We start from the raw sequence: 72,089 nt of genomic DNA on the forward strand, positions 1-72,089 counted from the left end.
TCTGCTTCTGGAGAATCTAGTCAATGAGAGCACCCAAGAATCTCTCTGAGGACCTCCGGAGCAGTGAGACTGCCTCTTCTGTGCCCTGATTCTTCTCTCAAGGCTCTAGTCTGAAAGTTCAGCTTCCAGTTGTTTATTTCTGCCAGCACTTCACATTCAACGGGTCCAAAGCTGATGCAGAACTGACCTTTTTAAGCTTGTGCCTCAGAACAACTTGTGGTTTTCCCTCATTTTATAATTCATTTTATGGCACCACCACCATATTCCCACAGGATCAAAACTGCGAGGTAATTTTGCTTCCTCACACACCTTGCTCTGTATACCCAGTCTATTAGTCACGCTTTGTAACATGTGAAGGACTTTACTCATTTCTCCAGGGATTCACTTTCCTCTAAACAAGGGATGCTGCTGAAATCATAATGGACAGCTTCACTTTGCTCTTGGGATATCTAGTCTCTTTAATAGTCTTGAGTTTTCCTTCCCTCTGAGTCCTCCTTTTAAGACAAAAACCGTATTTTTCTCATAAAGGCCACATACACAAAATTGCAACCCACAATCATCTACTCATTTTACAGCACAGTATATTGGCTCACATATTAAATAAGAGAATACTGCTTTGGGAGGTTGGCAGCAGACGCCACAGGCTTCACTGCTTCTCCTGCATTTAAGATTAGCACAGCCCAGTCATTAGAACAAAACATTATTTTGTCCCAGTTTAGGATAAAATACATTCAACTTTCTTTTCCTTTTTATCTTTTTTTTTTTTTTTCCCCACACTGTGTGGCTTGCGGGATCTTAGTTCCCCAACTAGGGTCCTCGGCAGTGAAAGTATGGAGTCCTAACCACTGGACCGCCAGGGAATTCCCTCCTTTTTATCTTTTTTTTCCGTGCGGAGCACAGGCTCCGGACGCACAGGCTCAGCGGCCATGGCTCACGGGCCCAGCCGCTCCGCGGCATGTGGGATCCTCCCGGACCAGGGCACGAACCCATGTCCCCTGCATCCGCAGGCGGACTCTCAACCACTGCGCCACCAGGGAAGCCCCCCTTTTTATCTTTTGTACTGGACTAAAGAGTAAAGAAAAACCAAGTCTTGATAAATGCCAAAGTAATAATTTTATAATAGAGACTAAAACGTGTGAATGTTACTGTGCAGTTTAGAAGTCTATGAAAAATACCTATTTTTTAAAGCACTCAACTCACTGAAAGATGCTGACGTTTAAAATTGAAAGTTGTGTTGTCAGTTGAAAACGAGAAATTGAGATGTTTGTGAGGGAGGAATTGTCAGGAAAGCAGTAGAACATTTCCTGCCCGTGGGTGCAGTCTTGAGGATTGGTGACAGCCATGACAAATCCAACAGCCATCACCACAGCACCAATGGGAAGCATGACACAGGACATAATCTTATCTGAGTGTGTCCTCGGTTCTTCAGACAGTTTCAGATAACAGGCTGATGGGATGATAAAAATTAGGGGAGCTGCACAGAGCACACCCTGCGTATTCAAAACAAGAAATAAGATAATGTTATTGAATGGAGCGTTCCTTGGACAGTTTTAAAAAACATTTACAAAATGTATTTGTCATCATGCATGTTAAAAGTTTGATAGGTTCAGTTAAATCAAACAGAGGAAAGAAAAATAATTCCAAGAAAGACTTAGGAATAGGTTTTTCCCTTACTGATGGTATATTTACAAATGAGAAAAGCAAAATAATATAATAGTATATCAGGCTTAAATAATAATCAGAAAATAATATAAAATAAAGCAGATGGTAAGACTGACTCCTGGCAAACTTTTAAAAGTTCCCATATTTTCAGTCACATCATATTTCCTTATACTCTTCATTTCAGGGTTTCCCTGGTGGCGCAGTGGTTGAGAGTCCGTCTGCCGATGCAGGGGACACGGGTTCGTGCCCCGGTCCAGGAGGATCCCACGTGCCATGGAGCGGCTGGGCCCATGAGCCATGGTCGCTGAGCCTGCGCGTCCGGAGCCTGTGCTCCGCAACGGGACAGGTCACAACAGTGAGAGGCCCGCGTACCGCAAAAAAAAAAAAAAAAAAAGTAACTTTTTATTTTTACAAAAACAGCAAAAGTCTGGAGAAATATCAATTGAGGGGGACAAATTATGAAGTCAGACTAGCCAGGCAGCACCTAAAAATCTGGGGAAGAATAGAAGGGACCACACTTCATGGAAAATATTTCTGCAGTCAGAGATATAAGAATGAGAAAATTCTAAGAGGTACCATATTCTAATTTAAAATATATGGACAATATAATTTTGCTATTCATAGCACATGAATACAAATGATTACCTACAAAGGTACACAGCATATAAAGGATTAGTTTTCATATGGCCAGAGTTAAATGAATTATGGATTCCTTAGGCTCCATCATGTCACTTGAAACTGACAATGTTTTTCAAGTTATAAAAAATACTGTAGAACTCAATCTGTGCTTATAATAATTATCCTTTGATTTCTATGAAATAATTTTTGAAAACAATTATATATGTACGTGTGTGTGTGTGTGTGTGTGTGTGTGTGTGTGTGTGTGGAGAGAGAGAGAGAGAGAGTCTCTTCTCTTCGTAGGAACAAACATGTGAAGCTACTTCATCTGGAACTGTGGAGTGTGAAAGTGCTATCAGGATGAAAACTGCCACCAGCTGCTGCTAAGAAGCTGTCATCAGTCAGCATTTTCAGACTCTTCCAAACCTAACTTGCTGGGCAGTGCAAAGTAATGGGTGATCTGTTTATGCCATAATTTTTAAGGGTTGAGAAAGTAGTGGGAATTAGTGGGAAAACTGTATAGCTGATGTTTGTACTGGAAGAAGTCCAGTTGAGTATCTTGTCTTGATAGCGGTTACTTTCCTAATATTTGAGAGCTCCATCTTGCTAGAGATTGTTGTTAGGACCTAAGATCATCAGTAAAATGATAGAACAGTTCCATCTGCTCTATTCCCTATAAAGGAGTCCAGCTAATTTGATCTATCTAATATAGCCTTGCCTGAGGTTACACCACTGGCTTTGGGATAATTTTTGAAATTTCTTGACAAGACATAAATACCATAACAGTTTATCAAGGAGACAAGAAAATATAGCTTTAATTATAAAGGGTGGGGGGAAGCACTATCCTTTGATAATAACACCACAGATGCCAGTGCATTTTGCAGTTTGCAAGAGGGAAATAACAGAAAGTATTGAAGATCTTTACTGGCAATACAGATTGGAAAAGTATCTGAATTCTCCTACCTGAATAGAAACCTCTCATTTGATGAAAAGAAGCTGAAAACTAAATAAAAGAATGCTTATAGGACTTCCCTGGTGGCGCAGTGGTTGGGAGTCCGCCTGCTGATGCAGGGGACACGGGTTCGTGCCCCGGTCCGGGAAGATCCCACATGCCGCGGAGCGGCTGGGCCCGTGAGCCATGGCCGCTGAGCCTGCATGTCCGGAGCCTGTGCTCCGCAACGGGAGAGGCCACAAGAGTGAGAGGCCCGCGTACCGCAAAAAAAAAAAAAAAAAAAAAAAAAAGAATGCTTATACATATTGAAAATTTCTACTTTGTAATCAATTTGGACTTGTGAAATGTGTTCCTATACCTTAAAAAGAAACTCTAGCTCAGAGGTCTTTGGCAGCTTGGACTATGGCTCCCTCACTCTGTATGTGGGCTCTTGCTGGGTAACTGGTTTGCTGTCCTCCTTCCACTGTAAGCTGCACACAGTGCTTGTTGGGCTGGTTACTCCGACCACAAGCACCAGCTGCTTCATCTCTTCTCTTTGCTCTGCTGCACGTAGAAACCCATAGGACCCAATTACTGCAGATGCCTCTTCTCTCTAAGAGCAACATCAGTGCCAAGATGCTGGATTCTTATTACAAAGAATGGAACCTACATTTATTTTATTTGTTTCTAAAATGAATCCTTTAAAACTGAGGGTGCATTTGCCTTGGAAAATATGTCATTATCTGCTGCCATGAAAACAATAAAATAAAAGGGAAGCTAAGTTATAAATGGGGTTTTGCTTTTTATTAAATAACTAATATAACCCTGAATAATTTATTCTGTATTATTTTAGTTATACTAAGTAACAGCATTCCCCTAACTTTGCAAACTGAAGGTCTGATTCTATTACACATCTCATTTGTAAAGGTCCATATTCCACTTATTCTTTTTTTTTTAAATAAATTTATTTATTTGTTTTTATTTTTGGCTGTATTAGATCTTTGTTGCTGTGCGCGGGATTTCTCTAGTTGTGGCGAGTGGGGGGCTACTCTTTGTTGTGGTGCGTGGGTTTCTCATCGTGGCTTCTCTTGTTGCAGAGCACGGGCTCTAGGCCCGCAGGCTTCAGTAGTTGTGGCACATGGGCTCAGCAGTTGTGGCACACGGGCTCAGTAGTTGCAGTTCGCGGGCTCTAGAGCACAGGCTCAGTAGTTGTGGCGCACGGGCTTTGTTGCTCCGCAGCATGTGGGATCTTCCTGGGCCAGAGATCGAACCCGTGTCTCCTGCATTGGCAGGCAGATTCTTAACAACTGCGCCACCAGGGAAGCCCTCTACTTGTTCTCGATTCTACCGCTTAAAACTAGTGTGACCTATTTAAGTGTTCATTAACAGATGAATGGATAAAGAAGGTGTGGTATCCATACACATACACACACACAGAGAGAAATATTACTCAGCCATAAAAAAGAATGAAATTCTGCATTTTGCAATAACATGGATGGACCTAGAGAGTATTATGCTTAGTGAAATAAATCAGAGAAAGACAAATACTGTATGTTGTCACTTATATGTGGAATGTAAAAAATAAAACAAAGTAGTGACTATAACAATAAAGAAACAGACTCACAGATATAGAGAACAAACTAGTGGTTACCAGTGGGGAGAGGTGAAGGTGGAAAGGGCAGCACAGGGGAAGGGGATGAAGACTATTATATGTAAGATAGATAAGCTACAAGGATATATTGTACAGCATAGGAAAATATAGCTATTATATTAACTTTAAATGGAATATAAGCTATAAAAATATTGAATCACTATGTTGTACACCTGAAAGTAATCTATTATAAATCAACTATACTTTAATTAAAAAAAAAAACTAGTGTGACCTATTTAATCACTCCAATCACTCTGTGCCTCAGTTTCTTCATCTATACAATTAATACAGATTAAGAGGATAATGCATGCAAAACACTTGGCACAGAGTAAATACTCCCTACATGTTAGCTCACACTGTTGTTCAGAAGGGGAACACTACATGCTTTAGCTACTTCTAAAGTGTTGTGTGACCTGGCTTGCATTACTGACAGAAATGATGCTTGATCTGGCTTTATGAAACATGACAAATGCCCACACAAAACGGAGTTGAACAAAGACCTGACTATGATATTGTGCTAACCAAAAGACTTTTTTTGACTGGAAAAATATGCACTCAAGTGGTCTGGAAGAGAATGGAGATCTTAGATTTTATGAATTCCTACAAAGTGCTTTAAAACTAGTGTAATTGAGTTATTAGATCATGACAATTTAACACTCTGTTTTTTATGAATGTTTATATAACCAGGTTTTTAAAAAATCTAAGGATCTAGAATCATGTTTTAAATTTTTTAAAATAGTCCTCCAAGCCAGCTCAGATCTTGACTTAATAACAGATATTCATCAGATATTATTCTTTGACTACAACACCAGAATTCTGTCTTAACCACAAAAAATGTCAACATAAGCATAACAGGGAATATTTAATGTGATTATGTGCTTATAATTTTATTGTGTGAGTGTGAGGGAGAGTCACAGTTAACAGAAAGTAATGGTCAAATTTATAAAAATATATCATTCCTGAAAAATAAGCAATATGTGTATGCTTGCTTAACTTAAAGGGAACAAAACATTCTTAGGCTATCAAAACAGTGAGTGGCAAGGCACTTGATAAAGACATTTTCTCTCATATGACAATCCTACAACAGTCTAACAAACAAACAAACATGCGAACTCAAATGAGACATTTCACAAAATAAGAAATAACAGAGCTGGGAGTCATGCCGATCATGTCCTCAGCATAATTAGAGGGTTACCATTACTGTCAACCCCAACAATTTCTTGTAACACTTAACTTCCTGGTGCTACACTAAGAATGTCTCTTATGTCCAGGGGCATTTGTAGAAATAGTTCCTCAACTGTGCTCCCAAGGGCAATCACCCATGCAGTAATTGGAGCACTGTGTTCTTAGCACTGTGCTATATACTGTGGAAGATGGAGGAGGCAGCTAAGTACCATTCTTGTCTCCAAAGAACTTGCACATAGGTAGGCAAGGCAAGCTTATGGACAGTCCAAACAATACATGATACAAGATAATACATAAATCAAGTTAGCACATTTAGGTAGCACTCATCCCTTTATGCAGACCAAGGTTGGAACATGAAATGATTTTGAGTGAACTTACTAGCCTTTGGCCTATGTAAAATTAGGACGTAGGTAAAAGTTACTTTTGATAATGGTCCATCTCTCCTATGAGCCTTCTTTCCATTGTTAGTGGAACAGATGTTTCCCTAGTCTCATGCGGTTTTGGGGGAGCTGCCTACTCCCTACTTTCCACATACTCTGATGCAGGAAAATTCCCAATAGTGTGTTCCTGACTGAATCTTCCACTACCTTTGCCTGGACCTTCAAATCCAAATGGCACCTGGAGGGAACAGGGTCTCGGGCACTGACAATAATACCTTCCTCTTCCCCTTCCCCTTAACTCTCAGTGGAGTGAGTAAATGATAACTTGGGTTTCCATCTGAAAAGCTTGCCCTCCCTGTGGGGGCATGATGGATAAATGCTAAGTGGTGTGATTCTGAGTAGAAATTTCATTAGGACTGTAGAAGGGGAAGATGAAAGACTCTAAAGTGGTAGATTCTCTTCTATTCATGTTTCACCAAATGCCATCATTATCCTACTTCCACAAAGTAGAACTAAGGAGTCATTCTTTTTTTTTGGTCACTTTTAAAAACTGACATATAGTTGACATATGATGTTAGTTTTAGGTGCACTACATAGTGATTTGACATTTACATACATTATAAAATGATCAGCAGAATGAGTCTAGTAAATCATCTGTCCCTGTACAAAGTTATTACAGTACTATAGACCATATTCCTTATGCAGTATATTACATATACATGGCTTATTTCTTCTATAACTGGAAGTTTGTATCTCTTAATCTCCTTGACCTATTTCACCCCCTACCCCCTCCCCTCTGGCAACCACTCATTTGTTCTCCGTATCTATGAGCCTGTTTTCATTTTTTTAAAAAATCTTTCTTAGATTCCACATATAAGTAAGACAATACAGTATTTGTCTTTTTCTGTGTGACTTATTTCACTTAGCATAATACATTCTGGATCCAACTATGATTTCATTTTGTTTTGCCCAAGTAGTATTCCATTGTATATACATACCACATCTTCTTTATTCATTCATCTATTGATGGACATTTAGGTCGTTTCTATATCTTGGCTACTGTAAATAATGCTGCCATGTACTTCAGGGTGCATATATATTTTCAAATTAGTGTTTTTGTTTTTCTTTGGATAAATACCCAGAAGAGGAATTGCTGGATCCCAAGAAGTCATTCTTGATGTGTCCCTGTATCCCCCTGTCCTCCCAGTTGAATTGGTTACCAAATTCTGTCAATCTTTTCTCAAAAATGTCTTTTAGGAGTCTACTTATACCTCTTTCTTCTCTTCATTGCCTATATAGCAGCTGAACTTTTATTTGTGAGATTGTAAGCTCCACGATAGCATGGATCCTTTCTGATTTCCTCCCATCCTTGTATCTCTGTTGTGTGGAATACAGTATACTTGACCCTTGAATAATGTAAGGGTTAAGGGGTTTCTGAGCAGTTGAAAATCCATGTATAACTTATAGTCAGCCCTCCACATACTTGATTCCTCCATATCTGCAGATTCAACCAACTGAGGTTCATGTAGTACATATTTATTGAAAAAAATCTGTACACAAGTGGACCTGTGCAGTTCAAACCCATGTTGTTCAAGGGTCAACTGTAATTATTCAATATATATCTGATCAACAAATAAACAAGTTAGAAAATGCACTAAATTTTAAATCTTTGTAATATTTGCACAGAAAGGAAAGGAAAATAATAATTACGGGAAAGAATAAACATAAGCCAAAGGATAAAATAAAGAATTAATATGGCTTACTCATAGGTCAAAAATAAGATCGACTAGGGCTTCCCTGGTGGCGCAGTGGTTGAGAGTCTGCCTGCCGATGCAGGGGACATGGGTTCGTGCCCTGGTCCGGGAAGATCCCACATGCCGCGGAGCGGCTGGGCCCATGAGCCATGGCCGCTGAGCCTGCGCGTCCGGAGCCTGTGCTCCGCAAAGGGAGAGGCCACAACAGTGAGAGGCCCGCTTAATGCAAAAAAAAAATAAGATCGACTAGAGCTGAGGGCAGATTCTGGGAAGTTAACGGTAAAAAACTTTCCATAGAAGATTTGGGTTCAGATCATAAAGGCAACAGATTTTATGCTTGTTGGTAGGAAAGTGGAGATTTTTAAGCAGGATGGTGATAAATTGGAAGCAGAGCTTAAATATATGCTAGTTGAAGCAAAACGCCAGTACTAATTCAGATGTGATATGATGAGGACCTAGATTTGGGAAGCAGCAGTAGAGATTACAAAGGAAAGTCTAGAGGCAGAAAAAAATACTTCAAAGAAAAAAAGAAGAACAAGCACCAGGGTAAGTTAATGCGGGGTGTGGATATAAGTCTCTTCATTACATATTTTAATTAATCTCTCTAGACCTATCTTCACTCTGCATAGGACTTTCCAGATCCATTTAATTTATTGTTATTTTCAGTAATATGTATGTTCTACAGAAAATAGAATATGAAAAAAGTCCTTTAAACCAATACCTTAATTTCAGCACTATTGACATTTTGGATTGGATAATTCTTTGTAGTAGGGGTTACCCTGCACATTGTGGGATGGTTAGCCACATTCCTGTCCTCTACCCACTAGATACCACTAGCACCAGCCTACCCAGTTGTGGCAACTAAAAATGTCTCTAGACATTGCTAAATGTCCCCTGCAGGTGGAGAGGGAAGGGCAATATTTCCCCCACTGGAGAACCACTGCTCTAAAAATATAGTCCTATAAAGTACACAATATCATCTTTATAAATATTTACTATAATATAACAAACACATTTTCATTCCACTTTAGAAAGTGACACCTTTGTTAAGGGAAAACACATCTCATGTTAAATGTAAACATTATTTTAAAAGGGATTCTTAGAATCTTTAAATGTACTTACATTGAGCTCTAAAACTATTCCAAGGCAATCGATCAGCAATGACACAAGTGTGGCCACAGTAATGATAACCACTGTTATGATAATGTGGAGAACTGACGAAAGAGTCCCACCAAAAAACACATTGGCAATTACCTGCCAAATATAAACAGATTATTTAAAGAGGGAGTCTCAGAGTTGTGCAGGACTTATTAAGAGAGTATTTTATATTATAGTAGTTAGGACTGTATAAAATACTACGAATTAGGCAATCAATCAAATTTTAAGCCAAAGCCATATGAATGAATGTTCTATCGTTTCCAAAGTATTTACACATAGACACACACACACACATATCAATAACAAGTATTCTTTGTTGAACTATTAGACAGGCAGTGGATTACATTCCAGACTCAGAACATGGCATACTAATGTGTGAATAAATATATTTCTCAAGTGTAAGAGAGACCTTGGGAAGTTACCTTATCCTTCCTCCTTGAGTCCAACAAGGTTACCACTTACACAAACTACAGATGCTATTTAGATTATTTGAATGACCTCTAAGGAAGGGGTTAGCACAATATCCTTTAATAATAATGGGTGTGTAATATCCTTTACTAACAGGAAATTAATTTCATATAATCTAAATCCTATTTGATACAAGCCAAGTCTATTTTATCTCGCCTTTCCTCAACAAAAATGGAGAAGAGTTGATTACCATTTTCCATTGATACTCAGATCAGGAAATCGATCAACAGTTACTAATTTACTGTGTCCCACAGTTTGTTATGACTTGCTAAGAGAAAATGTCTCGGAGATGATTCCTATTCTCAGAAATTAACATCCTAATTGGAGAGATCCAACCAATCTAATGAAACAAATAGTGATCAATTTTTGACAGATTAAAAAGATCAAATACAATTCAGAACTAGACAGTGATTTAGTTATCTAGATCTGATTCCCTAAGAGTAATTGGCTTTACAGTATTCCTGAAATATGCTTGTCCTACCTTGGCTTGAGGTAGGACTTGAAACATGGGTGGGATTTAGAACAGAATTATAGACCAAGGCAACAGTGTGAAAAAGAGCAAAGAGGTAAGAACAGTAAAGATACCTATGGGGGACAAGGAGGAGACAGCCTGAATAGGGTGGTAGCTTTATGCAAAAGAACCATGAGACAAGTATTGGAAATGGTGGGAGAGGGTCAGATGCTGGGGGACCTTAATGACTGTGATAAGTAGCATTCCTAGTTGAGTAACAGCCCCCCATTGACTGGATACTGCCATAACTCTGTTAATAATTAAATGGGGATACTAATCACTCTTACTCATTTATAGTTTTACAATTGGTAATGTCCTTCCAAATATTATCTAATTTGAAGTTCATTCTTATAGATGAAGATCACTGACTGGGGCAGGCTAGTGAGAGTATTTATTAGGCACAGACTGGCTTTGTGGCACCCTTGTACTTGGCTGGCTACTTTACCTGTGAATAGAAACAGCTTTGATTATATTTAGGCCAACTGTATATTTGTGTGTGTGTGTGTGTGTGTGTGTGTGTGTGCAGAAAGGAGAGAAAGAAAAAGGAAGTGAATGGGTGATGTATATACAAAGTTCCTCTGCCTAGTATTTGCTACCATGGCAGAGATCTCTGTTCAGTTCTGTCTTCCTGTCATGGCAGCTAGAAAGGAAACACAAGTTCCAAGTACTGAAGACATAAGCTACACAGGTGGAGTGACTCTGACAGACCACGAGCAGTTCACCAGAAACCACATGAGAATGCACCATTTATTATTGCTGATCTAGAGATCAGATTTGAACCTAAAGTACTGGGCAGAAACTAAAATAAAACCATTTCCGGCATCCAACAATAGTTGGCAAAAATTTTAAAGGCTCTTCAATTTAAAAAATATTCATCAAGTTCAGTCTACTGCTCCCTATATTTGAGGAGAGCTGGCCTATGAGTTATACATTTGTAAGTGAGGACAAGTGATAACTGCAAAGGATATACATAGTGCTGAACATGTCCTCATTCCTTTTCCTTGTGCAGTTCCCTATCCGCAGAATTGGCATAAGGTAAGCACTGGTGTGCCTCTAGAAGCCTGCCCATTAGTTAGTGTATTTGAAGCTCTGTAGGCATTTTGCTTCACACATTAGTCCCATTGACATGGTGCACTGTGTAAACAGCCTCTAGGAATAGATCCTAAGACTAAGCCTTTTCAGTGTGATTCCTGAAAGAACCACTATGAAGCAGGATCATGTTTTTCTGCTAAATGGTACAGTGGATTTTTAGCTTACTGTTTAAGGGATTCCTGACAAGCCACATTATCCAATTTTACACAAAAAGAATTAGTTCTCTTTTACCTAATCTTCCTCTACAAATTCAGGTGGGCTATATAACATAACTTGGAGTTGACTTTATAAGTAAAATATATCAATATAGAGATATAAGTAAATAATATACTCTCTATTATTTTATATGGTATATAAGTATAAATAGATAAATATATTTATCACAATAAACATATTTATAAACTTATGAATGAATAAAGAAATGTTTATTTTACATTTATATAAAATAAACATTTATAAATTTATAAATATATAAATTAAATATATCTGTAAAAATAATGGTTTAAATTGACTTTTGGGTTTTCATGAAAAATAAAATATTTTAGTTTTTTAAAACTAATAAAACTCATCAAATCTGTCCTGTGGTGCCTTTAATACATGTTGACTTATAAAACATTTTAGCCAAAAAACAATTTTGTAAAACATGTTTAACCTTAGTACTTAATTTCTTTGTAAGAATGAGTAAAATAGAATCTTGGTTTGACTCTATTAAAGGCTGGCATTCACTTTGGAATGCAGTTGTATTAATATTTATACTTACGTTAATATAATCTAAACTATCAAACATGATTTTCAAATCCAACTTTTGAAAAAATATTTTGTAAACATTTGAATATAAATTTATCTTTAAACTGGTTAAAAGAGAAAATTTTATACATTATATTACTTGTCATGCACTTGGGAATTTGCAAAATCAAATGATTTATAAATCGCCCCAAATTAATGCAGTAGAGAGATGACCTAGGTAAAGTGTCGGAAAGAAGTTGTGCTTACCTCTCTAGTCACAAAGCATTCAATCGGGTACGTCAAAATGACAGTGACTCCATAACAAAACCTTCCAAATGTTACCAAGTCATCATTTCTGCAATAATTTTCAAATAAGTCTCCTAGAGAATAATATAAAATAGATTTATTTAATAGATACTGGGTATTTGACATAAATATCTAATAAATGAGATATTGGATATTTATTATATAAGTGAAGCTACATAAATGTCATTTAATAGAATAGACTGCCAAATCTAACATAAATTTTGCATTCAAAAACTATATAATTACTGATGGGTATTAAAAGTAGCACATGTTCCACTTGAAAGCAAATTCATCACTAATAGTTCTTTTTCTTACTCTCAGTGTTTGTTTTTAGAAGATTAGCCTTATATTTGTACCAAGTTTTGAAAAATACTTTTATCCATTGTCTTCTTACACCAGAATCAACTCCCTAAATTCTTGTGCACTGGTTTTATAAACTTGCTTCTGGTCTTTGTTTCTGGTAAGTAAGTGACTTCATTAAAAAAAAAAAAAAAAAAGTCTTAAAATAAACAAATTTCCTTTTGAAATGTTATTCTTAGATCAAGGACAATCCTGAAAGGAACAGTAGACTAGTACATGTAGGGAGCTGAATTTCCTGTATATCATGCTGTAGAGTTTAATCACAAACTCAGGGCCACAGCAAGGAAATCCAAACATACGTTATCTTCCACAGTATCTGATGAGCCCGAGGTAAATGCACTGATTCAAAACTGTGAAAATATGGTTATTTCCCAGGCAGAGTATTATATTTAATTAGTTCCAAACTAAACGATGGACCATATATACATTGAACCAATTCTTATTTAGAGACTGTATTTTCTTAGACACCTGTGAGGAAATGCAGGGATCTAATGAGGGCACAGATCATGTCAGCAAAAAGTTTCCCAATATAGAAACAAAGAAGATTTGAGACTGTTTATTTCCTAAATATAACATGCTTACATTTTAAAATGTTGGTCACATTTTTCGATGAGACTGAATAGAAAATTAGATAAAAGTCACACACTACCACACTGTTTACAAAGAAAACAAAATAATAATACTTCTGTACTTTTTTCTTCATTAAAAGACTAAATGACCTGCCTCTTCCCAAGACTTACTTTAAGTGACTCTTTTCCCCTCCCCCTGTTAATTGGAGTAAATGTACATTACTTTTTAGTGTTCCTTTTGGGCAGAAGGAGATTAAATCACAAAGCAGTAGTGGCAGAGGTTCATCCAAGGTTGATTGAAAGGGTTCCAACACTCCAAGAAAAAAGGACCAAAGCTCCCTGTTCACTAACCTCCACTAAAAAACAGGCCCTGCACCTTTTCAAAAGTCACTGGGAAATTCAAGAACAATGTAGAGTTCTCACTGCCTCACAAGCTGGAGTTTATGTAATGAAAGGGAAAAGAAGCATCCAGTGTGCACAAACAAGACTAGATTTGCCTAAGGCAAAATGGCCTGAAGAAACAACCTCAGCTTATTCTAGCTTGAGTCTAAGTGTATTTTAGGGAATTATAGCTAGAAAAGAAAGAAAAAAAAACAAAAACAGACAACCAAAAGCAAAACCAACCTGTCAGCTTTGTTATATAAAGACTTAATTATATCTGCACAATTACTAATGATAAAAACACCAGGAAGGTGTGACTAAGAAAAAGGGTTTATGTCTTATAGAAAAGGCATTTAAAACCAAGGTCCTGTGCAGACTGGAGCCTACAGGCTATTTGTCTTTGCAAACTATGTAGCAATAGTGATACATGGCAATGTTTTAAAACAATTTTTATCAAGATTTTCAAGGTCACTTCATTACTGCAATCTAATGGCACACACAGGTATTATATTTTTGATGGCACTGGGATTATGTTATTAATCACTCTTTTATGAAGCCATCTTCTTTTCTTGAGAAATCTCTCCCTATCATCATAGTCACCTGTAACCTGCATTTGGAACAATGTACCACCCACCCAAGAGTACTTCAGTGTCATCTGAAAAGTAAGCTAAGCAGAACTAGAGGCTAAGAGACAGTTTTTAATGGGCCATATGTATCCAAAATGGGGTAGACGACAAGATGGAATGGAAAGAAAATGGGACTGAAAGTTAGGCGATGTGTTTTTTACTTTGTCAGCAGCCAGCTTGGGCAAGTTACTCCTCCTCTTTGTGTTCTAGGCAGGGGGTAAAACTAGTTATTCCACTTACCTTCCTAGGGTTGTCTGAAGGTCAAATGAGATAACAGACCTGCAAAAGCTGTGAAATGCATGAATCATAGTATTTAGCAGGCTGTCAGAATACCCTAACTCTCACGCTACAGAGGTGAGTGAATGTAAGGGTCAAGGATGTAGAAGAGATGACCATTCATTTGTTGGGCCTGGATGAACAGAAGAAAAGAGAAGTGAGTTCAGTGTGGGGTCCTGGGATGAGAGTTGGGGTGAGGAGGGAAAGGCCTGGTTTTGTGGGAAAGATGTATTTTGTGATTAAGGCAAGAGTGAAACAACTAAGTAGAAATGTCCTGCAGGCAAGAGGCTGGAGATGAAAAGAAAGTCCTGGACTAGAGTTAAAACAATAAATATCTCCAAGAATTTGTTGAGAGAAAAAAAGCCAACTTGCTTGAGCCAGTTAATGGGGGTTGTGGGGAGAGAGGGAGAGGAGGTAGGAGAAAGTAAAGATGAATCACTCAGAGAGAAAAAAATATTAAGGGAGTGAATGACGGTATGGTAGTGCTCTTTTCTCTGCGGGAGGAAAGAAAGAATGTACAGAACTGTTAAGTGATTCAGAGAGGTCCATGAAAATCAGAACCAAGATGACTGTTAGCTTTGAAGAGTGGGAGGATATTGGTGTCCTCGAAAGTGAAACTGCAGTGGACTAGTAGAGAGGGAAGATGGAACTCATGTGCTCTGAAGTGACACCATGGAAGGAGGGAGAATGGACTACAGAAGAAGCTTAGCAGTTTAAAAAGGAGAAAATTAGGAACATTAGGAGAGGCAGGAAGGTAGAGGAGAGAATAGGTTCTACTCTGAAGTAGAACATTGGGTATAATTGTAGTTAAAATGAGAAGTGATAGCACCACTCCATATGAACTCCAAAATATGCTAATACTGAATTTTTCATTTTACCTTGGGTGTAGCCAGTAAATGTCATGTATCCACATGTAGCAAAGAGAATACTGATAAATACAGAAATCAAGGTGGACACATGGATGATGCGAGACCACTTAGCTACTGTGGGTTCTTCCAAAGAACCATAAACTAAGAAGCAGTTATGGTGGCAAATAAATGCTGCAATACAAGAAAAAAAAAGCATTATTAAAGCAAGCACCATAGTTCTCCCTTTCCTTCTGAAAATTCAGAGATCTATGCTACTTTGAAATACTAATGAACTGAAGTTCAAATATACTAATTTACTAAATACATCAGAAATAATCTTTCTAACAGATGTAGGAATGAGAAATTTCATTCACATTAGGCTTATATTCTCCTCATGTCACTCTTGATATATACCAGGCCTAGCCAACTTTCTCTCCCATTTCCCAGTGGCCTTTCCAATCTTAAAGGAAATCTAAACAACACCATATTTTCAGTCCAGGGCTTCCTTTCCCATCTGGGATATAACAGAGTAACTTTAGATGGCCAATTCACAATACTTTGTGTGCAAGGTTTTGAAGAAGTCCATAACATTTGCTAGATTTTCAAGTTAAGAAACAAGAAGACTTAAATGAGTTTTCTGCATGAGGAAGAGACTTGTCCAAATTGAAGCAAATTCTGGTGATGAGTGAGAAAAGTTTGAGCCTAATTTTATGTTGGCACAAACTGGATCATATGCTGCTAATGGGAAGTCTAAAACTTAGGACATCTGCTCTCCAGACACACAGCACTTTTTAAAAAATAAATAAATTATTTATTTATTTATTTTTGGCTGTGTTGGGTCTTTGTTGCTGTGCACAAGCTTTCTTTAGTTGTGGTGAGTGGGGGCTACTCTTCTTTGCAGTGCGTGGGCTTCTCACTGTCGTGGCTTCTCATTGTGGAGCACGGGCTCTAGGTGCGCAGGCTTCAGTAGTTGTGGCTTGCGGGCTCTAGAGCTCAGGCTCAGTAGTTGTAGTGCACGGGCTTAGTTGCTCCGCGGCATGTGGGATCTTCCCAGGCCAGGGGTCAAACCCGTGTCCCTTGCATTGGCAGGCGGATTCTTAACCACTGTGCCACCAAGGAAGCCCCACAGCACTTTTTCATGGTACAGAAGACTCCATATTGAGAAAGGGCCTTGGAAACCACCTACTCACCAAACGACATTACACCAACAGCCTGAATAGCATTGGGCTTTGCAAATATCCAGGCATCTTCTGTTTTTGTTCTAGAAGAGAAATCAGTTAATTTGATGAATTAAACAAATGCAAGCATAAGCATAAAAGAAAACAAGAAATGATGTCACACTATAAATTGAACATCTTTAAGTCAGAAATTAATAAGGGGCTCCCATTCATCTTTTTAAATTGTAAATAAATTTCCCAGGAATACCAATGTTACTGTTAACCTCAGTCCTTGAAAATGCATGCCCATGACTTGGAGAGACTCTAGTTTTACATATTTAGAATGGACCACTTAACTCTGTGACTTTATCTACTTATCAATTTAACAACAAACATTTGCTATGCACTCATCATTTGAGATACTTGTTGAGGGAGATTCAAACATTAATAATGCAAAGTTCTTCCTCAGTTAATCAATGCTGCCTTTTTTTTTTTTTTTTTGGCGGTACGCGGGCCTCTCACTGTTGTGGCCTCTCCCGTTGCGGAGCACAGGCTCCGGACGCGCAGGCTCAGCTGCCATGGCTCAGAGGCCTAGCTGCTCCGCGGCATGTGGGATCTTCCCGGACGGGGGCACGAACCCGTGTTCCCTGCATCGGCAGGCGGACTCCCAACCACTGCGCCACCAGGGAAGCCCTAGAAATATACGTACTTTAAATAGCTTGAATAAGTCTCTTTCCTAGTGGAATTAAAATATTTGACAACCTGTCTATAGGCAGGGATTCGTCTCCCTGTTTAACAAATCCCTGAGTAACAGTGAAGAGCACAGGCTCCAAGGTCAGACAGCCTGTGTGAACTTCTGGCCCCATCCACTTATTAGCTATGTGACCTTAGGCAAAGTACTTAACCTTTCTGTGCTTCAGTTTTGATATCTATAAAATGAGGATAATAACAATAGTACCAAATTCACTGAGTTATTGTGTAAATTAAATAAGAAAAATATGTAAAACTTGGGAAGAGGGCTTCCCTGGTGGCGCAGTGGTTGAGAGTCCGCCTGCCGATGCAGGGGACACGGGTTTGTGCCCCGGTCCGGGAAGATCCCACATGCCGCGGAGCAGCTGGGCCCGTGAGCCATGGCTGCTGAGCCTGCGCGTCCAGAGCCTGTGCTCCGCAATGGGAGAGGCCACAACAGTGAGAGGGCCGCGTACCGCAAAACAAACAAACAAACAAACAAACAAACAAAAACTTTGGAAGAGAGCCTAGCATACAGTAAGCATTTAATAAATGGTCACTAGTATTATCAGCTTATGTATTAACATTGTTATTATTATACAGTGTCATTTAATAGAAGGTAGCAAATGTCCAAAAGTATGGCCAGCTTCCCTGAAAAAGAAAGGCTTCAGTGAGATCCAAAAAAGGCATAAGATAGAAGAGGGGGACAGGGAAGAAGGGTCCTAGAAAGCATAAAGGTACTAGGTATAAATCCATCTATTTCCTAAGTTTGTTATTCATTCTCAGTGTAGACACAAAAATGTCTCATCTGTTTTGTGAGTTAGTGGGATTTATGCATTATATTACTTCTTTCCATATTTGAAATGAGCATTACAGGCACAAAAGAACTAAGGAGCATGCAAGGGAGGCCTCCTGCTGTTACAGTCCTTGCTGCTCAGAAACCCATAGTTTGTTGAGTGGGAGCTGCTGCCACCTGCTGCTTCCACTACTCATTGCAGTGAACATTACCAACAGCAGCATGCCTGTCAAATTCCAATGTTAATGTGGAAAAATACAAATTTTGTCCACAGTTCTTAAACATTTTTTTTGAGAAAAGGCAGCACTAACAATTGTAGAAGCTTGAAGATTTTTAACTTTCTAATATGTTTTAAATGATCTACTTTCCCTGGTAGGGTATTTCCAGGTGAATAATATTCATTTTTCCTTTCAGTACAGATTGTGGTGGTGCCCTACTTTTTAACTCTTATATTAGTAATGAAAAGGTAGGAGTTTTATTTTTATTTTTCTTCTTTCATTTAAGTTGGAAAGGTTTTTCCTGGTCCATATGGTTCCTTGATATTCCTAGATAAGATGGAGTGGGAAATAGTACCTATGATGATTTTGGATTTTCTGTGTTCAGCTTAATGATGCTGATTTTATAAGATGGAAAATACCAAAAACATGTTACAGATAGGAAAAAATGTGTGTCCAAATCTAGATAAAGAGAAGGAAAGAGACATTGAATATGGTTTTCCAACCTTTTATAAATTAGCCTGGGATTGAGTTCCAGAAAAATGGTTCCAGAGAAAAACGAAAAGAGAAAGTTTCTTGGTATATTTTATGAAACCTTGATACTCAATGTGGATGAGAAAATGAAGTTACAGACTGCTCTGACTTTAGAATATAGATGCTGAAATAGAAAATGAAATATTATCAAATGCAATCAAGCAATGTTTAAGAAAATAGTCATGTCTAAGAAGAGTTTTTTCCAATAAGTGCAAGAGTAGTTCAGTAATAGAAAAATCTATTAGTATAAGTCATCACATTAACAGATTACTGGAGAAAAAAGCTTATGACTGACGATTTCAGAATAGGCAGAAAAGCGTACAATCCAGTATTTATTTTGACAAGCTTGCTAAGCACGCTATTATTAAAGTAGAACTTCCTTAACCTAATAAGGAATATACACCAAAACCTATAGCAAGTGACATATTTAAAAGTGAAAAGTTAGAAATATTACAATTAAAGGCAGAAACTAGATAAGGATGTTCACTATCACTGCTTTCAGAATATACTATTGGAACTCTTAGCTAATGCAATAAAATAAGACAGTGATAAGATATGTAATCATTGGAAAGTAATAAATTATTTGGACACAATATAATTACGTACACAGAAAATTCAGGGGAATCTACTGACAAGCTATTGGAATTAATAAGAGCATTCAGCAACTTCACTGGATACAAGCTCAATATACAAAAATTAGTAGGGTTGATGTATACAAAAAAGAACCAGTTAAAATGCTTTTTAAATGGCAGTGACAACAAAAACACTAAATATTTTTTAAGATATGCATAATATTAATGGCATGACATAATTTTATTGAAAGACAAACAAATGGAGAGATATACCATGTCCATATTTATGAATGGGAAGACTCAATATCATGTAGATGTCAATTCTCTCCAAATTAATATTTAATTTCAAAGAATAAAACATAATATCAATGGAGAGATTGTTTTAAACCTATAAAGGCGGGCTTCCCTGGTGGCACAGTGGTTGAGAGTCTGCCTGCTGAGGCAGGGGACACGGGTTCGTGCCCCTGGTCAGGGAAGATCCCACGTGCTGCGGAGCGGCTGGGCCCGTGAGCCATGGCTGCTGAGCCTGCGTGTCCGGAGCCTGTGCTCCGCAACGGGAGAGGCCACAACAGTGAGAGGCCCGCGTACTGCAAAAACAAACAAACAAACCTATAAAGGCAAAAACCATAAAGGTAAAAATTGATAAACCTGATAAAATCAATGGAAGGTAAATATTAATATAAAATGTCTGTATAATAAAATAATTCATATTCAAAGTTAAAAAATAAAGAAAAGCTAAAAATTGGGAGATGAAATGTGTGTTGCATATGACCAAGAAAGGGTTATTATCCAGTGTATATTAAATGCTACTGCATATCATAATAAAAAGATATTCCAATGAACAATAGACAACAGGTAACTGACAGAAAAGGAAATGAGAATGGCCAACAAATATGCTGTATGTTGCTCACCCTCCTTCATAATTAGAAAAACTCAAATGAAATACATTAAAAAAAATTTTACACCTAATTCAATAATAGCAATGTTGAGAAGTTGCTAGAACAAGATACAATTATTATGGAGGGAACTGTAAACTATAAAAGTTTGGAGAAGATCTTGGCAATATCTAGTAAAGTTTAAGGCACTCAAAGCTTATTACATTTCTAAATTTCTAAACCATCAGATTGTATGCTGTAGAGCAATTAAAAAGAGTCACCCAGTGCTAATTTTATCAAAATGGAAATATACTGAATACGATATTGAGGGAAAAATAGTGAGTTATATTAGAGAATGGATATTTTTTTTACCATAGTGATTATTTATGTATATTTTACAAACATACTAATCAATACTAATACATAAATGCATAGTATAAGTATAGAAGCATGAACAGGAATGATTCAAACCGACTTAAGAATAATAGTTATATCTGGGAAAAGAAAAATGAATCCAACTTAAGAATTATAGTTACTGCTATGGAAAGAGAAGTAAATTGACTTTTAAATATGATAGTCTATTGTTGATAAAGACTGGAAACAAATATAGAAAATTATTTCAAAAAGATTTAGCCCAATTTAAAGCTTTCTGAACTTTATATAATTATACAATATTTTCTACATGAAACCTTTTTGGATTTGAACTTAATTTTTAAGCTTAAATTTCCATAAATAGTCTACAACTGAAATTACATTCTTCCTGCTGGAAAGTCATTCAAATCATTCAATTTTCAACAAATATTTGCTGAACACTACCAATGTGGCAATCAGTGTTATGACCACTGGAAATGCTGCAGAGAAAAAGACAAAACAAAGAGGTCAAATATTTTTTATTCTGTATGATAATCTAGAATAGCAGCATACAATAGTGTGTTGGGGAGGAAGACATTTTTCGCTATTCTAGGTTCTTCTGGCTGCTCTAAGAGTTAAATTGACATGAGACAGATTAACAGGAGAAAATCAAACAGAAGTTTAATGACAGGTATACATGGGAGAGACCCAGGGGAACTGAGTAACTCACCAAAATGGCCAAAGCCCTCACCTTAAATACCATCTCTTTAGCTAAAGACAAACAAAGATGTTGGGGGTAGTAGTTTGGGACTTCAAAGGGGAGGAAGGCAATTCACATGAAGATGGAAAAGTAAATGTTTGGTAAAGAAATGTCTGCTGGGGGCCATGTGGAGACATGGGACATTTAGCAGACCCTGATCTCTAGCCCTTGCCAAGTTTCTCCACCACACCTAGCACATATTCTTTGCAGGTATCTCTGGTGATTGCTCTATTCCAGGAACGTCCCTCTATCTGAATTCTTTTAGGCAGTGAGGAAGAAGGTCAAAGGTACTTCCTGAGTCTTTTGGGTCTTGATTGTTTTCACCTCGAGATAGTCCACCTGCCAAAGAGACACATTTTGGCATGGCAAATTTTGCTCCCCTACAATTGTTTTCTGTGCTGATGGAAATGTTCTATATCTGTGCTGTGCAATATGGTGACCACTATACATATGTGGCTACTGAGCATTTAAAATTATGGCTAGAGTTAATTAATTTTTAATTCTATTTAATTTTATCTAATTTAAATAGTCACATGTGGGGGGAGATAAATTAGGAGTTTGGGATTAACATATATACACATTACTATATATAAAATAGGTAAAAAACAACGACCTACTGTATAGCACAGGGAACTATACTCAATATCTTGTAATAACCTATAATTGTAATAACCTATAATGGAAAAGAATCTGAAAGAGACTACATATATATTTATATATATACATTTATATGTATAACTGAATCACTTTGCTGTAAACAACACTGTAAATTAACATTTGCAACTAACACAACATTGTCAATTAACTATACTTCAATAAAAAATCATAAAAAAAAATAGTCACATGTGGCTGGTTGCTACTGTGTTGGACAACATAGATCCATTGCTACAACATAGATCCACAACATAGATCCATTGCTACTGTGTTGGAGAGGTATAGGTAACTTTTGTTGCAGAAAACCTAATTAACTTCTAATGGTCTAGAAGAGTTAAAGAAATTACTTAAAGAGGGTTTATTTTTCCTGCAGTGTAGCTTATGCTGTAAGTTTCAGCTACTATTTACCAACTGAACTTCCTGAGAGGCAAGTAGAAGAATGGAGGAGATGAGTGTAACAGTAGACAAGAAGAATACTTTGTTAACTTATAAAGAACCATGGCTACTAGAGAATTTGAGAAAGAAAAAAACAAGAAGAAAAGAAAAAGAAGACGAAGAAAGCAAAAAAATAAACTGGGAGAAACAAATCAAAATTGTCATTATGAATACATAGGGGGAAAACACAGTACATAGTAGTCATGTTGAAATATTATTAAATATGAACCAAGTAAAGACTAATCTGTTATTACAAAGTGATTAAATTATAGGATGAGCACTTTCCTTTTTTTTAATTTTAAAGAATAATTCACAATAAATAACCTGTAACAGGAAATGGTTTTCAAATGATTTTTCAAAATCAAACATATTAACATACAACTCTTCAGGAGTATTTCTTTTGTACAAAGAGAGTCTAATTTTCTTCTGAAGAAACCCCAAAATAAGAACTACTCTCTGGTTTCTTTTTGTTTTACATTCTTCTGTTGGTGCCTGTCAAAGTTCATTTCCCTGAGAACTGAAACCAACCACATTTACTGGTGTGTGTCTAGAGTTTGCAATGGAAGCCAATAGTTTTGAAGTTAGTCCACTGCAGTCGATAGCATCTCTTCAGCAACTGTTAATGTTACCTAGTAATGCATAAACCAGCTCTTTATCCCCATTTGGCTCCTACCTGCTTCTTTCATTTAATGTGGTTATTTGCTGGCTATAGATAAAACTGTAATTAATATTGTCAATAAGGGACAACTAGAACAATAATGAACTTAATTTCCACTGTGAAGGAACTTTCTCTCGACTAAGGAAAAACATATGGAATACAGCGAGCTGAAATGGAAAAAGATAATGAGCTTTGGGGTCAGGCAGATTTGGATTAAAAAAAATTTTTTTAAGAACATAAATCACCACTTTTATTTTCCAATGGTACAAAACCATTTTGTCAAAAACAATTTCCAACTTAAAATGAAGAGGAGAATAAAGTTTTCAAGTATAATTTCCAAGATTAACCCTGTACAAATGATATACGTCTTTTAGAAGTTCCAATACTTGCTGGGAAATTTTTTTAAACACTAAACATCTTTGTGATTAAGGCTACTTTAATCTTATCAATTAACCTTCTAACAGCATACTGTGAGAGAACACAAGCAGATTAAAAACACCGTGCTGTTTTCTGCACAAAAGAGACCCAGGTGATGCGGTGACACGAGCGTGTCTGGCCTGATCAGTAACATGACAGACTTCATCTTCAGACCAGCCGACCTGCACAGGGGGCCGCACAGACCCGTTCTCTCTCTCTCTCTTCTCTAACTTGGAACCGTAAACATTATTTTAGATCATCTTAGCAAACTAGGGGCAAGCTTACAAACCTCGAGTCTCACAGTCACTCTAGGTGGGACCTCACACATCTGGGGTGTCTGATTTCAAATAAGCCTCGGAAGACCCTCTTATGCTGATCTGCCCCTTTCGCTGCTCTCCAGATGAGAGGGTCAAGGGCCTTCTCACCCTTCTGAAGGCTGTCACCACACAGAGGCCAGCATATCTCTTGATGTCCACACAGGCGCTGGTGGACATTGCCACACAAGGGCCAAGAAGTGTGAGGCCTGGGGGAGCCCTGCTCCCTGGTTTGGAGCCTGCGGGAGCCCTGGCCCTGCCCCTCCTCCTCGCTTCCCCTCCCCTCCCCTCCTCTCTTCTGGCCTTGCCCCACGCCTCCCGCATCAGGTCAGCGTGTGCTGACCGTGGTGTCTGTGTGGGCGTCCTGGTGGCCGTCAGGCCTGCTCGGGGGTTGGCCAAGGTGAGTGAGGCCATGCAGGGCCACGGGTCCAACAGGTGGGCGTTGTGCACTCATGACAAGGAAAGACCCTCAAAAGAAAGTGAAACTAAAATAACAAAGAACTTCTGCCTGAGAATATTTGGCTTTAGAAGGTAAATAAAATAATTACATTTCTTTTTTTTTTTTTTTTTTTTTTTTGCGGTACGCGGGCCTCTCACTGTTGTGGCCTCTCCCGTTGCGGAGCACAGGCTCCGGACGCGCAGGCTCAACGGCCATGGCTCACGGGCCCAGCCGCTCCGCGGCATGTGGGATCTTCCCAGACCGGGGCACGAACCCGTGTCCCCTGCATCGGCAGGCGGACTCTCAACCACTGCGCCACCAGGGAAGCCCTACATTTCTTAAAATATAATTTTCTGACTGACATTCCTAAATCCTACAGGTACATTACTTCCTAACTGCAGATTTTCAAAAGGCAATTCATAAAAAGACAATTCGGGTCATTCTTAAATAATATGAGCATAAACTTTTTAAAGATTAGTTTATGATTTCCGGTATTTATATACACATTCTACGGAGAGATGGCTATTGAAAACAAAATAAAATAAAATAAAAACCAAAGGTGCAAATGAAGTCTCACTCCTGTAGGGAAGTAAAGCTCTTTCTGAATCAGACAGGAAAGTGAGAAATCGGACCCAGCCGTGCAATGTCTCCACCAGCGACCGTCCGAGAACAGCGTCTATGGTCATGCCTAAGGTACCTCCTTCTGCAAATAACCCTTCAGACACATTAAAAAATGGCTCACTGAGACCTAAATTAAGCTTTTAAGATTTGGTCACTTCGTGGGAAAAGCTGGTTGTGATCTGCAAATGACTATTATCAATTCTCGACTCTCGTTTTGTTATTTTACTCCTTGTAACGGTAAACGCAAAACTTAACTTTCATCTCGGAGACAAATATAGAGCACACAGTCAAATAAATAACACGGAGAAGAGAACATTCCTCTGGGCAGTTACAAACACTCGGGGTGGGGATGCTCGGCGGTCACCATGTCAAAGCCCTCTCTCATGGCCCTGCTCTGACTGTGTCGCTCTGTGTCTCCTCTGGGGTTGGCGTGATCTGCTGGGACGGAGGGGCTGGTGGGGTCCCCCTGCATCCAGGAGGACAGCCACTCGCGCACAGTGACCGCGTGTGCCTCCATCTGGCGCTGCAGGATTTAAATTTTAACTTTATGATATACTAGCAGGGTGACTTTGGGCAGACTACTTAATGACACTGGTCTTAGTGTTTTCTGCTGTAGAACAGAGACGATATTAATTGTATTTTGTATATCTGACACAAAGGTTATGAGAAAATGAATGAGAGAGTGTGGTATATAGTGGACAATCAGTGTTAGATGGGACCTTCTTCTGCTCTTTTTCCCTTTCCTCATGTTATCACTAAAGTAACAATACATGTCTTAGTCTGGGTGTAAGGACCTGCAAGTTCATGAAATGCAGTGTTCATCATGGTATTCATATTCTTTTAGAGAATGAAGGGACCTGGAGAAAGGCAAGCTATCTTATTTTAAATAAGCAAACGATAAATCTTGATAACAGATGATACAAATGCAACCAAACGGGCAGCCGTTTGGTTTTGATTATGGTGAGAAAGATGAAAGGATTCATTTATGCTTTAGATATTGACAGATAAATGTTCGGTATTCCATCCCACCCACCATACCCCATACAGTTTTCTGCACAGCTGGGTCTGCCAAATTAGTGCAGTTTCCAGCTGCAGGAAACCCCTTGGGTAATCTCAGGGCACGTGGAGCTGCTCACCTCACTCCAGGGTACAGCTTAGCCCAGCTATCAGTTCCCCAGCTAAGCTGTAGCTTCTCTGTGCTGATATAAATTTTGCTACAGTGGTGTGGAGACTACCACCAATGGAAGATAATTCAATGTTTGAATAAAAGAGGGCACTCATTAAACCTTAAGATATTGGACATCTAAAATGGATAGAGAGGCAAATTGCCTGATTATTTAATCACCACTTGGATTACATCTTAGACTTGAAAGGAAAAAAAGTATAAAATTAACCTTTTACATTTTTAAGATTCTATCTATACACACATGTACATAGATTAAGGGTTATTCTTGGTGTTAAGTTACAACGACATAGAGGGAGCTAAAGATGTGAAAGAGCTAACTCACTTTGCTAAACCCCCATGTGTAAAGGACTCAGACACACCAGAAAGCTACTCAGGATGCTCCAGCAAAAGCAGACAACAAAGAAAAAAAGAAAGATATGAGAAACTCGAAGTAGGGTGTCTAACACAAAAAAAGAGGTGAAAGGAAGTCCTAGAAAGACAATGGGGCAGCAAACTGAGAAATCACTCTATCAGAAAGGAGCAAGAGGACAAAGGCTCTGAGACTCCTCTCTAGGAAAAATAACAAGATTGGTAGATTATCTTATATGTTCGAGCATTTGGAAAAGGAGTAACAAAAATAATCAAAGTCAAAAGCTAAACTAGGAGAAAATATTTTTAAAAGACACATTTCACAAAGGACTCATTATCTCCAAAATATACAAAGAACACTTCAGACTCAACAATAAGAACACAAACAACTCAATTTAAAAATGGCCAAAGATCCACTGATACCCTAATAGACCCCTCACCAAAGAACAGATCCTTTGAGTAAACAGGTATATGAAAAGATGCTCCAAACCATATGTCACCAGGGAAGTGCAAATGAAAACAACACTGAGATACCACTACACACCTTGAAAGAAAGAAAAAAAAAAAGTACAGCCATTAGACTGGCCAAAATCTAGAACACTGACAACTCCAAATGTTGGTGAGGATGTGGAGCAATACGAACACTCATTCTTTGCTAGTGGAAATATAAATTGGTACAGCTACTTTGGAAGACAGTTTGATGGTTTCTTATAAAACTAAACATACTCTTATCATAGGATCCAGCAATCACATTGCTTGGTGTTTACCCAAAGAATCTGAAAACATACGATCCACACAAAAACCTGCCACACCGATGTTTATAGCAGCTTTCTTCATAATTACCAAAACTCGGAGGCCACCAAGATGGCCTTCAGAAGGTGAATGGGTAAATAAACTCTGGTACATCCAGATGATAGAATATTACTCAGTACTAAAAGGAGATGAGCTATCAAGCCATGAAAAAACAGGAACCTTAAATGCATATTACTAAGTGCAAGAAGCCATTCTGAAAAGGCTACATACTATATGATTTCAACTGTATTTCATTCTGGAAAAGGCAAAACTGTGGAGACAGTAAAAAGATCAGTAGTTACCAGTGGTTAGGGGTGGGGGAGAAGGGATGAATAGAGGAAACACATAGGATTTTTAGGGCAGTGAAAATACACTGTATGATAATATAGTTATGGATACATGTCATTACACATTTGTCCAAACCCACAGAATGTACAATACCAAGAGTGAACTCTAGTGTAAACTATGGACTTTGGGTGATTATGATGGACTAACCTAGATTCATCAACTGTTACCAATGTACTACTCTAGTAGGGGATGTTGATAATGGGGGAGCCTATGCATGTGTGGGGCAGGGCATTTGTGGGAAATCTCCGTACTGCTCTCTCAACTTTGCTGTGAACCTAAAACTGCTTTGAAAAAATTGTCTTTTTTAAAGCTAAACTGAACATCCAACTAAACATGATTAAAAACAAAACCAAAAGCAAGTCTCAATTCTAGAAAAAATGTAACAGAAGGGAAATATAACTAACTTTGAAACTTGTATTAAGTCTTCACATATTATGATACGGAAGAAGAAGAAAAATAATTTGAAAGAGCTAAATCCTCATCTACTATATGACAACAGTGAGAATCCAGAAATAGCAGTTACAAGCACATTACCTAGAAATAAAAATGTAAATGCCAAAAGATACAGCTGAAATAGGAAAGGATTTGGTAGGAGGCAGCTCTATTTCATTAAAAGCAATTTGTAATATTTGATGTTGTAAAAATATGTGAATATTCTTTTGAGAAAAATAAATCCAAATGAAAGCAATACTGGGAAGAGGCAGGATCTTTTAAAATGTCTTACAAAACTTCAAATAAATCATGGCAACATAATGAAGGTTTATTGTAAGGTTCAGATCATTTAAGAAGCAATGCTTTCAGTGTTTTAACATATTTTAATACTGACAGAAATACAGATTGGCTTGTAGCAGTTTGAAAATACTTTTACAAGAATGATTGCTTCTCTTACTCTGAAAAATCCAGACATGCTTAGTTATAAAATTTTTAGAAGGCTTTTCCTTATGTGTGCGAGGTGGGGAGGTTTTCGGGGCTTAAATTCATTTGGCAAAATTATCTTAGTTTGGGTTCTTGGATTCAGGTTTTGCATCCTATTTTGAAAGACATACTTTTCCTTATCTTTATAACGGTAGATTTGTAGTAATAAGCAAGTAGGAAGCAAGTCCCACCAACTATATCTCCAGTCTTCACAGACTGGAGAAAACAAGCTGCATAGCGATTGTTTCTGATCACCAGAACATCTGACCTCTGATCAGGAGGATCGGACACCACATGTGTCTGTTGTACCTGACCAAACTCTTTTCAGCTAAACACAGGCACCTTCCAAATCATACAATCTCGGCAGAGCCTGCGTTTTTGTTAAGAGAGCCTTACATATTAACCTCTTCAACCAGATACATCTGGGAGTTAAGTGCTCTGGCTGGCACACAAAGGCTCCACGTTTCCTGTCACACCACAAGCTATTAGTGACATAAGCAGATCTGCCCACTTCCCTAGCTCCGCATTGGCTGACAGCTCTCTGCCATTTCCTCGCTCCCAGCTCACTTTTCTTCTGAGTCTGTTCTATAGACAGCTGTGGTCCACAGGAACACATACAGCTGTTCAGGAACATTCTTCCTGGGTATCACCCTAAACATCAAAACGGATCCTTTTGTTTTTAAATGCAAGTGCTCAAGGTTTATATTAAAATAAATGTAATTTCAGATGTGAGCTCCAGATGATGGTAGTTGACCCTTGAACAATGCAGGGCTCAGGAGCACTGACACTCAGAGCAGTCGAAAATCCAAGTATAACCTATAGTTGACCCTCCCTATCTGAGTTTCGCATTCGTGGATTCAACCAATTGTGATTGTGTAGTACTGCAGTATTTACTATTGAAAAAAAATTCCCAAATAAATGGACCCGAGCAGTTCAAATGCATGCTGTTCAAGGGTCAATTGTATTTACCATTGGGGTTCTACTTGGGTCGTACCTCTCTTCACATTATTATTATTATTATTATTATTGGCTGTGCCATGCGGCATATTGGGATCCCAGTTCCCTGACCAGGGATCGAACCCGTGCCTCCCTCCCTCCCCACCAACAGTGCAAGCGCAGAGTCCCAACCACTGGACCGGCAGGGAATTCCCCACCTTATTATTATATGCTGTCCCTGTACAATCCTGTTCATATCAGACTCTCCTTAAACTCCAAACTTGCATTTCCAAAACTTCTTTTTCCTCTCTCTGCACCCCAAGGGTTACTCAAAACTGATGTTAAAATTAAAAACTTATTTTTTTTCCAGACCTGCTTCCTTTTTTATCCTGGTTAACAACTTAAAAGAAGCTGGGGTTTTTCCTCGATGTTCCCAAGCATTTAGTAAATGCTTACTGGATGAACAGACTTTTTCATTTTCTCCTTTTGGTGGTGAGTTCTGGACCATCTACAATTCTGGTTGTCCAAGCTGGAAACCTTGGCAACACCCTCCTCTTTTTCCTTTTCTTTTCTGCCAACCTTGCCTTTATACTGTTCCAGTTGTCTTTTGCCTGGATGCTTGCCTCCAGATAGCCTCCTCCCAGGCCTTTAACCCCCATCTATCCTCACCTCTGTGGTGTGAGAAGTCCAAAATGAAGACTCGCTGTGGTTACTGTCCTGCTGAAGAACTTTCAATGTCCCATCAACTAAAGAACAAATCCAACTTTCTTGGCACTACATGTAAAGCTTTCCTTCCATGTTGGTCTCTACCAACCTCTCTACGATCATTTCTTTGTTCACTCTAGCTGAACTTTCAACTCAGAATCACCAACATTCTAGTTACTTCCCTAACACAGAAGCTGTATAGGTGGTGGCGATGAGAGAGCAGAGGTCAGTAGATTAGGAAAGCACCATATTCGGCAGTTTTTCAAAAGAGATAATATGGAGACATGACCATTGTTAAAACTATGATAAAATGTATATTTGAGGAGAAACATAAAAGCAAGATAGAGTTTTTGAGAAAATTCTCAAGGGATGCACTTTTATTTTCTTTGATAGTTCCTCCAACCAGTGGCAGTGTCCTTCTTCTCCAAGTACCTCCTGTTAACGTTAAATCTTTAGGTCATTATACACCTCACACCTCTGGGCCTCACTCATTTCTGCCAACAGTAGCTTCCCACTCTTCCCTCCTCTCCTTTTTTTTTTTTTTGTTTTGCGGTACGCGGGCCTCTCACTGTTGTGGCCTCTCCCGTTGCAGAGCATAGGCTCCGGACGTGCAGGCTCAGCGGCCATGGCTCACGGGCCCAGCTGCTCCGCGGCATGTGGGATCCTCCCTAACCAGGGCACGAACCCGTGTCCCCTGCATCGGCAGGCGGACTCTCAATCACTGCGCCACCAGGGAAGCCCCCTTCTCCTTTTTTGACCCAGCTTATCCCAGTACATTGTTTTAAAAACAGTAGATCGCATACTGTCTTATCTTGAAATATTACCTGCCTGCCCAGGTTGTGCTAAAGGCCCTTCCTGTTTCCATTGCGTTTTGCCATAACTCTATTAAATATTATATTGAGATTAACTGTCTATTCTCCCCATTCACAAACTATAAATATCTGAGGTCATGGACTGTGATTTCCTCATTTGGCAGCCTCAATACCTAGAAGAGTGACTGGCATAAGCCAGACATTTAATAAATGCTTATTAGCTGAAAGAACAGGTGACTCGATTTTTGCTCTTTGGTTGTTAATCTGTACCACAGACCAGTCTGGCTTCTAATCGGAAATAACACACAGGTGGCACATTTCACTAAGGCAGCCATTTATAAAAAATAATTGATGAGCTTCCCTGGTGGCGCAGTGGCTGAAAGTCCGCCTGCCAATGCAGGGGACAAGGGTTCGTGCCCCAGTCCGGGAAGATCCCACATGCCGCGGAGTGGCTGGGCCCGTGAGCCATGGCCACTGAGCCTGTGCGTCCGGAGCCTGTGCTCCACAACGGGAGAGGCCACAACAGTGAGAGGCCCGCGTACCGCAAAAAAAAAAAAAAAAAAAATTGATGATGAGTGGGATGAGTCCTTAACACTGAGCAACCCAGGCTGCTCTTTCAGCTCCACTAACACAGGGACTGGACTGATCTTCTCGGAGAACATATTGTCTTACAGCTGTTTTTTTCTATTTTCATGCAGACTCAAGTCACATGATGGTTCTATTTGTTGCTTCATGTCAGCAATTGGTCTGGGAAAACTTAACACTAGCTCTAGCAGTGCTACAGAACAGAGTCAAATGGTATTTTAGCAAATGAGTGGGCAAATTTTGTTAGCACGGAGGCAACCTTAGGAACATTTTCTTTGCCAGAGAATGTTTTTGTATGAAATTTTTAATGTCCTAAGATCATTTTCATTATCTCATGACTTCAGTCCTCTCCAAGGAGCACCCTATATCATGAATTCCAACTTTTCAAGATCTCCTGGGGGACTTTCACTCCATCTTCTGCCTTGATCTATAACATGTTCCATATCTCCCATGGTAAAAGTGGTATTTTTTAGACTTCTTACTGCCTTAAGCCACTGTTTTGTCCTGAGATTTTCATTCATTGAGGCTCTTAAAAAACAAAAGGGTTTGGGTTTTTTTTTTTTGGTCAAATTCACTTAGATCTTAATTCTGTCTAAGCTACTTTCCACCTATATCATTTGATTGAAATGCCTGAAGGTCACCAGTAACCTCCTGTCACCTCAAGTGGACATCTGTAGTTTACACCACACAAAGTCTACTCCCTCTTCCTGTGGCATCATCATTGCCTTGATTTCCTTTGGGATACCTTTTCCTCTGCTCAGAGTCTATGTGCTTTAGTTGAGCTGATCCCATCCTTAGCTTCAAAGGTAGGCATGTAACATAAACATAAGCAATTCAATACAAGGCATGATCGCCATGGGTCCTCACTAGAGCCAATCAGAACTAATACTGGAAGTGAGGTTTGAGGTAAAATAAAAGAGAAAGCTCTTTCTATTTTTATGGACTTGGACTTGGACTTGAATAGATCCAAAATAGGATATGAAGCCAAAGGATAAAAAAAGAAAAACTATGATTTTGTTGACTGAGCTCCTAAATCCAACCAAACCTAATAACAGAAACAGCCTTGAACTTTATAGCTGTGTGTGTCAATAAATTCTCTCTTGCCTCAACCAGTTATGGTTCTATGGCTGTTGTCATCTGCAACAAAAAAGGCAATAATTTATGCATCATCAAAAAAAAAATCAGTGGCTGGTATTTGCCAGAACTAATCATTCCCTTTTCAAATATGCACTATTCCTTTGTCTTTACCCATTTTTTTCTTCTTTAATCCCCTCTAGTTCCTCTTTATATATACCTATAATTGTGGAATTTCAGGGTTAGAATGAATAAGGGGTATCAAAACTAGTAGGTACTGAGATCCTTGGAAAAGGCACATTTTATATGCATAAATACCTGTTAAAAGTGTAGATACATTTTTTGAAATTATGTTTGGAACACTATACTATTGATTAAAATGCTGTAAAAGAGATGTTATATGAAGGGAGACTAGTTATAAATTTGGACTGCATGCTATCATTTCCATCCTGAATGTAAAGAATTGAATATTAATGAGGCACAGAATGAAGGTTTTCACAGTGATAATGCCTCTGATTGTAGTTTGAAAAAAATGGGAGAAATGTGTTATTGCATTTTGATACTAGCACACTTTCTGGAAAGCAATTAGATTGCCTTGCCACCTCAGTTTTTAGAAAGCAAAAGGTTAGAAAACACAATAAAACTGAGCATTATTTCCAAAAAGAAATGAAAGTCATTGGACTGTGAGATATTTGAAATCATATCAAAAAGAAGAGTTTATGGCCCTATGAGTTATGGAAAAGGAAATTGAATTGTATGTTTTATTTTTAAAACACAACCACTACAAAGATGTTTCCATAGTAACAAGGCCAATACCAGTCGCCATTGCAGACCTTCCTCTTTTCTGATACTGGGTTTAAAGATCTTTTTCAAATACCACTTTAAAAGTCCTATGAAAAAGTACAAGGTTTCTGATCATTCATCTGAACAAAAAAATGAGGAAAAATACACATGGAGTATTGAATTTCTCATGTTTTATGGATTATAAGCATTCGTGGCTGTCATATTTTCAGAGAAAGCCTGCCTGACTAGCTACTATGCCAGCCCCTAAACATGGAATTTGATTAGCCTGATTGTAAATCTGGACAAACAGAAGTTGTTTGCAGTAGTATTCAAACAGAAATAAAAGGCAGCACAGTATTAAAAAACACACTTCCTAAACATTTAAATATTGAAAGAGTTAACTAAATAATCCCTGTTATTAGAAAAATTTCAAAGACTCAGATAAAATATGATTATCAGCACTAGAGGAAGGTTAAAAAGATACAGGTCACATTTTGTTTATAACAGAAATAAATAGCTCTTGGCCATAAAAATCAACTCATTTAGCACCACCAGGAAGTGGCTTCTCCTTCCTCTTTCCTTTGTATCAAGATACACTGCCTATATGACAGTCATTTGTATCATCTTATCTTCCCCACTAAACTGTGCACCCCTCAGAGTAGAGATACTTTCTCTTTGTGTTCACAATAGTATCTCACACACATTTTGCATATAGAAGACACTGAAAAAGATAACTGAAGGATGAATCATGAAAAATAACGATACAACAGTAACTAAAATAACAAAATCTTTGGCCTATTTTTAGAAATGTGTCAGTTAAAATGTGTACTCATGATTTTAATCTCTTCAAACCAAGAGGCTCTAGATCCTTGTTCACAAACTCAAAACCATTAAGTAATAAATCCAGTTGCCTGACCCCTACATCAATTCCTTCAGAATCTCTGCAAGTAGGGCCCTGGCATCAGCATTTTTTTTTTTTTTTTTTTTTTTTTTTTGCAGTACGTGGGCCTCTCACTGTTGTGGCCTCTCCCGTTGCGGAGCACAGGCTCTGGACGCACAGGCTCTGGACGCACAGGCTCAGCGGCCATGGCTCACGGACCCAGCCACTCTGCAGCATGTGGGATCTTCCCAGACCGGGGCATGAACCTGTGTCCCCTGCATCAGCAGACGGAATCTCAACCACTGCGCCACCAGGGAAGCCCTGGCATCAGAATTTTTTAAAGCTACTCAGGTAATTCTAATGTGAAGCCAGAGTTGAAAATCATTGCTTTAAACTGTTCTGCTTGGGCTCAACTAATGGCTTATTTATTTACTTCCAACTTTTAGCTGCTTGCTTTTTTTTCCCTCAATATTCCCTCATAGTACTCTATTTACCAAATCTATAACACTTTTTATTATAACTTGATTTATTCTCTAGGGGATAAAGGCTTCAATTAAAATAGTTCTGGCTTATAAAAGTAAAAATTTTAAGCAAAAATTATTATTGTATTTTGTTCAATACACTTATTAGCCTTTCGTTGCTGTGAATTCAGCTTTTGAAAACCAGAGCCGAATACAGTACCAATATTATAGATGTTAAATGCATCTAGTAGAATTTAATATGTGCTTTTGTGCTTTTAAGCTTACCTTTCCCAGGCCTGTAATGCCTTTTACACCCTTATCTATCTGGAAAAATTCAGATTCCTCTTTCTAAACGTCCAGATCATATTTCTCTTCATCTAGGAAGCCTTCCTTAATTCAGACTATCAAGAACTCTCTTCTTCGGCACTGACACTGCCCCTCATTTATGCTTCTATTTTGCACTCCTAATACTGTATTGTCATTTCTTTTTCTTTTTGTTTTTAAAATAAATCCCTCATCCATAGTTGATCGTGAACAATGTGCAGCAGGTGCTGCACAGCAAAATAGTTAGAAGCCATAGGTACTCAATAAATGTTTACTAGATGAAGGAATAAATGGCCATATTGAAGTGAACCAGGTACATTTCAAAAACACTATCACTATGGACTGAATTGTGCTCCCCACAAAATTCATATGTTGAAGCCCTAACCCAAATTTGTGATGGTATGTGAGGATGAGGACTTTGGGAGATAATTAGGTTTAGAAGAGGTCATGAGGATAGGACACTCTTAATGGGATTAGTGCCTTTATAAGAGGAGACACCAGAGAGCTTGCTGTCTCTCCCTCTGTCTGCCACATGAGGACACAGCAGGAAGGCAGGCATCCGCAAGTCAGGAAGAAATCCCTCACCAGAACCCAACCAAGCTGCCAGCCTCCAGAACTATGAGAAAATAAATATCTGTTGTTCATGTCACCCAGTCTGTAGTACTTTGTTCCAGCAGGCCAAACCGACTAATACAACTATGAACTGGGATCACGTTATTTGAAGAGAACATTAATATAAACATTACAGATATTTATGCTATCTCCTTTTATTGAAATCCTTAAAAAAAGTTTTTTTTTTTAAAGAAAAGACCATATGAAATGTAGTTAGTCTAGATATTTCATACTTCCTTTCAAATAAATTTAAGGCATAATTTTTGGTATTTTCCTGGTCAATTAAGAAGCCTGACATAAGTCATATATAGTGGAAGATTAAGTGATTTTGCAGAACAATGTTCAGTAGGAAAAAAATAAGTTACCTTGGGGCTGGCATTATCAATTGTAGCTATTCACCAGGTTTCTTTTTTTCCTCACAGATAACAACTGAAGACCCAGCATGTTACTTGCACTATGTTAGAGATTGTCTTTTTTATTTTTATTTTTTATTTTTTTTTAAATTTATTTATTTATTTTTGGCTGTGTTGGGTCTTCGTTTCTGTGCTAGGGCTTTCTCTAGTTGTGGCGAGCGGGGGCCACTCTTCATCGCGGTGCGCAGGCCTCTCACTGCCGCGGCCTTCTCTTGTTGAGGAGCACAGGCTTCAGACGCGCAGGCTCAGTAGCCGTGGCGCATGGGCCTAGTTGCTCCGCGGCATGTGGGATCCTCCCAGACCAGGGCTCGAACCCGTGTCCCCTGCATTGGCAGGCAGACTCTCAACCACTGCGCCACCAGGGAAGCCCTAGAGATTGTCTTAAATTAATTTTATTTGTCTTATGTAGGATAAAGAAAATATTTGAGGTGTCATGGAAACTCCATAATGTATTATTTATTAATTTATTCAACAAATAGTTATTGTGCATTGTGGGAACCCAATTTTGTGTTTAAAGCTATTTTAAGCTAGTTTCATTAAGGCATTCTCTTGGGACTGTGGATAAAAACTACCCAGTCCTTATCTGATAAATCTATTCTATAATCAAAGCATAAGAACTGTGTGGTTTAGATCAGTAGACTCTCTACTTTGAATTTCACGGATAAGTAACATTTTTAAAATTTGTGGAACCAATGCCAAGTTCCCAACATTTTATTTGGCCAAATAATAATCTAAAAAACAAATAAATATCATTACCAACTACCACTATTAGTTCACAAATGACAAAGCATTTTAACACAATTAAAGAATATAATCTTAGTAGAGAATAAAGGGTGGCTTTCAAGGTGACTACATTTCATTAAATAGAGAAAAACATCCACTATATTCTTTATTCTTCTCATTTCAACCTAGACTGGTGAAAACTTTGTTAAGAACAAATCCATCTGTGAGATAGATACAGAAATTTCTAACATGTACCATTTCTCCCCCTTCTGCCATCTACCACTTCTCTACTTTGTTCCTATTTCTCACTATTCAAAATCCCTTCCTTATTTTAATTCTTTAGGCAGGCCATTAAAATAATAAGCAAACTCAGTTTAATCTCATCAGCTACTACTTAAATGTAATCATTTTCTCTCATTTTGTCAAATACTGAAGATAAATGATGCTGCTGGTACCATCATAAATTTATGTTTCTGCATTTATATCATATGAACATCTGAATGATGGGTATAAATCAAATATATACCAATGAAGCAACAAAACTTACATGTGTGGACCCAATGAAACTACCCTTGCCATTACAATTCCAAGAATCAGAGTTGTTAAAACTGTAGAAATAAGAGAGATCTGAAAAAGAAAATGTAAAGATATATGGTCAGTTTAGAATAGAGACAATTTTATTGAAAATATTAGGTGATTCACTTTTTACTTGAGTAAACTTATGTACAGTTTTTTAAGTACAATTCTTTAGTAGTTTATTCTTACAGATTGGTATTGATAATCTAAGGCAGGTAAATTTTTATCAGATCATAGTCTTAGTTCTTTTCCCCCCAAATAGAACAAGTACCAAATATGACTATTTCATAAAGGGAAATTATGTTTTCATTTTTCTTCAGGTTTTATTTTAGTGTTGACTTGTGCTTTTTTCTATCTATAATTGCTTCTTGCTTCTGTCGTTATCCTACCCTGCCCCTTCCTACACAACATCCCCCCACCCACTCACACACATTTTCGGATGCCTCTGCTTTTTCCTTGCTGCTTTCTAGCTCTATTAAGTCTAGTTTTCCTCTGTGGTTTTGTCCTTTGGTCTGTGTTTCTAGAGTCTTCTCTGCTACTTCCTCTCTCTTCTGTCACTATTTTAACTGGTTACAATATAAACTGGTCTGTGTGTATATGTGTTCTTTGCACTCTTAACATTAAATCTGTGTTCTACTCTTAATTTTTTAAATGGATAAGCATAATTTAGAAATTTTTGTCTGATAATATAAAATTGCTTTTATTTCATTTGATTGTCATTAATCTTGTTTCCTGGGTTGTTAGTTTTTAACGAGAGAGAAGGTTCTATTATAAGTCCTCTGATCCACTCAGATATTGGAAAAGAATCCGGTCACATAGCTAGAGAGTGGCCAACAGGGAACTCAGATGCTTAGCCTGACTCCAGATCAGTGTTTCTAACTACTCTGCTTTGCTCATGGGAGATTTATTTAAATACATCAATATGACATTTTTAAGGGACACTTAGGGTCAAAATGTTCAAGTATTAGTAATATGATAGAATATTAGTTTTCTTTTCATAAATGCCTTGCCTTTTGCTCTCAGAAGAAAGCATTTATGTCTACATTGAGCATGTGGAATGGAAAACAGTTCAGACATTTCAGAAAATTCACCAAAAAGTCCCTTATAATACACTTTAGTTTATTTCTGGATGCCTGCTATGGAAGGAAGGAGCATGGTCAGAAAACTCTGGAATATCATCCCCATTCTCAGCTCTACCTGGAAGAAGGGGCTTCATCACTGTGGATACACACGAAACATCACAGTGAAAAGTAAAATTAATTAACTGTTGGATTTTTCAAAATAGAATGTAAAAACAGATGAATAACTTAAAAAAAATTTTTTTTCATCAGAATGCTTGGCATAATGAGGATGCAACACCAATAATATTCTGGGTAAAATACAAACACTTCATGAGAGTAAGGAAATAAAATGCAGCCAGATAAAGGCTAATGCATGCAGATAAGCATATGTGGTGAGTTGAATACGTACTTGGTTGGTTTCATTAGAAATAAATCACCATTTCTCTTTAGCAATAAGAATCATAAATATTGGCCAAATTCTCAACAATTAATCAAATATTGACATTTAAATTCACTGGAAAAAAAATGGGCACAATAGATGTTGTAACTTACAAAAACATTTTAAGCCAATGAAGTGATTCATTCTTACTTCATTAAAGTTAATGTAATTTTAAATTGTTTAAATGACTATCTACAAAGAATGATAGAAAATAGACTAGATTTTTCAGTAAATAGACTTGGTTTAAATAGAGTTCTTTATATTTTCTAAAATTAAAGTGTGCTGTCCGTGTCAGAGTATCTACCTTAAAAAAAGAAAAGAAAGGACCTATTTATTTCATAGTCATCAAGTATTTAACCATCAGTTCCCCCAAATAAGATAAAATATCAAACATAGTTTACCCCAATACAATTATAAGTAAACTAAAAGAAACTAAAGATGAATACTGTAATCAAGAACTTGGCCATAGAGATAGTAGTTTGACAAAATTAATGCAGGTAACAAAGTGCATTTCTTTGCCTATTTAAAATGTAAAAATTACCTTTCCAAGTTTCGCTATATCTCGATACAAGGACAAAGGCAGAGTAAAGGCAACAGTGGAAAGCACAATAATGAAATGGTGACCAATAAGCAAGTTTTCAGGATCAACTAAAACACAATAAATATTATAAAGTGTTTATGAGTAACACCAGTGACACAAGTAGTCAAATATTTAATTTGAAAAATGACTTAATTAATACAAAGCGCTACATAAATGACAATTTTGAATAAATAAATTCCATAGAACCATGTAAAAACAGAAATAATTCACAAAAAATGTAAATACAAAATAACTTAAGGATGAACCTATAATTCAAATTATAATATTTTGCATTCATATTATTTTAGTAGCCTCTGCATCAGTTTTCCTGCTTCTTCCTTCCTTTGTCCCCTTAGTGTATATATATATATATATATATATATATATATATATATATATTTTTTTTTTTTTTTTTTTTTTTTTTTTTTGCCATACGTGGGCCTCTCACTGTTGTGGCCTCTCCTGTTGCGGAGCACAGGCTCTGGACGCGCATGCTTAGCGGCCATGGCTCACGGGCCCAGCCGCCCCGTGGCATGTGGGATCTTCCCGGACTGGGGCACGAACCCGTGTCCCCTGCATCAGCAGGCGGACTCTCAACAACTGCCCCACCAGGGAAGCCCCCTTGGTGTATATTTTTAACCTAGAAACTACAGAGATCCTTTCCAAAGGCTAAAGACATTATGTCACTCCTTGTCCTAAACCCTCTAATGGCAAAACCCTTCATTCATAAAGTAAGCAACATGGGGACATGGTATGTTCTGTGGCTTTTTTCCCCTAACTTCTGTATTCCAGAGAGACTTGATCAGTACAACTTAAAATTTCAAACCTCAAGGTTTTGATAAAAATATTCACTATATTTCTACCCTTCTATTGAGAAAGAAGTGATTTCCCTGAAGGAAAACAGACAAAGCAACTTTTTGGATAGGGAAGATGTCATAGGGAAGCTGCTGAAACCTGGTATTCACTGCAGACTCTTGGCTATCAAAACAAGGAAATAATAGAGAGTGTGTGTGTGTGTGTGTGTGTGTGTGTGTGTGTGTTTGTGTGTGTGTGATCAAATACAAACAAAATTTGTAAACATAAAACATACTTACAAGGATTTATATCTATCTATCTATCTATATATATATATATTTAAAGCTGTGCTAATCACAGTATTCACTTTAGGAGCTATGTATCTATTCCAATGAAGACACTATTGTTTAAATTTTTAGCTCATATTGAATTCCTTCAGAGATCATATGATTATACTTTTGAAATGTCCTCAGTGGTACCAAGTCTTTGTGCATTAATTTCCGCAAAATCTAAAATCTGTAGAAGCCAAGTCTGTCAAATAAGTAAGTGAATGAGGTAAAAAAAAAAACCAAAAACAAAAAAGAGAGCTATTACTCTGAAAAGTAAGACTAGTTTTCTTATATGGCTAATAAACTAACGTACAAGGAAGTTCCAAAGTGGGAATTTCAAAATGGCATAAGTTATACACACACACGTATATACCAGAATGGAAATATTAATCGTGGGTTTTTGTTTAACTCAGTCATAACTAAACAATCATCATAACGTTGTGAGTCAAACCAATAAAACAGGAAAGTCAAGTTCCAAAACCCTTGAACTCAACTATTTACATATTTTTGGTGAACATAATATGAATTAAATTATTTGTATATCTGGTCTATTTACCCTTTCAAATTGTTTGCTCTACTAATATAGTGTTATCTTATTTATACGGATGTCTGAAGTTACATGTATCCTTAAAATTCTGGAAGTATAGATTGAAAAGGAAAGAGAAAAGGAAAGAAGGGAGCAAGTGTTGGTAGGATTATGCCTACTTGGTTGTCCCAAGAGAAAGAGACTATGCTATGTTTTCTAACATTTTCCTCATACATATGTATTACTTCTTAAATAAGAAAAAAGAAAGAATTTTTTCTAAATTAATAATGCTCCTTTGAAAAACTGAAAAAATAGCAAAGGAAACAAAAAATTCCCATGAATCTCACAATTAAAAGATAAACACAGTTTATATGTGAATATATGTTTTTTATTTTTTCCTTATTTATGGAAATAGAAAATTTACATAATTTAGATCATATTGTATATATAGTATTATATTCTTCTCATTTTCCTTAACATTCTATCCACTCACCTAATCTCAGTTTATGAAAACAGGATTTGGAGGTTGGGGGCTACGACAGCACCTACAGATAATAGCTAACAGTGCTGGGTACACCTCCTATATGCTAGGCACTGTCTGCGTTGTCTCTCGTTTCACACCATAATTCTATGAAGCAGGTGATACTCTAATTCATAATTTAGAGATGAGGGGCTAGAACTCAGCGAGGGCATTAACCTTCTCAAGGTCACACAGCTAGCAAGTAGTGGGTCAGTGATTTGATGCTCAAATCTCCCTGGTTTCAGTTTCCACTAAACCCTGTGAGAGGAATAGGCACAATTTCCAGTTTTACGTTTTATTTTGTTGGCATGTTTCTAGGATGGGTGATCCACACACTAAGAGAAAAGGGGTTTTTGTATCAATTTGAAGGATAATAACAACTATAAAGTTAGGTGACTATGAAATGGGGATTATGTGGCTTGGACGAGGAACTCTTCAAAGCAAAAAGACTCACGATCTCTGAATTATTCAAATAGCCATGATATGGTGAAAGGATGAACAGGGAGTGGCGTTGTGGCACATGCTGAAAAGGTCTGCTTAAAATGTTCACAGCGGCTTTTTCAGAATCAAGCCAAACAGGCAACAACCCGAATGTCCCTCAACTGGATGATAGATAAAATGTTTATATCCATATAATGAAATAATCCTCAGCAATTAAAAAAAAGAACACGTTACTAATAAACCCCAAAACATGGAGAATCTCAAATGTACTATACTAAGTGAAAGAGGCCAGACCCAAAAGGCTAGCTCCTATAAGATGCCATTTATTTGACATTCTGGGAAAAGCAAAAGTAGGAAGAGAAATCAGATCAGTGGTTCTCTAAGGCTGGAGATGAGAGAAAGTTTGACTACAAAGGGGAATGAGAAAAATCTGGGGGGATAATGGAATGGTTCTGTATTTTGATTGTGGCTGTGGTTATATGACTATATGCATGTGTCAAAACTCATAGGACTATACATTTAAAAGGGTTAATTTTACTATATTAAATTATACCTTAATACAAATAATGGGGACAAAGATTAGCTTGCTTATTTAAGAAATGATGTAGCATAAACACTACATGAAAACATGATACTACAGAGTTAGTGATACACAAGGTATTTAAAATATAAAGTATTTTAATTATATAAATAATAATTTTTAAACAGCTAAATTAGAACTAAACTATATATAAAAGGAGATTAATACTTTAGGATCAGATTGGATCATGAATATTACTGGATATTTGAAGTCATCCAATTCCTCCACTTGCAAATATTTTATTTTTAAATTATTATGAATCACATTAACTATGAAAAACTATATAAAATAAATATACTGACTTACCTCCAGGGATTCTTTGGAAAACTTTGCTCAAAGTATCTCCAGTTATTATGTTGTAACTTATCATAGCTAAACACATAATTAAAACAATACAGTCACCAACAAGACATCACATATTTCATCTTGAATATTTTGAAAGTAATCAGTTATCACTTCCCAAATACTGGCATAGTCTACTTTTAAATATATATTGTGATTACAAATACGTACAACTTTAAAAATAACTAGACAGCAGATTTGTGGGAGAATATCAGTTTGTATTACAAAAAGATTTTCACTTCACAAATTGATTCTTTCCAGAACATCTTTAAATAATAGTGAGTTTTGGTAGTCATTTAAAACGCAATTTGTTTTGTTATTAAAGTTCAGTTTCCAAATACTCTTTAGGAACACATATTTTGCTAAAGTGAGGAACAATAATAGAAAACTGTCAAGGCTCCAAAATATCACCTCATTTGAAAAAGTAAGATTTTGGAGAAATATATTCTTAGCTTTCTGTAGAGACATAAGAAACTAGTTTGAATAATAGCTTCTGTATTACTTATTTTGAAAATGAAGTCAATTTGGCCACTGATGAACGTTAACATTTTGCTTATTTAAGAAGTGCTGGGTGCAAACGTTAAATAGCATGTTGGCCTTGGACATGACTTCCACAAATCCTTAGGTTTTCAAAAAAAGTTTAGCCTTAGAAGAAATCTATCATTCTATTTTTCATCAAACTAGGGAATCACAAGCATTAACTCAGAATCACGCTCACTTTATTTCAATGAAATACTCAGAAAACTGACCAAAAGGAACAGAAAACAAGGGAAAAATGGCTAAAGATAAACACTTAATGTGGAAAATATTTCAACTACTGGTATTCTTTAATGAGTATTAAAACTATTTTATTCAGAAATGGCCGTTTATGAAAATATTTACAATATTCAATTTCACATTCATCCTTACCTATGAAAGGATACAAAAATTGTAGAACAGAGAGTAGGAGATATCCTGGAAAGCCAAAAGTTTTATTGACCAAAGACTGGTAAGTGTCTGTCCCAGAGAGGGCCCCTCCTTTTATCAATAAAACAAGGGAAAAGTCTGTGGTAAAAATAACCATTAAACAAATGTCAGATTACATTTAATACAATTTTTTTTTTTAGTGTTTTAACTTAAAGAAAAAAAAGAACTTTAAAGAAGAGTTTAATGCTACAGTAAATTAGCATGGCAAGTCTTACTTTCTTTTCATAAAACTGTACTGTTTCCAGTTATATATTTTTCAATCGAGATGCAAATAGACTTCATATATCCATGCAATGAACTGGACAGATGAGGGTATGCAGACTAGAGTTAAAGCTTCAATTTTCCATTTTACTTTCTTAACCTAACCAGTGTGATGACTATTAACAGGATGTGGCTCAATTGTCCAAGCAACAGAATGTAGGTAATCCAATATCTCATAGGCATTCAACATGTGAAGACTGAGAATAAAACGTGCTGGAAGCATTCAGAACAAAAAACAGATTTAGGAAAATCAGATCATTTGTTTTATAACAAAGTACAACTAGTAACTTTATAGTTATTATGGTTTACTTTACTGTATTATTATTATAGTTAAGAGAGCACTCTAAGAATTTTTTTTGTGAAATTTACATTTTAGAGATTTAAGTTCCACTTTTTTTTAAAAAAAACAGAGATGGCCAATTTTCTTTTTGTTTACTTATTTATTTATTTGGCCACATCGCGTGGCTTGTGGGATCTTAGTACCCTGACCAGGGATTGAACCATGCCCTTGGCAGTAAGAGCTCGGAGTCCTAACCACTGGAATGCCAGAGAATTCCTAAGTTCCACTTTTAGTGTTGAAATTGAAGACAAAAATATACAGGAAATATATAATTAAAAGTCTCTTTCATTTAACCCAATGTTTTTTGAACACCTAGTGAATGACACTGCAGTTGTATTGGGTACACAGCTACACAGAGGGTGTGACTCTTGCTTTTTCTTTTTTCTTGCTCATGCTTCCATCACAGTTGAATTTTTTATCTAGTTATTTGGAAATGTACTAGAATACAAAGAAGAAAATACAAATCATTGCAATGTTGTTTCCACCTTGATTCCCCACCCCCAGTTCATTGAAACTTCTTTTAACAAGTTCATCAATGAGCTCCAAGTTGATAAATCCAATTGATACCTCCTAAATATTAATCATATTTGCTTTTTCAGTAGCATTTTGTCCCTGTTTACCATTCCCTTGTTTCTCAACCATCCTCCCTTGGCCTTTCTGACATCACTTTCTCTTGGATTTCCTCTTATCTTTTGGGCCATTTCGTTTTTCACGTTTCTTTAACTCTCTTCAAACCCTGGATTCTTGGGCTTTTCCCTTACTCTTCAAGATGTCCTAATGTGATCCTATTCATGGTCATGCTTTCAATTTTCATAAAGATATTAGTAACTCCCAAATTTGTACCTCCAGCCCAGATTCTTCCAAAACTCCAGATTTCTACATCTAGCTGTCTAATAAACATTTTACCTTGAAGACCTCATAGGCATCTTGATTTTAGATGTCCAAATTATAATTTATATATTTGTTCTGGAACCTGCTTCTGCATTCGTATTTCTCCAAACTGTGAATAATATCAAGAGAAACTTGAGAATCACACTAGACTTCTCATTATCCATCACCTTCTATTTTCCTTTGGTCACTAAGTCCATTAACTACTGCATCATATATTATTCAACTATATCTCCTCACCTCTAGTCTCTAACCTGTTTTATTCTAGGGCTTAGGACTTTATCATTTCTTGCTCAGATTACTGCAAAAACTCCTATTAGTTCTCTCATCCACCATCCCCTCCCAACTAAGACTTTCTTGACCTCCCCCCTCTACCAGATGATCTGACCACAGCATAAATCTGACCGTGTTTTCTGCTTAAAATCCTCCAGGGGAATCCTTTGATGCCTTTGGATAAAAAAACAACACTTTTTCATAATTTTTTTTCAGAAAAAAACTGTTTATTAGCTGTGGGATCTGGGATGAAGGACTCTGAGTTTCATCTGTAAAGTAAGGCAATACCCCAACCTTGAAAAGTCTATGAGGATGATGATGTTTAAATGCCTACCACAATGCCTGGCATGCTATGGAGGCTAAATGAATGAGAACTCATGCTATTTTTAGTTATCTTCTATAGGCTGCGTGTTGTGGTGGGAAAACATTGTATTTGGAGTCTGATGATAATGATGGTAACGATGATAACAACCACAAAAACACTAGCAAATACTTCACACCACTTTGTCTGTCAGACCTTTTTCTAAATGCTTTATGTATATTAACGTGTTTAATCAACACAACAGCTCTAAGTAGGTGCCATTATGATCCTCCATTTGATGGATGAGAAAAGTGAGGTGCAGAATCTTAAGTAAATGGCTAAATTTCACAGAGTAAAGGAGAGACAGGACTCAGACCCTGGTAGTCTAGCCCCAGAATCCATGCATTTAACCAAAATCTCAACTCTGTTGCCAGTAACTGCAGACCTTGGGCAAATCATGTTAACCTACTGGTCTCAATTTCCTCCTCCATAAAAAGTAGAACATGAATACCTACTTTATGGAGTCAGAAGGATTAAGTATAGTGGCTGCATTATGCTTAGCAACTAGCCAGTCTTCAGGAAATGGTAATGATTATCATTACATGGGAGCCTTCATAAATGTCTCTGCAAACCTCTCTAACTTCACCTCTTTCCACTTACCAACATCAACCCTATACTTTAGCCAGGCTGAATCACTTACATAGTTCTCTTTTGCACTTCCACATTACCATCTGCTTAGAGTACCCTTCCATTTTCTTTGCTCACTCACATTTTTTCATAAACAGTCAGTGAAGCTGTCTTTTCCTCCCCAAAACATGTCTGCTCCTTTAAGGCTGGGTTAAATGCCAGTATCCCTATTGTCATGCACATATTTGTATTATGGTATTTTTCATGAAGTATTATAATTATGTGTGTTTTTTTCTGCCTAACATACTACATTGTGAGCTTCATGTGGGCAGGAATAATGCTATAATTGCTATAGCTATCATTGCTATCATTGTTATAATGGCAGCAGTGTCAGTAAATATCTGTTGAATGAATCAGTGATCAATAAAGCAGGATTGCTAGGTGTCTATATATCTGATTCAAATGTAATGCGATAAATGACTTAATAAATATATTTTAAAATATTCTGCAAGCACAAATGATATAGTAATTCATCCTACATCCTTTGTTTAAAACTAGGAAAAGCTTCACAAAAGAGTTGAGTAGTGCCTTGAAGGATAAACAGGATTTCACCAGGTAGAGAAGAAAAAAAAAATGTCAAGCAGGGGAACTATCCATGGGAAGTCAGTGTGAAGGTATATTCTATATGTGGGTAATGGAGTAGTCCAGAATGGCTAAAACATAAGTCCCAAGCAGGGCAGTGTCAGTGACAGGGTGAAAGAGAGGTCATATTAGTGGGAGATAAGACCAGAAATGCAGACTGTGGCCGAACCATGAAAGAATTTAAATGCAATATTTTTTTTTCTGTTGTCATTATAGAGTCTTGGAACGTTTTGACTGGGGGAATATCAGATCAGGCTGAGGTTTCATAAAGATAACTTTTGCAGTAATATGGAGGACGGATCAGAAAGCAAAAGACAGATGCTAAAGTCAGGAAAACTAAATAGCAACTTATTGGCCAAGGAAGAGAATCAGTGAGGACTGGAGTAACAGGGGGTAACCAATTTCACAGATGTTGTAAAGTTTTGGTGAAGAACTGTATGCTTGGGATGAGACTGCTGAATTGTACAACAGTTAAAAATGTACTGCTTAAAAGTAACAATTTGCTAAGAATTTAGTCAATAACAAATGCTATACGGGCTATAGATAAAGCTCTCAAAAGTTTTAGGAATCTCAAATATCACTATAACATTTTGATCTCCCTTTAAATGTACTGTATGCAAATTTTAGATAATCCATGAATGAGTGTACGTTATTTAACAGGAAAATTTTCTTTTACATCATTATGTATACTTGGACAATAAAAATTATTTTACTCTAATCAACAAATATGAGAACCTTAAAGTAAATTAAAATAAAATCATTTGTTGTAAATATTTACAATTCTTTCTTGTTCTCCAACATTTCACAAACATGAAAACAGAACTTAGAAACACTACTTGTTGAACTGGACATAACTCATTAAAAAGACAAAGGCCTTAAAAAGACAAAAGAATAATTGTAGAGACAAACAACTGTATAATTACAGTGTCAATTTAAAGAACAGTTCAATATTATAACCCTACTTATAGATTTTGCTCTTAAAATCCTAATTAAGGTACAAAATGAATCACAGTCTATAATTATTTTTTGTGTCTATGTGGTCATCCTTAATTTATCAAAATTATTTAAGAATTTTCATCATGCAGCCAAATTACTGAGTAACTAATTTCTGCTGATTAGTTGCAACATATGACTTTGCAAAGGACTGCTCACAGACATTGCTGTAGGTTTACGTATAGCAAGAGAGAATTATTCACATTATGATCTATGTATGTATAACGTGACTTGGCTTTAAGAAACTATTCATTCTCCTCAATTATTGATTGAATCCTTAGGTGATATATATTTTTAAATGCTTTCTGTCTACTGGTTTACAATGTGTGTACATGTTCATAACTCACCTAAACAAGCCATGGTTATTATGCCTGGAAGGAAATTAATTATTTGTCAGTACTGATTGACTGGAAGACAGGAAATTAAAAACGACAAGGGTAAGTCCTTGAATAGGGTTTTTGAGTGTGATAAATGTGCTCATAAATAAAATACACTTTTTAAACACCAACAACTCTGAATAAGCACAAAGTCACAGATTCCACATTACTAAATTATGGGTCTTAAGCTACAAATTAAGAGCTGTAGAAGCTAAAAGCATCTTAGGTTTAGGGAGTGGTGGGTGTTGAGAAGAAAGCAGGGAGGAAGGGAGTTGAGGGCCTCTGCAGCTCTGACTCTGATATCTGCTGCATGCTTTACTTTCTTCCTCAGCCTGAGGAAAAACAGCTGAGTTACAGGCTGGTTTTGGAAGCCTGAGATTTTATGAGGGATGGCATCTTAGTCAGAGTCTCTAGAAGTAGAGCTGAGACAGAGATTCTTGGGCAAGAGATTTGAGCGAGTGCTCTTAGGAGACAGGGAGTGAAAAGATAGGGCAGGGGAACAGCTCACGAGGACTCGATCTCGGGGGAGAGCAGCTGCAGCCCAAGCCCTGCAGTGGTGGCGCTCTGGAGCTCCAACTGCCCCGCACATTGGTCCCTCCCGGAGGCAAGGAGGACAGCTCTGGGGTTCCCGTTAGTCAGTCTTTGGGGAAAAGGTGGCTGGGGTTCATAACCTCATAGGAAGGTGATACTGTTAAGGCCCAGGTCGCCACTCTGGAGCAGGGGACAGCTGAGGTGTTTTGTACTACCTGGTAAAGGGCATCTGGGTGATCACACATAGCAGCCCCCTAGCAGCAACCACTGCAGTGGGTGTCTGTTTGTGATTGCTGCCTCTTTCACAGTGATACTAAGGTAGAGGAAAGACCTTGTGTTTGCCTTGAGGTGAACTGGGGGGGCGACAGGGCAGGGGTGAGAACAACAGGAAGAGAAGATGATTAGGAGTTGTAAAGCCTGCACTTAGACGGGGGAATGGGTGTGAAGGAACATGTTACACGGAAAGCAGGAAGCAGAACAGAAGAAGCGATACAGAAGCACCTTATTGCTGCCCTTGAAGACAGTGGCAGGCAGGAGGCTGGGCAGGAGGGGTGAGGTGGGGAGGGTGTGGGGATCCCTGCTGGTTGAGCACCGGGGCTCTTGGTGCCACCTGCACAAACAAGAGCTCAAAAAGGTTGTTCATTGGTGTGCACCTGCCCGAGGTTTTTGTGGGAAAGGAATCCCTGATGTCTGCATTTTCAGAGTACGGTCTTGGCCTTGATCAGTCTTTAAAGTGACTCCTCTATCTACCACGTTTGGCATAAAGTGAAAAGGCACATGAAAAGGATTTAGGCTTGGTAATATATAATGCTTTTCTAATCTGTTCAGAGGATTAGCAAGGAAAGTAAATCTCCTCAGACACAAATGTTTAAATTCTTTAGGATTCTTTGATGCACTTTTTAATTAGGAAATTCAATTACAGGGCATGTGTGTGTGTGTTTGTGTAAAACAGTCATTGCACAATTTAAGTTGCAGGAATAAGCAATTACATAGCAGTTTACCTGTAACATAGGAAACCCAGAATAAAAGCAATATTCCGAGAGGAAAGCCAGCTTGTTTCATTGAATAAGGCAATCCTGGAAAAAACATAAAATGTCCACCCATCACATTAATAAAACATATGGAAACAGAAGTTTTCCCCCAATTTCTGTATATAATAGGCTAAGTAAATTGACATATTTATATGACATAGTTGTAAACAGTGTATATGAATACTAAAATTAAATGTTAGCATATTAACACCTATTTCAGAATAAAATGTTGTAAGTTAAGGGCATGTCAAGTGAGCAAGTTTATGAGGTGGAAAAATAAGAATAAGGAAGCATGAAATGAAAAACGGATAACAGTTCACACAAATAATGTTCCCTTCAGGGTGAGGGGGATATATGACCTAGAATATGTGGAGAGTAATGACCCAGAGCTCTCCTTATGTGCTGGCCAGGAAAGCAGAGATGATAACAAGAGGATAGAAGGGTTATGAGATATGAGGAAAGACCAACCCTGGGGTCAAGATGGGCAACTCTGTAGGAAAATGAGAAGGCAAAAGTATTTTTTATAAAGCTGAAAGGAGTACGTAATGTTATTTCTTATGAATTTTTTTGGAAATGGGCAATTTTAGATTATGGACAATGAAACTTTTAAAATAAAATGTACTTAAAATAATTCCACCCAGAATATTTATTCTCTGAAAACTCTCTCCTTTCAAAAATCTGCTGAGCCTAATTAAGAAGTACTTTTTAAGTTGACATGAATCAGCTTAAAGTGTTCATATCAGGAATTAACTCTGGAATTCGGCCTACACCTCTATGGTACATGGAGGCTGAATTTCAAAAAAGTCTTTACGCCTACTTGCTACTACTTTGCCTCAGGTTCCTACAGTTTATTTACCATTTGAAAAAAAAATTGTCTGTATATGGAAAGTAAAATCAAGAAATACATCATCTTGTGAAAGTTAAGAAAAGTAACTCAATCCAGATGACTGAGACTAAAATGTCATAACTTTACAGGAAAAAGTAATATTCTCAATGAGTATTTGCAGGATTTTGTTTTGTCCTTGCTTTTTCTTAAATTGGATGTTTCAAATAACAAAAGCGCTGAAAAAATAACTGCCTTTATTATTATAATGCAACGCACTTAATTTTTTCAGAACTTTTCCTTTGCTTCAAATTGGGAAAATATGAGAGGCTCATTTCTTTCACTTCTGATTATTTGGCTCCTTTGTTTTAAAAAATCATTTAAAAAACCATTTCTATTTATTGATTAAATTATATTTACAACTGATATATCATAGTAAGTTTGTACTTTAAAATTTCACACTATAAATGGGTAAGGAAATATTACGTGGATTTGATTCTTCACGATTGTTATGTTTTCACATTAAACTTTTGTATCTCCAATATTTGCAAGTATCTGGAGGTTCTACACCTCTAGAAGGTTATAGAAAGGTGATTCAAGTAACTGTTGGTCACTCCAGGAACAGGGAAAAAAGTAAATTAGGTAACATTATCACTTGACCATGCAGCCTATGGAAAAAAAATTCAGCAATCTCCCATCTGCAGCTCCACCTTAATCTATCACACATGGAGGATGCTCTCAAATGTGGAAAGAGTGTGAATCACCACCCCATTTTTAGTATAAGAGAGACCGATGTGTGCACATTGTTACATTGGAAAAAAAGGAAGACTTTTATGAAAAAACAATTACCAATTTTATCATTTAAGATTTTTTCCTTTAAAATTAACCTATGAATACTAGCAACATAATAAGTGTCTTAAATTTGGCCTTTTCACTGAAAATTAAAAAAAAAAAACTTACCTATTATACCAGATGCTATAATCGAGTTGACAACATTAAAAACAGCAGCAGACTGACGACAAGTTTTCCCTTTGTGCTTATGTTCAGAAACGAGGGTTTCTCTGTCATCTAGATGGCTCTATTTTAGTATATAAAAGTGCAATTAAAAAAATATTTAGCTCAAAAATTCAGAAAATTGTAAGACAAATATGCAATTTAGGAGACTAACATGATATTAGTAATAATAATAAGTAATGCCAATAACGATAAGAAAATGAGGATAATAATAGAGTAACAACAATATCTAGTAATTCAAACAGAGCTTGTGAACAAACTCCATCCTAAAATGTCCTGATTACAGCTGCACCAAGTTCGTGGACTACTGCGTGAAATCCTAGTACTTTAGGATCTCTTAGGGAGCAAAGGATGTGATTTTTGTGAAATTAAAGGGGTTACATTGAAAAGTGCCCGCTATGAAAAAAAGAAAGATCAAGGCAAAATTTCTTTTTTCTCCTGGAGAACCTTCTGTGGTGCTACATCAAGACGCCGGGTGAAGGTAGTTAAACGCTGTTGCAGGGTGAACGAACGAATGACCTGCCTTCAGAACCAGCCCCAGTCTCGTTACCTGTGGTGGGATGACGGGCCGCTGCCCCTGGTAGCCCATGGCTGCACCCGGGTCCTGGGCAGGTGGAATGTTCGCGGGCGCGGGTACTCGACTCGCCGGAACAGCCTCCTCCGCGACCTCCAAGCCCGGGGTCAGCGCGCGGCGGGCGAGTTGGGTTGAAAGGCTTCGCGGGCGCCCTCGGGCCCACCTCCTGCGCGGGCTGCGCGGGCTGCGCGGGCTGCGCGGGCTGCGCGGGCAGCGCGGGCTGCCGCCTCAGCTCACTTGGACGCCGCGGCCGAGGAGATTTCCCTCGGAGGTTGCGAAATACGCCTTCCTCCTGAGGCGGAGACGCTACAGGGTGTTTCTGATTCGGGCAGCCCTCTTTCCCCGCACCTTGCCTTTTTTTTTTTTTTTTTAAACCTTCAGCTGCGGCCTCTCTCCCCTCGCCTCCCACCCAACCAACAGCTGCAAAGTACAATATGCTGCGTCCACGCTGACTTGCTCAGATTGTACAGAGTTAAGCTGGCCTTATAGTCCATTCCCAAATTAGCTGCTCCTTGGCCGGAGTCTGACGTCCAGGTAAGAACGCACTAGCACACCTGTTCCCGTGGAGCGTCTTTTCTATTGCTTCCTCCTGCTGCTCCCTACACGGATTTCCGTCAGAGCTGACAGATGAAAATGTAGGGCTGTTAAATGAAAATGTGGAACTGTTAAAAAGCTTTTCTCGAGTTTTAGCAAATTTGATTACTGAGCATGCTTTGGTCAAATGTTTCCGGGCGGCTTTTCAGAAAAGGAGACTTGGAGAAAGGAAAGGAAGATGGAGTCAGGTAACGAACCTTAAAAAGGTGGCGGGATGGCGTGTCAGCGGATGGGGAAGGAAAGGCACTTAGAGTATCTGAGCTACAAAGAATCTGAAATGACCATCTGTTCACCCCTCTTACATTACAGGTGAGGAAGCAGGCCCAGAGAATATTCAATCACAAAGAGACAGAATACGTAGAGAAGAGTTTCAAGGATAGTTAGAGCGGTAATATAGCACAACATCTGCTTCTCAAATAATTCAAGTGGTTCTTTTTTCATAAAGATTTATTTAAAATTATGAAGCATTTAAAAAACATAGAAAAACCTAAAGAGAACTATAAACTTCATATACTCTCCACTATCAAACTAACAAATACTAATATTTTGTCATATTTTCTTCAAATTGCGAAAATAAACAGTTAATGTCACAACAGAAACCCCTTTGCCCTTCCGAATTCCTTTCCCTACATTGCTAGACTCATCCAATTCATGAAGTTTGTGTATATCTTTTGTATTCATGCTTTATATTTTAATTCATTCATTTGTAACCATAAATGGTATATAACAATGATTTGAGTATTTTCAAGATTTACAAAGATGGTCCCATACTGCACTATTTTCCTCCTAGCATTATTGTTGTTTACCCAGTGTACTGTTTTCAAGATGTATTATATAGATTCATGCAGATACACAGTATATTCATTTTATCTGTGTCACTGTTCAGTTAACCATCCTCCTACAGAAAGACATTAAGATTGTTTCTAATTTTGTACTCCTCTGGAGCATATTAAATGACAGTTTCTCTAGAAGTAGAATTATGAGGAAGTAGTTCATGCATATTTTCAACTTAACTAAATATTTCCAAACTGGTCTACAAATTGATAGCCCCAATTATATTTCCACCAGCAGGGATGGAATTCCTGCTCTGCATTGTTAACATCAGGACTTAGTTTCTTTTTAAGTTTTGACGTTGTGATGAGCTTTAAAATGGTATATAAATATTGTATAGATTTGTATTTTCTTAATCTATAATGATGTTGAGGATCTTTTTATAATGTTTAATGAATATAATTAAATATTTTGGTTATCCTCTTTGTTAATTTCTTTTTTTTTATCTTTTGCCCATTTGATTTGATCATTAGTCTTTTTCTTATTGATCTGTAAGTTATTTATATATGTGGGGGGCCAACTGTATGTCAGTTACATATTTTGTACATATCTTCTTCCAGCTTCTTTCTTCTAAAATTGTGCTATTTTTTTCATGCAAAGTTTACAGTTTTGAAATATTTAAAATTAGTAATCTTAATCCTGATACAAGTACATTAAAAGAAAGAAAATTATAGCCCTTTCACTAAAAAATATAGATTCAAAATCCTGAATAAAATGTTAGTAGATTGAAACTAACATTGTATGAAAAAGCTAACAATATTATGACCAAGTTGAGTATACCCCAAGTATGAAAGGATGGGTTAACCCCCAAAAAACTATAATTTCCCACATTAACAGATTACAAGAGAAAACTATGTAATTGTTTTACTAGATACAGAATAAAACATTTGATAATGTTGAATTCATGATTGGAGAAAACCTCTTTGTAAATTAGAAACAGAAGACAACTTCCTTAAACTGATAAACTATAGCAGATATCTTCATTAATGGGGAAATTTTGGAAGCATTTCCATTTAACTAAGAAATGAAACAAAAATGCACATGATAATAACCCTTATTTTACATGATGTTGGAGTCCGTAGCCTAAAGCAATAAGAAGAGGAAAAGAATTTATAGGTATGAGGATTGGAAATGTAGAAGTAAAGCTGTCATTTTGGGATGATGAAATTGTTTAAAAAGAAAAAATTCAACAGACTTTAAAGGAAAATATTAGAAGCAATAAGAGTATTTAGGGAGCTTAATAGATATAAGATTTGCCTGAAAATATATTAATTTTTACAGCAGCAACAAACAACTAGATATAATAATGAAAAAAGAAGCTAATTTATAATAGTGTCAAAGAATACCAAATACTTAGGAATAAATTCAACTAAAGACACGCAAACTCTTCAGAGAAAACTGTAACAATCAAAAGACATTAAATAAGGCTTGAATAAATGGAGAGAAATACCAAATTCATGGATAAGTAGACTAAATATTCCGAAGATATCAATTCTGTCCAAGTTGATTTATTGATTAAAAACAATTAGTTTCACCATATTGACCAAAAACACCTGCGGTGTAAATTTATAGAGCTTGTAAAAGTTTCCTTTTTTTAATCTACCAAAGAAATATATTTGATTTTTAAAAGTAGAGAGTAAAGTAAAACGGAGAATTTTTAATAAATTTTGTATTTCTACTTTCAGTGATAACTTCATAAATTTTTTCAATATATTAAATATTTGTCTGTGTATGTGACAGTGGTGAATTCCTTTTTGTGAGTAGAGCTCTCTGGGTGGTTTAAAACATGTTTACAAATTCTTGATACTCCTCCCATCAAGAAGTGGAGTTTCATTTCCCTTCCCTGGGTGTGGGCTGGGCTCAGTGACTTGTTTCTAATAAACTGCATATGATGGAAGTGACATGTGTCATCTCTGATACTAAGTCATAAAAGTCATTGTGGTTTCTGCTTTGTTCTCTTTCAGATCACTCACTCTGGGAAAAGCCAGCTGCAATGTCATGAGGACATTCAAGGGTCTCATAGAAGAAACTGAACCCTCTGCCAATGCCATGTGAGTAAGTCATGTTGAAAAATGATCCCTTAGCCCCACTCAGCCCTTCAGATGACTGAAGCCCCAGCCAACATCCCAGATGCAACCTGAGCCAGGGCCACTCAACCAACCTGCTTGCTCCTTCCTCTTCCACAAAAATGTTTACTGTTGTTTTAGACCACTAGTTGGGGTCTATTTGTTGCATGATGATAGCAAACTAAGATAGGATTTCTATACTATTTTTTTTTTGGTGGTTAGTTTTTATTAATTAATTTGCATTTTTGAATTTATTTTATTTTGAATAGTTTTAGGTTCACTGCAACCCTGAGCAAAAAGTACAGAGATTTACCGTATATGCTTTTTCTCCAAACATCCATAGCCTCCCCTATGAAGAACATTCCCCACCAGAGTTGTATATTTGTTACAACTGATGAACCTACATCGACATATCATCACCCACAGTTCGTAGTTTACATTAGAGTTTACTCTTGGTGTTGTACATTCTATGGGTTTAGACAAATGTATAATGATATGTATCCACCATTATAGTATCATACAGAATAGTTTCACTGCCTTAAAAATCCTCTGTGCTCAGCTGATTTATCCCTGTCCTCCCTCCCCTAAATCCCTGGCAACCACTAATATTTTTACTATCTCCAGAGTTTACCTTTTTCTAGAATGTCATATAGTTGGGATCATACAACATGTAGCCTTTTCAGATTGGCTTATTTCACTTAGTAATATGTATGTAAATTTCCTCCCTTTTTTTTTCATGGCTTGGTAACTCATTTCTTTTTTTAAAAATAAATTTATTTATTTTATTTTATTGTTTTTGGCTGTGTTGGGTCTTTGTTGCTGCACGCGGGCTTTCTCTAGATGCAGCAAGCGGGGGCTACTCTTTGTAGTGATGCGCGGGCTTCTCATTGCGGTGGCTTCTCTTGTTGCGAAGCACAGGCTCTAGGTTCCTGGGCTTCAGTAGTTGTGGCTCACGGGCTCTAGAGCGCAGACTCAGTAGTTGTGGTGCACGGGCTTAGTTGCTTCGCGGCATGTGGGATCTTCCTGGACCAGGGCTTGAACCCGGGTCTGCTGCATTGGCAGGTGGATTCTTAACCACTGCGCCACCAGGGAAGCCCCTCTCATTTCTTTTTAGCATGAAATAATGTTCCATTGTCTATACCACAGTTTATTTATCTGCTCACCCACTGAAGGACATCTTGGTTCCTTCCAAGTTTTGGCAATTTTGAATATTGATGCTATAAACATCGGTGTGTGGGTTTTTTGTGTAGACATAGGTTTTCATCTCCTTTGGGTAAATACCAAGGAGTACAGTTGCTGGATCCTATGGTAAGCTTATGTTTACCTTTGTAAGAAACCACCAAACTGTCTTTCAAAGTGGCTTTTATATTGAATGGTACAATGAATGAATGAGAGTTCCTGCCAGCGTTTGGTGTTGTCAGTGTTGTACATTTTCACCATTCTAATAGTACACACATAAGCACATATGATTGAATACATCATTGCTATTATTATTTTGAACAAACTGTTATCTGTTAGATCAATTAAGAATAAAAGAATGGGGACTTCCCTGGTGGTGCAGTGGTTAAGAATCCGCCTGCCAATGCAGGGGACATGGGTTCAATCCCTGGTCCAGGAAGATCCCACATGCTGCGGAGCAACTAAGCCCATGCACCACAACTACTGAAGCCTGCACACTCTAGGGCCCGCGTGCCGCAACTACTGAGCCCATCTGCTGCAACTACTGAAGCCCACACGCCTAGAGCCTGTGCTCCACAACAAGAGAAGCCACTGCAATAAGAAGCCCGCGCACTGCAACAAAGAGTAGCGCCTGCTCACAGCAACTAGAGAAAGCCCATGCACAGCAACAAAGACCCAGTGCAGCCAAAAATAAATAATAAAAAAAATTAAAATTAAAAAAAATAATAAAAGAATAAAAGTTTTTAATTTACCTTCACTCACTCCTTCCGCAATGCTCCTCTCTTGTTTATGTAGATCCAAGTTTCTGACATATCATTTTCCTTCTCTCTAAATAACTTATTTTAAAATTTTGCATGGCAGGTTTTCTGGTAACAAATTCTGTCAGTTTTTGTTTGTCTGAGAACGTCTTTATTTCTCCTTCACTTTTGAAGGATACTTTTGCAGGGTACAGAATTCTAGGTTGATAGGTTTTCTTCTCTCAGCATGTTAAAGATTTGACTTCACTTTCGTCTTGACTATATTGTCTCTGAGGAGAAGTTGGATATAATTCTTACCTTTGTTCCTCTATAAGTCAGGTGTTTGTTTTTTCCCCTGTTTTTTTTTCAGAATTTTTTCTTTATCTTTGGTTTTCTGTAGTTTGAAAATGATATTTAAGTGTAGTATTTTTTTTGTATTTATCCTCTTTGGTGTTTTCTGCACTTCCTGGATCTGTGGTTTGGTGTCTGATATTAATTTGGGGAAATTTTCAGTCATTGTTTTCTCAAATATTTCTTCTATTCCTCTCTCTTCTTCTTCTGGTATTTCTACTGTCCATCTGTTACACCTTTTGTAGTTGTCCCACAGTTTTTGGATATTCTGTTCTGGGGTGTTTTTTTTTAATTTCAGTCTTTATTTTTTTCTTTTCATTTTTAGAGGTTTCTGTTTAGATATCCTCAAGCTCAGAGATCCTTTCTTCAGCCATATCTGGTCTACAAATAAGCCCATCAAGGCAGTCTTCATTTCTGTTACAGTGTTTTTTACTTGTAGCATTTTATTTTGGTTCCTTCTTAAGATTTCTGTCTGTCTGCTTACACTGCCCATCTGTTCTTGCATGCTGTCTACTTTATCTATTAGAATAGTTAGCATCTTAATCGTAGTTTAAAAATTCCTGGTCTGATAATTCTGGCATCCCTCCCATATCAGAGTCTGGTTCTACTGCTTGCTCTGTCTCTTCAGACTGTTGTTTAGCTTTTAGTATGTCTTACAATTTTTTTTTTGATAGCCGGACATGATGTACTGGGTAAAAGCAACTGCTGTAAATAGACCTTTAGTAACATGATGATGAAGAGGAGGAAGGGGAAGCATTCTATGGTCCTATGAGTAGGTCTCAGTCTTTTAGTAACCCTGTACCTCTGGACTGTGAACTCCACTCGTGTTTCTCAATACTCTCCTCCCCCGTAGTTGGAACAGGATGATTATAGTAGGCTGGAGATGTGTATTTTCTTCCCCCAGGTCAGTTAAACTCTGCTAAAACCCCATCAGGTTAGGCTCTAGTTAAATAGTTTATCCTGAGGGCAGACTTTGTTAAGAAGTACAGAATGCTCTGGAGTGTTTAAAAATGGTTCCTTTCCCCTTCTCCTGCAGGAAGCAAGAGGAGATTTTTCTCCAGTATTTACTGTGAGAACTTGGTTGAGCTTCTGGAAGTAAAATTCACAAAAGTGTGGGGGCCCCTGATGAGTAGGTACCCCTGGATTTTTTATCTCTTGGACTTGTAATGTTAAGCCTCCAGAAATTCATCAGTTACATCTCAGGTTTCCCTAGCTAGTGCTGGTTCCCCTGGAGGTTTGTGATTCCTTGTATTTGTCTGTTGGTCTGTCTAATTTTGGGGACAGTGGTTTTCCCTGTGGCCTTACTTCTCTGAAGGGTCTCAAAAGAGTTGTTGATTTTTCAGTTTGGTTAGCTTTTTACTTGTTTTTTTAAGACAGAGTGACATATTCCAGCTTCTCATATGCTGGATCAGAAACCAAAATTTCTTTATACTTATTTTAATGATCTTTCTTAGAGATCTTTTTTTTTCTAGTTTAAAAAGTATTATTTAGTTAATTTCAAAAGTACTCTATTCTCAATGAAAAAACATGAGGAAGAAAGAATAGAACACATAGTCACTGGAAATCCTTCCATGCAGAGGTAAACACAGTGAGCGTTTAGAGCCTTGCAGTTTACTCAGATTATACAGTGTTTGAAGTAGAGGATAAGTGCATGTTCACATGCAGGTAAACAGTTTTTGAGTCTGTCTTAGCCCCAGATAAAGGCCATGGAAGCCAGACTTTCAGGAATGTTAGACAGCCTAAATTTGAGCTTTTTATCAGATTGTATAATTATGTAAGTAGTATACTATGCTTATGTAGAATTATTACTTTTCTTCATTATTTGGTTACAGTCCAGACTAGGTGACCTCTAAGAGCACCTGGCTCTCTTAGAAATAATCAGGGAAGGCTGTATCTTGGCAGAAGTCTGAATTTACAAAGCTCTCCCTGATAGCTAACCTGACTTCTTTCTGACATTAAGGTTTAAGTTTGGATGAGACTAAAGACAACAATTTTCAACCCACATCCCCCCAGGGAAGTTACTTTTTCCTCAACTTTGGAAAGGAGTCTAGAAGAGGAGTAATTTTGTTTTTTGTAAAAATGAATGCTTGATATGCTCCACAGTATTAGATTATTAATTCTACTAGCATTAGTAGAGCCTTAATATGCAGAGTCTGAAACAAGATAAACCTTTCTTTTTTGCTTTTTTTAACCTTCCAAAGGTGGGGTCCTCAGTCTTTAGAGGTCTGGAAGGACTGCTCAGATACTTTTGACTAAATAATCAAAGTATGTTCTTTTTAAAATGGATTTATCATCTTACAAAATCATTCTTGTAACTATATTGTATGATCTCTATATTACTCATTATCCAGGAATATCTTATTCTTGTGGTACTATGTTATTATTATTGCATAGTTAAGATACTTCGATGTTTTCTAGCCTAATTATTAGAATTCTGTAAGCCATTATAATGATATTTTTGGTTAGGAGTCAGAGTGGATGGGGCACTCAGGAATGAGTTAAAATTAGTGTAACTGTAAAACCTGGTTTGCCCAAGATAGTCCTGGTTTAGGATTCTTGTTCCACTGTAATTATGAATTGCATCATTTTCATTCTCCAAAGTGTCCCAGTTTTGAGGATCAGTTACAACATCATGCTACAAAGGCACCTGCGGATGATAATATCAAAATATTTGCATAGCAATTCATAGTTTTTTTTTTTCCAGTGGTGTCCAAGCTGAGAAGGGATGGAAGATTTAAAAAACAAGGATTTTTGTTAATTCTTTAGTTAGTATAGCAGATTAGGAGTTGAGGGACTGGAATCAGAAAAACCTAGGGGTCATTCAAAGCTCAGGGGATCTTTGCTAGTTGCGTAACTTTTTGAGCCTTAATTTCCTTATTTGTAAAAAAGGAAAAATAACTACTTCTTTCATAGGAGTAGTTGTGGGATTAAATGAAATAACCTATTAGTGTTAGTTTCCTACAGCTGCTGTAACAAAGTACCATAAACTGGATGACTTAAAATAACAGAAATTTATTTTCACAGTTCTGGAGGCTAGAAGTCCAAAATCAAGGTATCATCAGTGCCATGCTCCCTCTGAAACATGTAGGAGAGTCCTTTCTTGCCTCTTCCTAGCTTCTGGTGGTAGATGCATCACTTCATTACTTCATCTTCACATGGTATTCTCTCTGTGACTCTTCACTTACTGTTCCCTCTGTGTGGGTCTGTGTCCAAGTTCACCTTTTTATAAGGACACTAACCATATTGGATTAGGGCCCACCTTAGTGACCTCATCTTAACTTGACTACACCTGGAAAGACCCAAATAAAGACCCAATAAGGGTCTTTATTTCCAAATAAGGTCACGTTCTAAGGTATTTGAGTTAGGATTCCAACATATCTTAATTGGAGGACAGAATTCAGCCTATAACAGTATTTTTAAAGGTTTTTAGTTAATTGCTTGGCACAGAATATGCTCTCAGTTAATGTTTGCTGCTGCTATATCCAAACAGAAAAATAATTTGTTAGGCTAAAATTATATATGGTAGAGGGAATTTTGGCTACTGCAGCAGAAACCATCTCTATTCTTCCACCATGACTGAGTCTCTGATTTTTGTCTGGACCATGGCCACTTAGAAAGAGGAATAAAATTCACCTTTTTACTTGCAGCTGGTTGTGGCTAAGTTAGGATCAAGAATGTAGGCAGAATATAAGTTCTTCAAGAGAAGGGTAATACCTTTACCTCTCTTTTGCTCCTTCCTGCCGGCTGGAGTACAGAGACACAATGGATGAAACTGGAGTTTTATCCTGAACCAGCCGCCTGTTGGAAACAAGGCTGAGTAACAAGATAGAAAGGATCTGGGTCCCTGCTGGTTATGCCAGATCTGGATTGTTCAGGTGATGTGAGATGGAAATAAACTTTGATCGTGTTTAAAGTACTTTTTTTTTTTTTTTTTTTTTTTTTTTTTTTTTTGCGGTATGTGGGCCTCTCACTGTTGTGGCCTCTCCCATTGCGGAGCACAGGCTCCGGACGCGCAGGCTCAGCGGCCATGGCTCACGGGCCCAGCCGCTCCGCGGCATGTGGGATCCTCCCGGACCGGGGCACGAACCCGTGTCCCCTGCATTGGCAGGCGGACTCTCAACCACTGCGCCACCAGGGAAGCCCCTTAAAGTACTTTTATTTGGGATTTGTCATTTATAGACAAACCTAATCCTCATTAATACACAACCTCTGGGTACCAAGACTATCATTCTGATAGTCAGATAAGATTCATTCAATCTGGATATTTCACTATTACAACACCTAATGTGGTCCTTTAACTGAATTCCTTGTGGAAGTGATAGGAGGATTTATTGTGCTTAATTAAACTCTGTATTAATATATATATATATACAGTTTACAATTACATGCATATAAAATAAACTATAAATTGTTAGATTTTGATATTTTTAGTTTTGCCTTACTAATGAACTGGTAAGAAACCTTGGCTAATATGGCTTGGAAAACGCTCTCTTCAATACGATTTGGGTCCTCTTCTGTGTATCCTGTGTTGGTCCTCTCCTTAGATCCTTAGGTGCTTGGAAAGTACTGGTTGTCCATGTCTTGTTTCAGGGTCTGCTTCACTCATCACACAGATTCTTAGTCTTTAATCATTATCCCGAGAACTGACCCAGCAAAACAGCAGCTCTGACTTTGACTTGAGTGTATGTTCAGCTTCTTCTGCTCTACTGCCTGTCCTCTCTGCATCTGTGATAGAGAATGCAATTTTAAGTCTCCATGGAAACAAATATTCCTCTTTTTTTAATTTACGATAAGTCTTTCTTGCATCTTTTTAAAAAATTTTATTGGAGTATAGTTGATTTACAATGTTATGTGGAAACAAATCTTTCTATTGGGAATTCAAACTCAGATTTGATCCTTCATGTTTTCAGCTCACAATATTTACTTTGTAAAATCAGAACCATTTCCCAAGCTCCAGAAGCTGGATGTGAATGGCTGTTACAGCTCAGTCCCTTCATGTCCACTGCAATGAGAATAACGTAATTCATGACAAACGTGGGCAAGCTGAGATTTATAATCAAAGAGTACCAGTTTTTATCACTTATTAATACATATGCTCACATTTTTGGATGAGGAAGCACACTCACATTGACAGAGTTGAAGAAATGAAATTGGGTGTGTGTGCCCTTTAGTGCTTTTCCTGTCAAGGTCATCTATGAAGGTTACACTAAAATAAGTAAGGGCTCATTCACCTATGGTGATATTTCTTCTCCTTTTGTTTTCATGAAGTTTCATTTGCAATATTTTAGCCCCATGTCAGTTGAATTAAACTGAGAGAAAGGGTATCGTGTACCCCTCAAATGGGTGGATAGGAAAATTAGGGACCCTGCAAGATAGTACTCTCAACTATATCAGCTCAAGAACTTGCAGTCCTGGAGCAAAGAATTTTGGCAGCAGAATTGTTAGCGACAGCTGTGACTCTGTATCCTCTCCCAGCTGGGGCATTGCCTTCTCCTGCATGATGTGCACCAGAAATATTCTTTCTCGCCAAGAATGGCAAGTGGGGTTAAAATCAGGAAGTGGGAGCAAAGGGACAAAAAGGAACTTTATGACTAGAGCCAGGATTGCCCACAGTGTAGAAATATGGATCCGGCCAACTTTTCCCAAATCTCCTAATCTGATTTATGTCTCCTTCTCTCTGGGCTCAGGAAATTTTATTTATTCCTAAAATTCAATACCCAGTCCTTTACTTTGTGCTGTTGGTAATTGTGAACTTATCAGTGAGAATGGTAAGCTCCTTGAGGGAAAGGAAAGGATCACATTTATTTTGATCTGTTGATGCTGTTGTTTTTTTTTTTTCTTCACTGAACCTAGCACAGTGATTCATACAATTGCTGCTGCTCATTAAAAATGTACCAAATGCAGGCTTCCCTGGTGGCGCAGTGGTTGAGAGTCCGCCTGCCGATGCAGGGGACATGGGTTTGTGCCCCGGTCCGGGAAGACCCCACATCCGTGGAGCAGCTAGGCCCGTGAGCCATGGCCACTGAGCCTGCGCGTCCGGATCCTGTGCTCCACAACGGGAGAGGCCACAACAGTGAGAGGCCCGCGTACCACCAAAAAAAAAAAAAAAAAAAAGTACTAAATGGAAGAAACAATCTTGAGAGGAATCAGCTTGTAAAAAGCCTTGTTGTTAGGTGAGAATAAGTTTAATGTGGCCAGAAATAAGGACCATCAGGAGAATACTTCAGTAATGAGATTATGATGCTTATTTGCCTTGAGGGCCTCTGTGAAACTGAGAAAGTACTGGCTCATCTCCATTTATTAGTGCAACCAGAATATTGGAAAAAATAAAGAAATTATGGAACAGGGTGACACAAAGTTGTGATGTAATCTTAAATATTTCCATTTAACAAACTAATGCTTTGTCTTTAACTGCAAAATACAGTGCATTATCATTCTGTGATTCATACAATAATTATAGGATATATTAATATTTAATATATTTATTCCTAATTCATGAAAATGAAGTGGCATTTTAATGGGACATGATTTTAAAATTTATTGTGAGTGACATAATTTAACCTCTATAGTGTATCTCTGTAGCTGTATGTATAACTTCATTTAGAGTTAATGTCTAATTCTGAGAATTTTCAAACCTTGAAGACTCAAGCCAAATGACCCTTTCAACTACCTATGACAGGTGCTGTTTTACAAATGTTTGCTAGAAATATTTTAAATAGATGCAAAGGACATCCAAAATACTAACAGTTGAAGGCAAAAATTATCCATTCATGTTTCGAGAGGATTATCCACTCATCCTCCATAATGAGGAGAAAGAATGTACAAGGCTCCATTGTATAAGCCCACTCCTGTCACATATCTGTAAGCTCACAGGCATTGACCAGAAAAACAGTGTAGGACCCACTGGGTATGCTTACAATATTCATTTTTCGATCATTACTAGTTACAAATAAAGTTTTTGAGTATAGCACTCTCTAGGTTCCAAAAATAAGATACATCAGCTCTGCACTTTGAAGTCAACCTTCATAAATAACTTGACTAAGTTGTATAAATGATGCACCAAATGAATGCAATAGATGCATTTGCTACAGCAATATAGAGGATCAAGTGATCATAAAAGGCTGGGGTGGATGGTCAGGGACATTTGATGGAAGACTGGAAACTGATCAAATTTAACCTAGCAAAGATAAAATTTAACTCATAAACTTAATATCCTGATCTTGGATCTAAAACCCAACTACATAGGTCCATGGGGGGGGACATGTAGGTTATCTGAAACTCATTTCAAAATGAGTTTTTAGTGCTTTTGGTTAACAATAAGTTTAAAATGTTTCAACAACGTCATTGAAAACAGTTTTAACCAACAGTACTTGAAACATATTACAGAGAACAACAAAAGTGGTAGTCCAGGCCATCTGTGTTGGTCGTACCACACATGGACAAATGTTTTCAGCTATGGAAGCCACGATTTGGGAAATTTACAAATATGCTGTGACATTTTCAGAAGAGAGTAATCAGAATGATGAATGGTCTCATGAAGCTTTAAATAGCTGGAGAATATAAGATTCAGGGAAGTAAAGATTTACTCAGTATAGGAAATGGCTTTATAATCTAATTACCTAGAGATATACTCGGATAACTTGAGTGGTAAATTTCTACTGGAGATGTTTAAACATGGGTATGACCATGGGCAGGGATGTTGCATGTTAGAGTGTGTGAGGAAGGATGAAGGATAGGAAGGATGGTGGGTGTTCTTCTTTGCTTGCAAGTAACAGAAACCTACTTGAGCTTTCTTAGGAATGAGGAGAGGTGGTTATTAGAAGAATTTACATAGTGGATTTAGGACTAGAAACTTGGCAGTGTTCCAGAGAGCCCTGAATGTTTGCTTTCTGTGTTTATCATGGCCAGAGTGACCTTTATTTCATGGAAATTTGGCTTCTTTCTGTGGACCTATCCATTCCTCTCTTGAAACTAACCAGCTAGTCACTCAATTTTCCTGGGTAAATTCTGGAGGAAGTGAATTTGACAGGTTTAGCTAAATACCTTCACCTCCATTGAGCACAGCCTTTTGAGCTGTACCTCGTCCTGGGAAGTTGCCAGCCTAGAGATGAGTTTTCTTTGGGTTAGGTTCCAATCTCTTATCCAGTCAGTGGCCAGACCATTGGACTAAGTACTATGGCTTCCCTGCCAAACACTGGGGAATATGGCTGAGGAAAACAGTTTGAGCTAAAGGTGGGCCTGAACCATGACCAGTATAAATGGAAACACTACATATTTTTAAGTTTCCTCTGGAATTTGTAATTTCCCAATTCTGTGATGCAGGGTAGGATTGGAGTTGGACCTTGATCATTAAAAATAAGATAAGGGGAGGTTATGGCAATTCCTGATATGAAAAATAGGTGGAAACATGTATTATTGGGGTAAATAATATAAAAAATAAAAAGGGGTGTTTGGAGCTAGAGAAAAGCAGTTTTAGTTAGTTTTATTATTATTTCTCATTATTTTTCAGTCTGTAATATTGACCTTTATACTTTCCTCCTATTAACTGTGGAGGTACCATGTATATACTACTAAACAAAAAGTAGAGAAGGTACTCAATTTGTTGAGATGTAAAATATTTTTTAAAAATATGAAACACTATGAATATTTCATAAAGTTAAAAATCATATGTTGTAGTAAGTGGCTTCATTCTTATTAGTGGCTGATTTCTCTACATTAAAAGTCATGTGGAAGGGCTTCCCTCGTGGCGCAGTAGTTGAGAGTCCGCCTGCCGATGCAGGGGACACGGGTTTGTGCCCTGGTCCGGGAAGATCCCACATGCCGTGGAGCGGCTGGGCCCGTGGGCCATGGCCGCTGAGCCTGCGCATCCGGAGCCTGTGCTCCGCAACAGGAGAGGCCACAACAGTGAGAGGCCTGCGTACCGCAAAAAAAAAAGTCATGTGGGAAAATGGAGTGAAAGCAAGAATGAAACAAAGCATTTTTTACTTGATCCTTTTTTTAAAAAAAGGCATTTGTTTTAAATTTTAGTTCATTTTGCTTTAATTTTCCCTTCCTCGGCTGTGTTTTTTTTCTCACAGCTATTACAACCTATCTCTTTCTCAATATGAGACTGTATGATGTTTTCTAGAAAAATGTCAATGTAAACAAAGTGTCCTCTTACCACATAGCCAGTCAGGAACTCAGCCCAATTATAAAAAGAAGTTTTAAAATAGTACGGGCAAGAATGATAAGAATCTATGCATATTTGTTCTGAGTACTACTACCTTCTTCAGCTTAATGTCCAAAAGGACCTGCATTTCCCTAAGGGCCAGAAAAAGAGCAATGCAGAAGGCGGTCACATTCTCATGACCTTGCTTTGCAGGGACCTGACCCAGATGTGGTGGGAAACACAGGACAGCAAAGCCCTTACTGAGTCTTTGTATGCATGATGCTGTCCTGGCCTTAAGTGTCCCTACTACAAAGGCAGAAAAAATGGTAATTTAATAATGTAAAACATACTGCAATTAAAAAGTAAATTATCTAAAGGGAAGAACCCATGGACTTAATGATTGGAAATGTGGAATAGTAGCAACAACCAGAGTAAGTAGACATAACACTGTGTGTGTGTATATGTGTGTGTGTGTGTGTGTGTGTTTTAAAATTTAATGTAAAAATCAGAGAATTTTTTTGGTATGGAGTATGTCCTATCAAAAAGTCTATAAATTTTCCCCATGGGTGACTTCTAGGGAAAAATAAGAGCAATCTGATAAGTTTAATGCATCCCTTTCCCCAAACACACACACACACACACACACACACACACACACACACCCCAAATTGAAGAAAATGAAAATAAGTCATGTACACTTTTGCTCTTTTCTGTCTTATTTCCCATATGGGGAATTGCCATAACCACAACCTTATCTTACTTTTAATGATCAAGGTCCACCTCCAATCCTACCTTGCATCATGGATTTGGGGAATTACAGGTTCCAGAGGAAACTGAAAACTGTGTAGTGTTTCCATGTATACTGGTTATGGTTCAGGCCATGGCTCAGGGCCACCTTTAGCTCAAACTGTTTTCCTCAGCCATATTCCTCAGTGCTTGGCAGGGAAGCCATAGTAGCTAGTCCAATGGTCTGGTCATTGACTGGAGGAGGAATTGGAACCTAACCCAGTGGTTATCAGGCACCATAACTCTTCACTGATTCAGCTAGAGGGAAAAACAACAACATTTTTTTTGTCATTTGTCCATTTTTCTGTACCCTAGTTGAAGATATATTTCCCTTTTAGAAATTCCTTTTGAGATAATTTTCTATTTTAAGCATTATGTGACTATTCATACTTGTTTTATGTAAGTCTCATTTATCAACTTCCCAAATATTTATGGGTAAAGGTAGGATTAAAAATGATGTTAAAAAATGAAATGTAAAATGCAACAAACTCTGAAATTATTATTATGCCATAATCCATTTGTGATAGGTTTCTGGGTTTTTTTTTTTTTTTTTTTTTTTTTGCGTTACGCAGGCCTCTCACTGTTGCGGCCTCTCCCGTTGCGGAGCACAGGCTCTGGATGCGCAGGCTCAATAGTTGTGGCTCACGGGCCTAGTTGCTCCGCGGCATGTGGGATCTTCCTGGACTGGGGCACGAACCCGCGTCCCCTGCATCAGCAGGCAGACTCTCAACCACTGAGCCACCAGGGAAGCCCCATTGACATCTTTTTATGTATGATGTGTCTGCTGATAAGATTCAAGAGAGGCAACCCCTTCACTGATTCCAGTGATAATAAAAATATTAACAGAGAAACATGGTCTTTGGTGGTTAAATGATTCATAATTCATTTTGCAAGATCCAGTGATCTAGTCCTTAAAGAAGTAGGAAGCCCGGGTCCTGGGATCAATATTGTGGGGACATCTGATCATCTAGACTTCTATGTAGTCAGTTTGGCTACACAGCATCTCTAGAGAGTTACATTTGGGGTCCAGAGGATGGTACAAATATTTAAAAACTTTTCTCATCATGTCACCAACCAGCCCTAATAGAGTCTACCTCAGGAATCTTGGAATTCTCCTTTTTTTCCTCTTTTTTTTTTTTTATTTTTAAAAGTTTCTTCCCTCTACCAATTGTCTCAATCCATTCTTCCTTCCTCTTTCTTCCCAGAGGCTAGGTTCCAGTCTGGGTATAGTGATGTAGAATCTTTACTGTCTCCACGCAGAAAAACTTAGGTCCTTCTTATTGTGCACAGTAGAACAAGAAAAGGCTAACTCTTCTTAACACTGTCAGCTGCTACTTACAGTCTAAATCATGTGCACAGTTTCCATATGCTCTTTTTAAGATCCTCTCTTTACCATTTTAGTTTTTAATAGCTACACACATTTTAAAGAAAGGAACAGCAGCATCTACATTTTAGCAAAACAACTCTGGTCTCAGTCGTAACTGATGGAAGCTTCATTTTCTAGGCAAACTGATTGGCACCAGTGAGGAGGTGACTGGAGGCCAGGGGATGGTTCATGGTGTTACTTTGCTTGTTTCAAAGTTGCATTGGCGTAGCAAACACTGTAATTAAAACACAACTTCATTTTTGTTTCTTGCTTCTCTGCTTCAAATTTATTCAGTAGGAAAATGTTCCCTCATTACCAAATAGTATTTCCAATAGCCCCTATGACAATTAGGTAATAGACTCTTATGGTCTCAGAACTTTACCACAAAGGTTGTTTACTCCCTCAGAAGCTCCTGGCAATCTGGCAGTCCTCATTTTAAGTGTATTCTCTGAGTTTTGAAAAAATCATACATCCTTGTAACCATCTTGCCAATCAGGATATAGAATATCCCCATCACCCCAGTGAGTTTCCTTGTACATTTTTTTTTTTTTTGCGGTATGCGGGCCTTTCACTGTTGTGGCCTCTCCCGTTGTGGAGCACAGGCTCCGGACGCGCAGGCTCAGCAGACATGGCGCATGGGCCCAGCTGCTCTGCGGCATGTGGGATCTTCCCGGACTGGGGCACGAACCCGCATCCCCTGCATCGGCAGGCAGACTCTCAACCACTGTGCCACCAGGGAAACCCCCTTGTACATTTTTATAGTCAATCCTCCAGCCCTGAGCTCAGGCAACTTCTAATCTGCTTTCTGTCATTATAGATGAGATTTTCCACTGTAAAATTTCATGCAAATGAAATCATATAGTATGTATTCATTTGTGTCTGGCTTCGCTAACTTAGGATAATGATTTTGAGATTCATTCATGTCAATGAGTGTATCATTAGTTCATTCCTTTTTATTGTTCAATAGTATTCCACTAATTGATACAGCATAATTTGTTTATCAATTTACTTGTATATTTGAGTTGTTTCCCGTTTTCAGCTATTATGAATAAAGCTATTGTGACCATTCGTGTACAAGTCTTTGTATGGACAGTTGTTTTCACTTGGTGAACACTTACTGGTATTTTTGAGTAACACGGTAAATGTATGTTTAGCTTCATAAGTGATGAACAATTTTGCTCTCGCATCAGCAGTGTATGAGTGTTCCAGTTGCTCTACATCCTTCCCAATATTTGATATTGGCAGCTTTAAAATATTAGACAACCTAGTAGATATTAGTGAAACCTCATTTGATTTTAATTTGCATTGTACTGATGACTTTTATGAAGTATCTTTTAACATAGTTTGTTCAGACACAGTACCCACAGTTCAAAAGACCCTCAATAAATTTTTGTTGAGCTTGTAATAACTGGATATAGAAAATGTCACTCACCTAAGGAATTGAGTAAAGTTTAAAGCATTCTCTGGTATTTATGAGTTATTGAGCAAGTTATGAAAGGAGAGAGCTAAAACTAATTCTCAAGAATTTAAAAGAAATTTTATGTTCTCTTCTGTCTATCAAATGTGATCTCCAGGCAATTGCTCAAGGCCACATAGGTAGTGCCAGAACGAAGGTTAAAAGCCACATTTTCTCATTCTCAATTTAATTCTCTTTATATTTAAATCAGGATAAATTTAAAACATCGATTTTTTTGTAAAGCAACTATACTCCAATGAAAATTGATTAAAAAACATTGATTTTTATACCATTTTATTGAATTTATGTTTTATTCAATTACTATTTTGCCACAGTTATTTCTTCCATTCATCATTGCAAACTTTAGCTCTGTGATAAAAACTTAACCATCACTCAGAATTTATTGCCCCTCATGAAAATGTATTTCAGTTTTCAGATAACTTATTAAAAAATGAACCTTTAAACGTGTGTTTATTTGGGGAGACCTACATATTAGGTAGTATCTTTGTTTCCTACCTTATTATTATTTTTTAAGCAATTATTTCATAAGCATTTCAGAGGTGAATTTCCTAAAAAGACAGTGCTCTGTGTATTACCCCTGAGTTCTGTAATTGCATTTAGCCTTGCCTCAGATGAGCTGTGTTTGTGCTATGTGCAGCTAACTGATAGGCTGGGACACTCCATTGCACAACCCAGGGCATCAGTCCATTTCAGTGCTTTGTTAACATTAAGTAGCCATTGAGAAATGATTTGATAAAAGTCCCTGGTTTTTACACACACAAGTTCAGACAAAAAGTTGCCTGAAGTAAGATTCTATTT

The 72,089-nt window shown here is 37.5% G+C and overlaps 1 protein-coding gene across 1 annotated transcript; it reads right to left on the minus strand.

Moving 5' to 3' along the window:
• Window positions 1–1,196: 1,196 nt before the first annotated feature.
• SLC38A11 (solute carrier family 38 member 11) lies at window positions 1,197–52,771 on the minus strand (the record flags this gene model as incomplete). Its single annotated transcript, XM_079710502.1, has 12 exons — window positions 1,197–1,490; window positions 9,304–9,435; window positions 12,404–12,516; window positions 15,533–15,694; window positions 16,693–16,763; window positions 37,474–37,553; window positions 39,544–39,650; window positions 43,080–43,145; window positions 44,025–44,159; window positions 50,316–50,390; window positions 52,129–52,246; window positions 52,733–52,771. The coding sequence occupies 12 exons, from the start codon at window positions 52,769–52,771 to the stop codon at window positions 1,197–1,199; spliced, it is 1,392 nt and encodes a 463-aa protein (XP_079566628.1).
• Window positions 52,772–72,089: the final 19,318 nt, after the last annotated feature.

The sequence above is a fragment of the Hyperoodon ampullatus genome (genome assembly GCF_949752795.1).
Source record: "Hyperoodon ampullatus genome assembly, chromosome: 8".
NCBI classification, from domain to species: domain Eukaryota; kingdom Metazoa; phylum Chordata; class Mammalia; order Artiodactyla; family Ziphiidae; genus Hyperoodon; species Hyperoodon ampullatus.